Here is a 72,089-nt window from a genome sequence, read left to right as displayed (position 1 = left end):
AAACACTCGTCCATCACAGCTGGGCAGGGAGAGAGCTCTATGAAGTGTACATGTTCCAGGTCATGAAGGTTTTAAAACTTATCACTAGTCAGAATTTTATAGATTAAGATCCTGCCAGAACCATGCTGATTTGTAAATATCTGTAAAGGCTCTAAAGATGAACAGAATTCATATTCAGAGCTCAACTGCGGCAGCTGGAATCCTCTCAGCCCCCCACCACACGAACTGCTTCAAGGCCTCAGGCCTTAAACCTTCAATCAAAGAGTGGCGAGAAAAATTATGGATGTATATGCGGATGGCCAAAATTACAGCATTTTTACATGATAAAGATATGGAGGAATTTAAATGTACGTGGGTAAAGGCCACCGCATATTGGGATAAAGTGGCAAAAACGGATTTTAAAAGTATAGTTAACGAATTATAGTATAATATGATTTTTAATATGATATAATAATAGATTTTTTCTTCTGATATGTCATAACACTCCATCGGAAGTTCAATGGTGGAGGGCACTGGTGGGGGGATGGGTTTTGGATTTAGGGCACATGGCTTATAAAGTGAATTGAATATTGTAATAGTAGATAAATTGTGTCCTGAACATGTAATTTTTATTTTTGTTTTAATGTATATGTAATTTTTCTTTCTTTCTTTTTTCTTTTTTTTTCTTTTTGTGTTTATTATGAAAATAAAAAAAATTATTATTAAAAAAAAAAAAAGGCCTCAGGGGAGAACCCTGCATGGAATAGGTCCCGGGCCATTCCTCCTTTCACTTTTGCCCAACAGCTGAATCCTCAAGCTCAGAAGAGCCTGTGTTCAGCTAGCCATGCCTGGGTAGGTACAAGCATGAAACAGTTCCTCACATTGTTATGAGTCTGCTCCATCCTGGGATGGTTTGAAAAAGAAGTAGGATGGTTTCAGGTCCACCTGAAAAGAGGTGAGATGGCATGCCACCTCATTTTGAGCACTAACTGTAGGTGGATTTTCCAAATCTCTTGTGAATTTCTTCCTTGTATTATTATTAATACCTAACGAAGTCCTTAAATGCACTTTCAGTATCCTATTGTACTACGCTTGCCAACCTCCAGGTACTAGCTGGAGATTTCCTGCTATTGCAACTGATCTCCAGCTGATAGAGATCAGTTCACCTGGAGAAAATGGCCGCAATTGGACTCTATGGCATTGAAGCCCCTCCCCAGTCAGGCTCTACCCCCAAATTCTCCCGGTATTTCCCAGCCCAGAGCTGGCAACCCTATATGGTACACAAGCAACCTTACTCTGTGGTGTTGATGCTGCTCTTGGGGCTCTTGGGGCTGCTGCAGATCTCTAGAGGATGCAGCTCTTCCCAGGCTCCGTCTCAGGTTATTCTGTTCTCCGCACCTCAACCCAGATGGCTTCTCTCTCCCTTTCCTCCTCAGAACCCCCCCTTTTCCCTTAGGACTCTCCTATGGGTCCCTCTCAGGAACAAATACCTTTCCCCCCCCAACACCAATAGAAAGCGAAACCCAAAGGTTACACATATTTTTCTCTCTGCTCCCCCCCCCCCCGCTCATGGGAAGGAAGCCACTTACCTTTGTGAGGATACCTACCCAGCTGAGCACCACAGGCCTGGCAGCCCTCAGCTCCCCCACCCCAATCAGGGGGAGGGCGAATTCCCAACAAAACTAAAAGTTGCCTCGATGCTAAGCAAGCAAGGAAAACGAGCAGCTGCTCGGGAAAAGTTGGGCTTGCCTGAGAAATGCAGATGCTGGCCTCGCATTCACAGCGACAATCAGAAGCCGACTGTGAGCTGCCCAGAGCGAGGCCTCCTTAAATGCCGGGAAGCCGGACCTGAGTGAACCTCAGGTCTGGCTATGAGGAGGCCAGCCCCCCCGCTTGGGAGCCTGAGCCTGATTGGCTCGTTTGAACTAGCTCCCAGCCAATCACCTGCCGGCGTGGGACCCGGGCGTCGGGTCCAACGCCCCGATTCCTGCCCCTGCGGCTCGTGATGCTGCGGAGGAACTCGGCTCGGCCAGAAGCCCTCCCGGGCTCCCCGGCGCCCGTGACCGCCCTGGAGCGGCGGGGGGGGGGGACTGTCCCGCCCCGTGCCCTCCAGGGCCCAGCCCAGCAACCTTGGGCTCTTCGGTGGGTGAGTCGGTGCCCCGTTTCTAGTAATCAAAGAACCCTGCTTGATCATTTTGCTGTAAAGCAAATTCTATATCATACAACTACAACGATATAGGAACATGAGTGAGATGGACTTCAGGTGGAAGGAAACATTACTCTTGATTTTATAGCCAGGGAAGTTATTAAATGTTTTGACCCAGACCACACAAGATGTATGTTGGCAGAAAAAGGAACTGAATTCTAGTTCCTGAATCCAGTTTTAGAGTCTTTTCCCCCCCTCTTCTTTTCAAGCTGGCAACTCTCTCTGCAACTTAACAACGGCTTGTTGACTAGTCGATGTTTAAAATATCAATATAGCTAATAATCAGCATGTATACTTGAATCCAAGTCCTGGGGCCACACACAAACTTCAGAGAACCTACCGTTAGCAGAAAAATCTGAAAACCGGGGAAAATGGAGAGGGGATTAAATCCTCCAACACAAAGGGGTGTAGTCTGCACATGTGCAGACAATGCATCTATGTTGGAATTGCAGCCTGGTGGCAAAGGAAGAGGCATGACAGATGGGTAAGGGATAGGGTTGCCAACCTCCAGGTACTAGCTGGAGATCTCCTGCTATTACAACTGACCTCCAGCCGATAGAGATCAGTTCATTTGGAGAAAATGGCTACTTTGGCAATTGGACTCTATGACATTGAAGTCCTTTCCCTCCCCAAACCCCGCCCTTCTCAGGCTCCACCCCAAAATTTTCCACCGGTGGCAAAGAGGAACCTGGCAAGAGATATAATAAATACCTCTTTTGATATCTTCCTTTGCTTAGCGTTATTTGTAGTGAAAACAGAACCATGACAAATATCTGGTGGTTGGACCCTGGAAATTGGAACTGAAAATGAAATCCCTTCTACAGATTTTGAACATCGCATTGAATTATTTCGTCCCCTCCCCTGCACAGCTGAAAGGAAACACATGACCGATGTCTCTGTAACTCAGAAAGAGAGCTGATGCTAGTTATGAACCTGATCAGACAAGGGATAAGTGGTCAGGAATCCTTTCTCTGGACTTCCGTATGTTTGCAGCTTTCTGCCATACTGATGAAAAGTTAGGCGGTTCTACACAGGGACTCTCCAGGTGTGCAAAAAAATTACATTTCTAAAAGAGAAAAAAAGAGAAAGAAACCAAAAAGAGAAAGAAACACACTCCCAAATCAGCCTCATAAGAACTGAATATGCTCTAGGACCCATAGAATATTGAGCTGCTCAGGGTCAATTAAAAAGAGAGAAAAAAAATCGGGAAGGGAAATTAACCTACCCATGTTTCGAAGATCTTGGAGAATCAGGGCTAAGGAGAATGTGGGGGTGGGTGGGGGTGGGGTTGGATCCAACCAGCTTGTTAATGCAATCATGCCCATTTCCCCTCCTTATTTCAGCCCCTGTCCCACATGGCTTGTGCCCATGCAGATCCCAAGCATAGCTTCTTTTTGGTGGTCCTTTTTCATCAACTGAAAAGCTGGTTGGATCCAACCTGGCATTTTCCCAGTTGTTCCCTTTCCTGCAGTTATTTGTGGGATACACCTTATTTGACCCTAATATGTAATTAGACAAAAGTTTATTTGTTTATCATAGTATGATACATGCATACATGTAAAATGAAAAGTGAGTGAATGAGTTTTTAATTGAACAACAAATTAGATCATAGTCATGCATGATTTAAAAGCTAAGGCTGTGAAATTTTTGGTTTGGTATTTATTTATTTTAGTTTCTATTGGTTTTAATGGGAAACACTAGCACTTAGGTGATAACTTTTTATTTCCTTTTTGGGTGATAGAATGTACCCCTCACCCAAGGGATCATGTCTGCCAAATTTTCTGGCAACTAGGCAAAAGTCCCAGTTCAAAGCAGTAAAGACATTTATGTTTCCTTTAGTTGCCTATAAACCTTTTATAGGCAGCTAAAAGAAAACATATATCTGGTTCAAACCACTTTGTTTTCCAGCTCAGAATGACATTCTCAGATACTGAGTCACTTGCTCAAGAAATCATGTTTGCCCAATTTCAGAGATGGGAGGAAATACCTCAGTTTTATAGACAATTAAAGGCAAGCTCATGCCAAAAATCAAATATCTCTTTGGATGATTGATTTAAAGCATTGCTTCATGTCAGTTTCATATTATCTATTGATCTTTTCTGAATCACTCTCTCTTCCTTCCCTTTGATGACAAATACGAGAAATAAAATACCTGACTTTAATGACTGGAAAGCTTCCTTAGCAGTTTAATCTCCACATACTTTCTCTCTCTCTCTCTTTCTCTCCTTTCTTCCGTTTTCCTTCTGCAATCATTGAGTGACATTGTTTTCCAGACTCCAGGACATGAAGTAAATAAACCAAAATGAATAAGACTAATGTTAAAACAATCAAAAATAATTTGACCTTTAATTTAATTTTTTATTTTTATTTTTAATTTGTTTTTTAAAAAGCTAATTCATATTTAAATAATCTTTTTATATATTCAAGACTATGTCCTCATTAAATAATAGTCAAAGCAGTGGTATGGAAAGTACAGACGAGCCATTGCCAGTTCACCATGTAACAATCTACACAATCAAGACTGTGGTGTAGCATCAGTGGGAATAAAGTAAATTTCAGATAGGTGGTTGCAGTGAACCAGTGGCTACTGTTCAGGCACAAAGCTGTGCTCAAGACAATTTTTTGCCAAAGAATATTGAGGCAATAAGATCATGAATTTGCCTTGCATGTAGTCAAGAGTGCTCAAAAAAGGGTTCGGGTTTATTGGGCATTTTTTAATTTGAGAAAACCTGAATGCTGAATCCCCCTATACCAGTGATGGCAAACCTTTTAGAGACCAAGTGCCCAAACTGCAACCCAAAACCCACTTCTTTATCGCCGAGTGCCAATGCGGCAATTTAACCTGAATACTGAGGTTTTATTTTAGAAAAAAACAACTCATATGTTAACATATTTTGCCTTAAAAGAAAAACACAATAACAGAGCTTTCAATGATACAAACAACTTTTTATTGAAAGGTAAAAGTTTGCATTTGGCATGCTTTTGAACAATTAATGTGATTTTTGCTGTTGTGTGCATGCTGATAATTTGTCCACCCTTGACTCATACTTTGTAAGTTTGAGAGCAACACATGCAGCACTCAGGTCATCTGTTAGTCTGTTTCTGGTGTCAGATTTGACATAATTCAAAGCTGAAAACAGCTCACAAGCATAAGATGATCCAAAGAAAGTAAGGAAAGCAATCCCAAGTGCTTTCATTGACTTAAAATTATTTGGCAGAGAATTCCACACTTTAAGGATTACATTTTCAGAACTAACTGTGCTATCCTTTGTCATCCCTTCTATCTTCTCAAGTGTTTCACGCAGGTTATAGAATTTATTTTTCCAGATAGAGCTTTCTTGAAATTCTATTAGCTCAATTTCTAGATTTTCTAAATCTAACCAGTGTAGGCAGGAAAGATCAAGTTCTTCAAATGTGGCTTTATCTGGAGAAGTAAGAAAACACAGGGTTGTCTCCATCTTACAGAACTGTAAAAATCTGCTGCTAAAATGCACCTGCAGTTTTCTCTCAAATTTTTTGATATCACAAAACATCCTTTCTGCTGTTTTCCCTACGCCTTGTAGTTGTTTGTTCAGTACATTGAAGTGTTGTGACAAATCTGTAAAAAACATGAGGTTGGTAAGTCAGGCCATATCAGTGAGCTGTGGATATTCCTGACCTTTTTCATTCATAACAGCCTAATTTCATCCAAGCAGGCTACAAATCTCTCCAGGACTCGTCCTCTGCTCAGCCACCGGACATTATTGTACATAAGTAGACAATTATACTGTGCCTGAACCTCCTCAAGAAGTGCTTGAAACTGTTGATAATTCAGAGCACGAGCCATGATGTAATTCACCATTTTTGTGACATCTTTGAGGACATCATCAAATTTTTTGCTGCTGTCCCTAGGGCTGTTGACAAACAAATTCGGTAAAATTTGGATTCGGCAAAATTTGGCCTGTTTTTATTCGGGAAATGCCGAAGTCCGAAATCTCCCACTTCGGCCGAATGAAGCCATTAAAAACACAATCTCGCCTTTCCGCGGCTCCAGGGGGGAATTTTTGGGGATAGAGTCCCAAACTTTCAGCGTAGCTTGAGGGGACCCTTCTTGCAAGAACCCCCATGTTTTGTGAAGATTGGGTCGGGGGGGTTGAGATATGGGCCCCAAAAGAGGTCCCCCCCTCCTTAATGTGCATCTCTGACAATGGGGGTTTGCAATTAGCGGAGCTAGCTGCCCACTCCCGAAGCTCCCAGCCCCAACAAACAGCTGAGCTGGGGGGAGCAAGGGCGGGGCAGGTGTGAAGAAGTTTGCAAACCATGCAAAGCAACACATTTGCAACCATGCAAACCATGCAAAGCAACACGTTTGCAACCATGCAAAGCAACACATGACGCCTGGGAGAAGGGCTGTCAATTCGGTTCGGTCCGAACTGAAAATCAACCGAATTTCCCCTGATTCGGTGCTTTTCTGTTCGGACGGATCCGAACTCAAAACTGGCGGGCAACCGGGGGGGCCGAATTCAGCAAGTTCGGGAGTTCGCGAATAAATTCGGCCAATTCGGCCGTCAGTAAGCAGCATAACCATCAGTAAGCAGCATTCTCCTCCCCCGGCCAATCGGTGGGCAAGCTGGGTCTTCTTCTGGCCAATCAGTCAGGATTGAGTACTGGAGGAATCAGCTGATGTGCGGCCCGGCCAGGGAGAGAGAGAGAGAGAGAGAGAGCAAAATCCTCGTGTGTGGGGGGGTGCTTGTGCACATTCGCTCCTTTCTGTGGCTGCAGGGGGCGCAGTTTTTGGGGTGCACACACAAAACTTTCACTGGAACTTCAGATGAAGCTTCTTAAGGAACCCCCCAAGTTTTGTGAACATTGGGTCAGGGGGTCCCGAGATATGGGCTTTCCCCTTTCCCCTTTCCCCTATTGGGATGAATGGGGCAGCCGATCCGATCCTGTGAGCATCTCCTCTCCAGAGCAAAACGTTCCGTGCCTAATTGGAATCATCTTGGATTACAGCCCGTCCTGATGGAACAGAAGACAGCCACAGTAAGACCCCTTTGGGGGCTTTAATCTATAATTTTTCTCCTGTGTATGTGTGTGTGTGTGGGGGGGAAGCAGAGTCTGTGTGTGTGTGGGGAGGGAGCAGTTTCTGTGGGTGGGGGGGAAGCCAAAGGGAGCTTTCGTCGGTTCTGCCTGGGGTGTGTGTTCCTCCTCGAGTCTCTCGCTCCCTGGTTTGAGGGGGGAGGTTTCAGTTGTGTGTTGCAAAGGTGTTGTTTAACAAGGTTGTGTTTGCAGTTGTTTTGCTAATTTCTCCGCTGTTGTCGGGCTGGGAGCTTTGTGCGTGGGCGGCAAGCTCTGCTGAGAGATGCACAACATTAAGGGTGGGGGGACCCCTTTCAGGGCCCATATCTCAGCCCCCCCTGACCCAATCTTTACAAAACTTGGGGAGTCTTTCAATAAACGTCCTTTGAAGCTCTGCCAAAAGTTTGGGACCTCTAAGCCCAAAAATGCCCCCCCAGAGCCGCGGAAAGGCGCGGTTGTGTTTTTAATGGCTTTATTCGGCCGAATTTGTTTCCGAACTTTGAATTCCCGCCGAACTGAACGGATCCGAAGTGGGGGAGTTCGGACTTCGGCACGTACCGAACCCACAAGGGCCAAATTCGGCCGAATCCGAACTGTACTGAATTTTTTTTTTTGACAGCCCTACCTGGGAGTTTGCAAACCATGGAAAGGGACAGAGGCAGGCTAGCTATGCATAAGAAGCAGGAGGGGGTGGAATTTCCACTTTTGCATCGGATTCAGGACCAGGCAAATGCATTCTTTAAGTCACAATTTGAAAACCAGTTTTGAGCAAGCATCAAAATAGACCTAACCGATCTTATGAATGAGGGAAAACCTGAAGACACACAACTGAAGCCCCCCCTCAAACCAGGGAGAGAGAGACTCGAGGGGGCACACACACCCCAGGCAGAATGGGCGAAAGCTCCCTTTGGCTCCCCCCCACCCACAGAAACTGCTCCCTCCCCCCCCCACACACAGACTCCGCTTCCCCACCACACACACACAGGAGAAAAATTACTGAGAAAAGCCCCAAAATGGGTCTTACTGTGGATGTCTTCAGTTCCATTTTCTTCGCACCTGCCCTGCCCTTGCTCCCTGCAGCTCAGCTGTTTGTCGGGGCTGGGAGCTTTGGGCGTGGGAGGCAAGCTCTGCTAATTGCAAACCCCCATTGTCAGAGATGCACATTAAGGAGGGGGCCCATATCTCAGCCCCCCCCTGACCCAATCTTTACAAAACTTGGGGGTTCTTGCAAGAAGGGTCCTCTGAAGCTATGCTGAAGGTTTGGGGGCTCTACTCCCAAAAATGGCTCGAATGTGCACACGCACACCCCCCCCCCAAGGGGGATCTCTCTCACACACAAACAGATACTCTCTCTTTCTCTCCCTGGGCCACACAGCAGCTGGGCTCATGCACTCAATCGCGACTGATTGGCCAGAGGAATGGGGTGAAGAGAGTCAGTTGGATGGTAAGGGATGATGAGAAGCTGACAGAGTAAGCAGGGATAAAAAGAAAAAAGGCAGAGCAATCAATGTGGTAATACCTACCTAGGAAAGCAGAATGGAAGAAACTGAAGATGGGCGGGGCCTCCAAACTGAAGATGGGCGGGGCCCCCAAACTGAAAATGGGCGGGGCCCTGACAAACAGCTGAGCTGCAGCTCAGCTGAGAGGAGGGGGCGTGGCAAGGTGTTCCACAGCCTCCCCGGTCCAAAGTAAAGACGGGCGGGGGCCCCAAACTGAAGACGGGCAGCCCCCAAACTGAAGACAGGTGGATCTCTGACAAACAGCTGAGCTGCAGCTCAGCTGAGAGGAGGGGGGCGTGGCAAGGTGCTTGGCCACAGCCTCCCAGTCCAAACTGAAGACAGGTGGGGCCCCAACAAACAGCTGAGCTGCGGCCAACAAACAGCTGAGCTGCGCCCACAGCTCAGCTGAGAGAGAGGGAGGGGCTTCCCCAGTGCAAGCAGAGGGAGGGCGCCAGTGCAGGCTTGGGGAGCATGGGCTTGGGGAGAAGGAACACCGCACCACGGCAACACGGCACAGCCCTAGGCAGACGCGACGGCTCCGCGCGTGCCCACAGAGAGGGCTTGGCGTGCCACTTGTGACACGCGTGGCATATGTTCGCCAACACGGCCCTGTACCAGTAAAGGTAGGAATTCGGCTTTAAATTCAGATTTCCCTAATAATTTGGCCATTTAAACCCATTTAAACCAATTCGCGGCTTTTCGTGGCTCCTGGGGTGGGGGCATTTTTGCAAGTAGATGTCCCATATTTTCAGGGTAGCTAGAAGGGACTCTCCTTGCAAGAACCCCCAAGTTTGGTAAAGATTGGGTCAGGGGTTATGGGGTCTGGAAGGGTTCGCCCCCATCCTCCTCCATATAAACGCATTGTGGCTGTGGTCAAACTCTTTAATATGATCTCAATGGAGAGGCAGGGCTTTAAACGGTGGGTGGGAAAGTTCACCCCGTGCCTCCATAGAGATACAATTTGATACATTTTGTCTCTATGGAGGTGGGGGGGGATTTACCTACAGTTTAAAGCCCAGCTTCTCCATTGAATATATTGAAGAGATCAGATTAAAGAGTCTGAACACAGCCACTTTGCCAATGTATTTCTATGGAGGAGGATGGGGGCGACCCCTTCCAGACCCCATAACTCTGGACCCCCTGACCCAATCTTTACAAATTCAGGGGTTTTGCAAGGAGAGCCTCTTCTAGCTACCCTGAAAATTTGGGACCACTACCTGCAAAAATGCCCCCGCAGGAGCCACGGAAAGACATTGCTAAAAAAGCCGGATATTTGGGAATGGCGAGATTCGGCTTTCCCAACCTCCCGAATTTTTTGGACTTCATAAGCCAGAACCAGAAATTTACTGAATTTGCATTTATTCAATATTTTTCCAGTTCGGTTTTAACCAAATCAACAGCCGTAGTAAGCTGTTCTGACAATTATGTCTATGTTTAAGTTCACACCATGCCTACTTCTGTTAGACTTCTAATGTGCTGATTGCATCAGTTTTGCTAGGTGCACATCATGTATGGATGCAAGGTCATAATATATGTGATGGTCATATGTAGTGGTGTGCATATCGGTATCCTGAAATAACCCCCCCTCTGAAAAATGCTAATAAAAATACCAATATGAAACTTGGCAACAATAAAGGGAGCTGAAAAAAGCAGATACTAAATAATGCCAATTTTTTTGTCATTATTCGGGCTGCTTTGGTCCCACAGCCATTTCCCCCCTCTCTTCCCCATCTTCCCTCCCCTCTTACTTACCTGCCTCTGACACAGCCCACACCATTTCTCTGGACCCCGGAGAAGTGGCACGGGCTGGATTGCTTTCATATCTGCCCCGCCAGGCTTCTCCGGGGTCCAGAGAAGCCCGGCGGTGGTGGATCTGACACCAATCCAGCCTGTGCCACTTCTCCGGACTCTGAAGAAGTGGTGTGGGCTGTATTGCTTTCAGATCCACCCCACTGTCCTTCTCCGGGGTCCAGAGAAGGCCAGCGGAGCAGATCTGGCAGAAATCCACCCCCCGCCGCCGCTTCTCCAGGATTTGGAGAAGAGGCGTGGGTGGGTGGGTTTCTTGCAGATCTGCCCCACCAGCAGGGCAGATCTAAAAGAGCCTAAGAGGGTGGGGTTTGGGGAGGGGAGGGACTTCAATGCCCTAGGGTCCAATTGCCAAAGAGGCCATTTTCTCCAGGCGAACTGATCTCTATCAGCTGGAGATTAGTTGTAGTAGCAGGAGGTCTCCAGTTAGTACCTGAAGGCTGGCAACCCTAGAGATATGACATCACTCCATGGGTTAGTAATGGGCCAGTTTCTCAAGTACAAGTCGCCTCCTGCCCACAGCAGGTAATAGCCATGGTGCGGGGCAGGGAGCTAGACAATCTCATGTTCATATGTACAACAAGTGGGAGTGTCTATTTTTAAACAAAACCAGAGCATAAACAAGGTGAGGGAAACTAAATTAAACCTTCTCCCATGCCTTGTTTTGATGGCTGAGCCAGCTTGGTTGGAAGGAAATTACTGAAAATTACAGTCAAGCAAAGTGGGATAAGGAAGAAGAATTGGTTTTTATATGCCAATTTTCTCTACCAGTTAAGGGAGAGAAAACCTTCCTTTCCCCTCCCCACAACAGACAACTTGTGAGGTGGGAGAAGCTGAGAGAATGTGACTTGCCCAAGGTCACCCAGCTGGCTTCATGTGTAGGGGTGGGGAAACAAATCCAACTCACCAGATTAGCCTCCGCCGCTCATGTGGAGGAGTGAGGAATCAAACCCGGTTCTCCAGATCAGACTCCACTGCTCCAAACCACCGCTCATATCCACTATACCATGCCGGCAGCTGCAAAGTGTGATGGGGTTGGTTGGTGAATAATCTTTCATGCTTCTATCATGGTAATTTCTGAAAATTTCCAAATATTATGAATATTGGTTGTTGTTTTTTACAATAGTTAACTATATTAAAGAATGGTGCACATTCAGTTTGGATGTTGATGAATACGGTTCCAAATGCACATGCCTGAGGACCCGTTAGGCTACTTTGGTGGGATACAAATACACAAAAATTAAAATAAAACCTACATGTTCCTGGCACATTCTTTGGGGACATTCTTTGGGGACTTTCTTCATTTCTAGACACAACAAATTGAAAGTTCTCTAGGAAAGGATAATGTTCCCTGGTACATTCTCAGCATCTACTAATTGGTTATAAAATAAACATGAATATGCTTGGTAATCATACATTATTAATAATTAACTGAACCTACCATGTGTAGCCTCAAAATAATCAAATTATAAAACTCAACAAACTTTCAAAAGATATCATTACAGTCCACTCATACCTGACTGCATAGATTTTGGACCAAAAATAAATATTTTGTCTAACTTTGCAGAAGAGAAAATATATGCCAAAGCTATACTATACTGTACCATACCATACCATACCATACCATACCATACCATACCATACACTATATTATACACTATACTATACACTATACTATACTATACTATGATCTGATTTGCTCAATATGTTTATTTCAGTCAATGCACTTAGAAGTGTATAACTCTGGTTAGGATAGCACTGTTCTTATATGCATTTGAATTCTGGAGCATAACCTAATCTCAAACATTTTATTTCAAACTCCCATGTTTAAATGGTAAATCATGAATCCATTTTTATTTTGCAGTGATCCTACGAGTGCTTATTTGGAAGTAAGCCTCATTAAGATCAATAGAATTTGTTCTCTGGCAAGGATATCTGGAATGTAGCTACCACTCCAATTGCCGTTTGAATATGAGCATAAAGACAAATTGCTTGATTAGAAATACATGCTATACATCTGAGAAACATTCTGGTGGGAACCTATGGGGGGGGGGGGAAGATAGCTGTAGGCACTGTTTTTGACTCAAACAACTACATTCTCTGTATGCAATAGTTTTACTTGATGGTTCTCCACTACTCTTACCACTGCTCTTCATACAGTGTAAATGAAATGGTTACTGTTTTCCCTCAACCATGGAATCACATATAAATGTTTAAGCAGAATTACTCTATCCAGGATCACCAAAAGCCCTTTGGGGTGCTAGAACATGTTGCTTAGTTGGGCCATTTGTATCTTTTCCTTCCTCCAAAAGCCCAGGTTGGCAGACACAATTCTCCTCTCCACCATTTTATTCTTAACATCAGCCCTGAGAGCTAGCCCCAGGTCATCCAGAAAGTTTCATTGTCAATTGAGGATTAGAACAAGGATCTCCCAGGTGTAGTACAATACTTGAACCATTACAACTACAAAACCCTGACATAGCATAGACATGTGCCATATGGAATGGCCTATTTTCAGTGTTTTTTTCATGGGGTGGTTACAGGGCAGAGGTGATTCAGTCGGTGGCCGGGCGGCTCGAGCATTGTTGTCTTGCTCCTGCAGTGTCTCTGCTCCCATCAGTTGGAAAGACCTCCCTGATCACCAGGTTCATGTATGACAGTTTTGACAACACTTACCAGGCCACTATTGGGATTGATTTTCTCTCAAAGACGATGCATGTAGAAGACCGCACGATCAGTCTACAGCTGTGGGATACAGCCAGCCAAGAAAGATTCCACAGCTTCATTCCCAGCTACATCCAGGACTCTGCTGCAGCTCTCATTGTCTTTGATGTTACAAATCTGAATTCCTTCCAGCAAACCTCAAAATGCTTTGATGATGTGTGAACAGAGCGAAGGAGTGATGTCATACCATGAGCTGAGCCTTGTATCTCTTCCACTTACAGCCATGCAGTTCTAGCAACTGCCTCACACAACACATAGTTAAATTGTGGGACTCCCTGCCCCAGGATGTGGTGATGGCTGCCAATTTGGCAGGCTTTAAGAGGGGAATGGATATGTTCATGGAGCACAGGGATATCTATTACTAGTCAAAATGAATACTAACCATGATGCACACCTATTATCTCCAGTATCAGAGAAACATGTCTATTATATTAGGTGCTATGGAACACAGGCACAATGCTGCTGCAGTTGTCTTGTTTGTGGGCTTCCTAGAGGCACCTGGTTGGCCACTGTGTGAACAGACTGCTGGACTTGATGGGCCTTGGTCTGATCCAGCATGGCTTTGTCTTATTTTCTTATGTTCTTAAACAGTTTGGGGCTGTGCTGTACCTCTGGTGGTCAAGATTCATTCCCTTCTGCCTCGCACGGCACGTTTAAATTTCCACAGTAGGTGGAACTGATTCTTCAACAGGTTAGTGGAAGGCAAGTAAATGGCTCAGGAGGTCCTATTCCATAATGCAGCACAAAATTTTAAAAATACAATGATAAAGTGTGATGTAGTGATTAAGAGCGGTGGTTTGGAGCAGTGGACTCTGATCTGGAGAACTGAGTTTGATTCCCTACTCCTCCACATGAGCGACAGATGCTAATCTGGTGAACTGGATTTATCCCCCCACTCCTCCACATGAAGCCAACTGGGTGAATTTAGGCTAGTCAAAGCTCTCTTAGAGTTCTCTCAGCCCCGCCAACCTCAAAGGGTGTCTGTTGTGGGGAGGGGAAGAGAAGGTGATTGTAAGCCGGTTTGATTCTTCCTTAAGTGGTAGAGAAAGTCGGCATATAAAAGCCAATTCTTCTTCTTCTTCTTCTTCTTCTTCTTCTTCTTCTTCTTCTTCTTCTTCTTCTTCTTCTTCTTCTTCTTCTTCTTCTATAATCGCTGACTGACTAAAAAAAGTTTGTGTTTTATTTATAGAGTTAGCTGCTGCATGGTGAGCCATAATGACAGGTCTGCAGGCAAAAGGGAAGGTAGGTTTTGTGCAGGCAAAAGGGAAGGTAGGCTCTCAGGTTTTGTGAGAGCACATATGAAATACTGTTGACATACTGAATTGTACTGCTTGGAAATGCAAAAAAGTATCCTGATGAACGAATCCTCTCAAGCTGATTGGGATCTGCTGAACTGCTCAGTGAAGAAACAGCTCCCTGGTCATGACTAGTTAAATAAGCCCCAATGGCCTGTATTCAGGCATCCATCATTACAACACACTGGTCCTCACTTTATGACTCATACTAAAAATAGGCCATTCCATATGGCCATGCCTATGCAGTGTCAGGGTTGGAGCAACTGATGAAATAAGTCAACTCGACTTTGAGTTTTGTGATCCTCATGCAAAGGAAGGGAAATTTAAACTATGCAATCTCAAGTGTAGACTGATTAATTAGACACAGAAAAAGTTTCACACCCGGCAGGCAGTCTGAACAGACATTTACAGGACACTCAAAACTGACTTAGTAGCAATTAACTAACATTATGGAGGCTAATATGTGAATTTCTCATCGCTGCAGTTTTAACCCCAAAATGTCTATTTCACTTTTACTTCCTCCTTGCGTGAATTGAATGTGGGATTCTTAATGTTGTTTCCTTGTACTGTCTTGCCCCAGGCACCCTTTGATGAAGACATAAGACAATAGCTTGGGTGCAGTGGTTAAGAGCGGTGGTTTGGAGCGGTGGACTCTAATCTGGAGAACAGGGTTTGATTCCCCACTAGTCCTTATACTGAAAATAGGCCATTCTATATGGCACACGGCTATGTGGTGTCAGGACTGTAGCAACTAATGAAATAAGTCAACCCTACTTTGAGGTTTGTGATCCTCATGCAAAGTAAGGGAAATTTAAACTATGTAATCTCAAGTGTAGAGTGATTAATTAGACACAGAAAAAGCAGTGGTTTGGAGCAGTAGACTCTGATCTGGAGAGCTGAGTTTGATTCCCCACTCCTCCATATGAAACCAGCTGGGTGACCTTGGGCTAGTCACAGCTCTTAGAGCTCTCTCAGCCTCACCTACCTCACAGGGTGTTGGTTGTGGGGAGGGGAAGAGAAGATGATTGCAAGCTGGTTTGATTCTTCCTTAAGTGGTAGAGAAAGTCAGCATATAAAAAACAGCTCTCCTCCTCCTCCTCCTCTTCTTCTCCTTCTCCTTCTCCTCCTCCTTCTCCTTCTCCTCCTCCAGTCAATTTATTTAAACTGATCTGTGCCATAATTAAATATACTAACATATTTAAATGGGAGGGCTGTGCTAGGCAGTCTGCCCACCTTGACTTCAAACACAGCCAGCAACTTCTATTCCCTTTGTTCATCATCGCCTTCACACAATGTGCCAAGTGGAGCCCAGCCCCAGCCCTTCTCCTGATGCACTACACAGTCACTATCAGGTCCGGAAAGATGTCTCTCTGCACCAAAGGCCGCTCCTTCCCTGCTGCACCCTGCTGCACAGCCGGTGATGTTCTGAAAATGCCTTCCACCACTTTGGATGTCTCAGGATATTCTCTACCCTTCTGTACCTTTTTAAAGGAGAATCAAACTGGCTTACAATCTCCTTCCCTTCCTTTGCCCACAACAGACACCTTGTGAGGTAGGTGAGGCTGAGAGAGCTCGAAGAAAACTGCGACTAGCCCAAGGTCACCCAGCTGGCTTCATGTGTAGGAGTGGGGAAACCAACCCGGTTCACCTTATTACAGTCCGCAGCTCATGTGGAGGAGTGGAGAATCAAACCCAGTTCTCTAGATTAGATTCCATTGCTCTTAATCCATGCCCAAACCATGCCACACAAGGGGGTTAGCCTAGTTTAACACCCTTTGCCCTACCTGCTGACTATAACATCTTGCAGGTCCTGATGCAGATCAGCCATATTGTCTGTTGTGGTGGGGAAGGGAAGGTGATTGTAAGCTGGTTTGATTCTTCCTTAAGTGTTAGAGAAAGTCGGCATATAAAAACCAACTCTTCTTTTTCTACCACTTCAATGGTTATAATGCCATTGAGTCCACCTTCCAAAGCAACCATTTTCTACAGGGGATCTGATCTTTCTTGCCTGGAGATCAGTTGTAATAGCAGGAGATCTCCTGCCACCACCTGGAGACTGGTAGTCCTAGAAATAGAATCTCTATGCTTTAAGATTATTCTGTTGCTACTGGAGGGGAAAATAGTGATGTGCATTTTTGGCTAAGGATTGGCACACAAGCTTTTTTGCTGCCACAGGTTAACTGATTTACATTCTTCCACATGGCAACTGTAATTATCTGATGAGCCATGAATGCACAGCATGCCACTATGCAGATCAGGCAATTCTATTCTCCATGTCACTGTAGTGGTATGGATCACCTGATCTGTGCTACATCTTGTTGCACATTAATAATTCCTCACATGGTGATTGCCGCCATGTAGACCAATATAAAAAACAACCTCCATGGGGTGGTTGTAACATGTGCAGCCGTTCTTCAAATAACAGGCTGAAACACGTCTGCACACAAACACAAATACTTGGCATGCTAAAGTCAAGCTGAATTTATTTTCTGACTGCAGCAGAAAAAAAAGCATACCATCTCTGAATGTGCTTCATGTTGTGTTCTGCACGGGTGTTTTGACAGGAATGTTCATACAGTGTTTGAGATCTTCCTCAAAAACGGTGCTGCTAGAGTCACTGTCCACATGGCTGTTGTAAGGAGCCTAGTGAAATGTGGATAGAATGTAAGGACAGTACAGTTAGCAAAGCATCATCTCCTCCAGTTACAGTGCCACTGATGTGTACAGTAGAATCCCATGCACTGTTGAAGCATTGAGAGGAAAGGAGGGTGGTATTACAGAAAGCTGATAGGAAGAAAGTAGATTCCTTTGAAATGTGGTGTTGGAGGAGAGTGTCACAGACACCGTGGACTGCCAAAAAACAAACAAACAAACAAAAAAAAACAGATCAAATCAAGCCTGAACTGACCCTAGAAGCTAAAATGACTAAACTGAGGCTATCATATTTTGGTCACGTCATGAGACGACAAGAGTCACTGGAAAAGACAGTCATGCTAGGAAAAGTTGAGGGCAGCAGGAAAAGAGGAAGACCCAACAAGAGATGGATTGACTCAATCAAGGATGCCACAGCTCTCAGTTTGCAAGACCCGAGCAAGGCTGTTAAGGAAAGGACATTTTGGAGGACATTGATTTGTAGGGTTGCTATGAGTCAGAAGCGACTTGATGGCACTTAACACACACACATTGCAGAAGGGTATCCAGCATGACCTCTCTTCTGTCACCACCACCACCTATATTCCTTTTTTTTGTTGCAAAATTTGAATGTGGTTGCTATAGTTTAGTTGACTTTTATGCCTTTTTTATTCCTGCCACGTTTATCATTTAGCTTTTCCCCTGCTGATTGTAACTTCTCTTGTTATTTAAATCATTCAAATATTCGTACCGTTAAGCATTTGTACCATTAATCATTTAACTATTTGTACCATTACATCCTTAGGGGGGGAAATGCATGGGAAAACCTCAAGCTGATTGCAAACCCAGAATTTCCAAATTACAAAATGAATCCCTTTCCATCCTGTAGCCTGCAGCTGTTATTGATAGGTCATTCTGAGTAAAGCTAGCATAGCAGCCTGCCCTCTAGTCACCTGCATAACAAAAGAGGATCTGCTCACAGAGGTACAGGCTAGAAAAGGCTACCTGAATGCTGACTGTTCAAAGAATTCTATAATGCAGTGAAGCTAACACACCTTTATCATAGGAACAGTTAAAATTAAGTAGTTGTGGGATAAGAGTCAGGAGAAACAGCACAATATTTGGAGATGTCAACACATTGTTTCAAGGAGAGAAAATACCAAGCAGACTGTCTTCTAAATGCACAATTTCCAGACTGTTGAATTAATCTCTTCCCTTTCTGAAGAAGTGAGCTGTGACTCACAAAAGCTCATACCTTGCCAGAAATTTCGTTAGTCTTTAAGATGTTACTGGACTCTTATTCTTTTCTACTGCTAAAGATAGACTAACATGGCTACCCATCATGATCACTTCCCTTCCTGTAACCTTAAACTCTTCTGACCTCTTAATTTACATCTCAGGAGAGATTGGTTAATCATTCTGAATCATCAGTATAACAAAAGAATGACCAGTCTGCAGATGCTCAGTTAAGAAAAAAGGCAAAAGTCCCAAGACTCTGAACAAGAGCTATCAGTATTGATGTCTATTTTTGTATGTGTGTGTGTTGAAATTTATCTGCAAATCCAAACTGATTTACAGGTTTACAGATAAAATATCCCTTACATTTTAAAAAAATCAAATACTTCCTGTTTCCTGCTGGGATTGAAGTACAGATAAATGCAAGTTTTTATATACCTTCCAATGCAAGTTTTCTTCTCAAAAGGCAAAATTCTTGTAGCCCACATCCCCCACCTTTTCACTCATCATGGTGGTGGAAAGTGCCATCAAGTCATAGCAGACTAATAGTGACCCTGTAGGGTTTTCAGGGCAAGAGATGAATAGAAGTGGTTACATTTGCCACCTCTGCATTATGACTTTGGATTTCTGAGAGCCAGCATGGTGCAGTGGTTAAGAGCGGTGGTTTGGAGTGGTGGACTCTAATCTAGAGAACAGGGTTTGATTCCCCGCTCCTCCACATGAGTGGCAGATGCTAATCTAGTGAACCGGGTTGGTTTCCCCACTCCTACACATGAAGCCAGCTGGGTGACCTTGGGCTAGTCAAAGCTCTCTTAGAGTTCTCTCAGCCCCACCTACCTCACAGGGTCTGTTGTGGGTAGGGGAAGAGGTGGTGATTGTAAGCCAGTTTGATTCTTCCTTAAGTGGTAGAGAAAGTCAGCATATAAAAACCAACTTTCTTCTTCTTCTTCCTCCTCCTCCTCCTCCTCCTCTTCCTCTTCCTCTTCCTCTTCTTCTGTGGTCTCCTATCCAAGTACTAACCAGGGGCCACTCTTGAGTAGCTTCGAAAACCTGACAAGATTGGGCTAGCCTGGCCCATCCTGGTTAAGATTCTCACTCATCATAGCTTGTGCGGAACAGGATGTCATTTGCTTCTCTGGTTATGTTGATCACACCAAGGATTGAGGGTTGGGGAGAAACAATTATGAGGCAACACTTCTTTGTTCTGTATTTACTTTCTCAAGGTTCTTCTTCGTGAACTTTTAAAGCATAAAATAGACTCAGATCACTTCCCTCCCCACCTTGTTTAGTTCTACTTTTCTTCAGGACAAAGACATACATCTCAAGGGCTTGAACAGTTATCTCCACTTATGGCAGCTTGCTCTGACAAAGTTTGAGAACTCCCTGATGCAGATGATTAACATAATCCTTCTAAACGCTGACAAATCTGTCACACTGTTTGCTTTAGCCGCTGAATTCTAATTGTGACATGTGAACAGCTCGATAAATAGACCCATGAATATTCAACTGTGTTACTTTGCTATCACATAATATTTTATTGCCACAGCACATCATGTAGTTAAATTCAAATCTTAGCCCCCACATTTTTTACATCCCATCATTGGCTAGCTGGCACTAGGTAGTTAGCAGGAAAAAAATGACATTCCATTACATCTTAGATAATTCACAGTGGGTAGCCACTGTTTTTGTTAGTCTTTTTTGATAGTCTTTAAGGTGTTACTAGACTCTTGCTCTTTTCTACCATTACATCTTAATTAACTTTAGGCTCTAGGGGACAAATAAAACTTTCCATGCCCTGTGTAACTATGTTCCTATGTGATGCTCATGGTATCGATAAACTGGGAAAGAAAACATAACCCCTTTTCTGTATTATTCTCATCCTTTCTATGCTTATGCATCTGCAAGAAGGGCAGTTTTTATCCTTCCCTGCTTCAAATAACTTACATTTCCTCACCTATGATGTAATGTGCCACAAACAGTGCCATCCTAAGCAGAGCTAACCCTTCTAAGCCTATTGACTTTCATCAACTTAGGTGTAATTCTGTTTAGGATGCTGCTTCGATTCTAAGATAAAATGTGAGACAAGGTTTGACCAGCGCCATGAAGATACATGACCAAGGCAACCTCCAAATATGGGATACATTTCCTAACTGGCATGTTTCTTTCTTAGAAAACCTAAAACAAGCTGCATCTTGAGCCATTTGCAGGACAGCTATGAGATGTTTATTACCGTGAGTGACACAAGTGGAAATTCCAGATCTGTCATTATGTTCTTCTTAATGCTGATGGAAATACTACAGTGTATGGATGTAATGTTGCATCTTTAATGAGGAAAACTGTGACAATCTAGGTACCCTGTCAACATTAGTCATGGATTGCCTTATACCTGTCCTCATGACTGCAGCACTTGTTTGTTATTACTGCAATTATATCTCTTACTCAGCTACCCCATTTCCTCTCCTTTCTCATGGTGCAGGGATGCTTTGCTGATACTGACAGGGAAAACATGATAAAAGAGGAATACACACAAGTATTTCCTTTTCAAGCCTCCTGTCACTCCATGACCAGGACAATTCATCCTTATGCAGCTGTCTGTCACAGATGCTAACAAAGGAATTACTGCACTGTGGAGTTTAAGTTAAATTCTGAACATCCCACCTTGATCAAAAAACACCCCAGAGGCTAGTAAATGGATGTAGTGGAGTGCAAAAATGTGAGCACTGAATCGAGAACTGTATCCACAGCTCAGATAAGAAAACAAATGTATCTGCTTAAGTGAAGTTCAAAATATTGGGCTGTACATCAGTCTGCCTAATTAAAGCAATAGCTAATAGCAAACGGGAACCTGCAAAGACATTTGCGATGAATTTTTGTACCCCCCCACTATTTCCTCTTTCCCTTCTTTGAAAGCCCCCGTAGCCTCTCCCCCTTTCCTAACTCCTCTCCTTCCTACCCATCAGCCAACCTATCTTTATCTTCTCCCCCAAGTTTAGAGAACTATATATATTTTAGTAACTTTGGGCTGGATTTGTAGATCCCTGCAGGATCTGATACAATTCCACAGGGCCTGCAAGACTGAGATGTTCCACCAGGTCTATGAACATAAATTGAAATTGTTGAAGACTTTCTATTCCTTGGCTCCATCATCAACCAAAAGGGAGACTGGAGCCAAGAAATCAGAAAGAGATTGAGATTGGGAAGGGCAGGCATGAAAGATCTAGAAATGATTCTTAAGTGTAAGGATGTGTCATTGGCCACCAAGATTAAGTTAATTCATGCCATTGTATTCCCTGCTACTATGTATGGGTGTGAAAGCTGGACATTGAAGAAATAAAGTAGGAAGAAATAAAGTAGGAAGAAAGTGGATTCTTTTGAAATGTGGTGTTGGATGAGAGTGTTACAAATACCATGGATGGCCAAAAACAAACAAACAGCAGCAGTAACAAAAAAAACAACAACAACAACAGTGGGTTATAGATCAAATCAAGCCTGAACTGACCCTAGAAGCTAAAATGACTAATGCGAAGCTATTGTATTTTGGTCACATTATGAGAAGACAACTGAGTCACTGCAGAATACAATCATGACAGGAAAAGTTGAGGGCAGCAGGAAAAGAGGAAGACCCAACAAGAGATGGATTGACTCAATAAAGGAAGCCACAGCCCTCAATTTGCAAGATCTGAGCAAGGCTGTCAAAGATAGGACATTTTGGAGGACATTGATCCATAGGGTTGCCATGAGTCGGAAGCGACCTGACTGCACTTAACACACATGAACATAACATGAGAACATAAGAAAGGCCATGCTGGATCAGACCAAGGCCCATCAAGTCCAGCAGTCTGTTCACACAGTGGCCAATCAGGTGCCTCTAGGAAGCCCACAAACAAGACAACTGCACCAGCATTGTCCTGCCTGTGTTCCAAAGCACCTAATATAATAGGCATGCTCCTCTGATCCTGGAGAGAATAGGTATGCATCATGACTAGTATCCATTTTTTACTAGTAACCATGAGTTCCCCTCTCCTCCATGAACATGTCCACTCCCCTCTTAAAGCCTAGTCAGCAGCCATCACCACATCCTGAGGCAGGGAGTTCCACTATTTAACTATGTGTTGTGTAAAGAAATACTTCCTTTTATCTGTTTTGAATCTCTCACCCTCCAGCTTCAGCAGATGATTCCATGTTCTAGTATTATGAGAGAGGGAGAAAAGCGTCCACTCTCATCATACCATGCTTAATTTTATAGACCTGTTTCATGTCTCCCCTTAAGCGTCTTCTTTCCAATCAAAACAACCCTAAGCATTTTAACCGCTCTTCATAGGGCTGTTGCTCTAGTTCCCTATAGTTGAGGACAGCAATAGTTTCCATCTTCACTGGCCTCCCTCCATCCCCACTTCCCTTCCTTTCATGTTTACCCAACTTTGACGCCTCTTCACTGGGATTGTTCCTATCCTACTTGGTTGGCACCCGCCACTGGAATGTTCAGGGCACCATTGGAAACATTTAAGATGTTGGAATTTTTAAAATTAAAAATGCATGCTTTAATGTGTCATAAAATGTTGTGAGCCGCCCCGAGCTCGGTGTTGCCGGGGAGGGGCAGGATATAAATCAAATAACTAACTAACTAACTAACTAACTAACTGTGTGTGTACAGTGCCGTCAAGTCACAGCTGACTTATGGCGACCCCTTTTGGGGTTTTCATGGCAAGAGACTAACAGAGGTGGTTTGCCAGTGCCTTCCTCTGCACAGCAACCCTGGTCTTCCTTGGTGGTCCCCCATCCAAATACTAACCAGGGCTGACCCTGCTTAGCTTCTGAGATCTGACGAGAGCAGGCTAGCCTGGGCCATCCAGGTCAGGGCAGCTAACTAACTAACTAACTAACTAAATAAATAAATAAATAAAGTATCTGCATATGAGCCCACATTTGACTATTAGAATGTAAAATCACGTATGCTGTTTAGCTTAGCTTAGATTGTAGATCAGGACACTTATGCTTAAATGTGGCGCTGGCTGCAACATTGTCAAAAGACCTCTCCATGGTGCTGAAATTATTAAGGCAGTCCTAACCTAGTTGTCTCTGTATAAAACAACAGCAGCAGCATAAGCATTGTTTTTTTTTTTTTAAATTAGGGCCAACCAACTTGTCCTCAAATAGTGAACAAGCTTTCAAATGTCAAAAAATGAGTGCTATATAGAAGTGGTATTATAAGTATCCATTATTGCTGGTAATTTTTGTACTATGCATCTAATTATTTTTTTAATTCATTTTTCCATTGTTTCATTTTAAAATAGACAAAGAACGCTTCTCAACCACATCTTTCAGTTTCTTCAGTTCATTTCTACCTTTTCTTCTGTCACATTACTAATGTGTAGGTATACATCATTAAACTTTATCTTGCTCAGTACAGTTGTTATCAAAATTCTTTTTGTGTGGCATTTTACCAAAGCACAAGAGTGCATATGTAGCGGCCTGATGCAATCATATCAAGATTGCTGCTTTGTATCAGAGCATATGTTTTATCAATGCATGCACATGCTGTGACAATGTAAAGATGTATAAATAAATAAAACCATTTAGAAACAAAACTATATCAAAAATGCATTAAAAAAAACAGCCAGCAAATTTAATAAATAACTCATTTTTAAAAGCTTTACTCCCCAACCTATTGTGCAACTAAGTGATCCCAAAGGCCTTCCTAAACTGTTCTGACTCATAGTCCTTATAAAATTGCAACAAAGATGAATCCTGCCTTAGTTTATCAGGGAGACTAGTCCATAGGACTGGAGCAGCCACCAAAAAGCCTCTGAGTGAGTAACAACAGAGCAAACATTTGCATGGTTTGGAGCAACCTATTAATTGATTAAAATATTTATATCCTACCTTTATATTTCCCTCCGTGTGTGTGTGTGTGTGTTTGTGTGCAGAGCACAGTTTCCACATAGCTTCATACCAGAAGAGGTGGTTTATTTGTCCCAGGTTGTAAAGGTTTGCATCTTCACCTCGAACTTGATCTGGTACCATGTAGGTAATCAAGCAATAATTATACAATTGATAAATTGATTAAAAATGATAACAAATAGGCAGCTACATTCTGTCTCAGCTGCAGTTTCCAAAGTGTCTTCAAAGACAGTGTGTCACAATAAACAACCCTCAGGGTTACTGTTGTGCGGAACAGCATGGCCAGGTCAATAGTCTACAGAGAGAGGGAAAGTTTGTGGGCCAAATGCAGTTGGAAGAATGCCACTAAATACATTGTTTTCTCTAATAATACAGTGAAGTTCCCAGTCTCTTCACACTGCCTGTTAAAGAAATCAAATCCTGGGAACATAATCCCCCCACCCCTGCAGCAGGTGCCTTGCCAACAAATATAACCTTCTACTTGCCAGGATTCACTTTCATTTTATTCTCCCTTAGCCATTTGCATACAGTAGACAAGCACCTGCCCAGGAAAGAAACAGCAGCACCTGGAGTCATGTTAAATAAGATGTTGAATAGCATGCTGTGGTGGGTAGAGGTGGCATGAACAGGTATTAATATGTTTTCAGTGGGAAGAGCTCCCACTCAGTACCATGCCACTACCTTCACAATGGTAACATGTATTCATTTGGGAATTAAGGCTGCAATCCTGAAGGGGGGGCGAAGCTCTTTAGGAGCCAGTGTGACCCTGCACCAGCGTTAGTGCCCATTTAACTCTTGATAAAGGGCGCTTGCACCATCATGGGTGGCATCCGTGTCAGCGCTAGGATGCCATGCCATGATGCAGGGCTCAGGCCCAGGTGCTGCCTCCTGGCAGCATTCCAGTAGCATTCCCAGAGCATTCATAGAATCATAGAGTTGGAAGGGACCACCAGGGCCATCAAGTCCAACTACTTGCACAATGCAGGAAATTCACAACTACCTCCCCCCAACTACCTCCCTCACCCATTCCTGGGGTCAGAGCTGCCTTTAGGCAGCTTCCTAACTACTTTCACCCCATAAATGCCACTTTTTTGGGGTTGTCATAGCCCTGTTGAAGTCTATGGGGAACTTTCCTTTTTTTTTCCTTTTGAAAAGGAGTTACATTTCTGTTTGGCAGCCAGGAAGCCTCTGAGGAGGCAGTATAGCAGCACTGCTCCCAGCCGCCATCGTAACACCCCCCTCCTTAGGAATGGGCTGCCCATGTGGATTACCACCCACCCCACACTTCCCTGTCACACCACTAAACACAGTTAAGAAAGAGACCAAAGAAATACTTACAGCAAATTCCTGAAAGGAATGCCCGTGTCGGGCTTAGGAGGCAAAGTGGCTGCATTGCCTCCTAAAGAGGTTTTGGCTGTGCCTGGCGCCAAAAACCTGTGCAACCCTCATAGGGCTAAAAGCTGGCGTATCTTTAAAAAAATAAAAAGGGGCGTTCCCGAGCCAAAAGTGCGTGGGAGGCCAACTAACATTGGCCCCGCCCCGCAGCCAGCACCGTTACACCCTGGGAACGCCTCCTGGAGCGCCGGAACACCTCCTGGCTTGCCGCCGCGGCCTGTGCTGGCAGCTGGAGGCCGGCAGGAGGAGGCGGCGGTCAGGGAGCAGTGCTCGTCCCTGCATGCTGGCGCTGGGGCCACTCACGCTGGCGTGCACCTTCTGGGCGCTGGCGGTGTGGGCCCCTGCACTGGCGGAGGCCGTAGTCGGCCTCCTAAGGGCTTTGGGCCCATTTTTCAGGAATGGGCCCTTATTTACTTAAATCTCTCCTTAGTGACTGGGTGTTTAGGATGGATGCCTTAATTGATAAAGTAACAATCTGAGAGTCTAAATTTTCCCCGTGGTTCCATAACTATAAGAAAGACCATCTTGGATCTTCCTATTTGGTTAACCTCACATCTCAGAACCTTAGGGTGGCTTTCACCTCCCTAAGATTTCAGACCATGCCTTCAGCCTTTTTGTCAGGGCTATATAATAAAATCCCAAAGGAACATCGCACATGTTATCTGTGGATCTTTATCACCAGAGGACATTTTTCATTATGTGCTATCATGTCCGTTGTATAGTGAGCCTAGAGCCAAATTCTTGGATGGAATTTTGAAGGGAGTAAATTTTTGTTCTGAAATTGATAAATGGGTTTTTTTTTACTCTCTGACTCTGATTCGCATGTCACCTTCAGAATATCTCAATTTGCTATTGCAGCCAGGAAGATTAGAGCTCTTGAAGCTAATAAGAAAAAAAAATTGTATAGGAAAACAAATGAGTGCAATTTTTGTTATAACAGAGATTTTGTATGAAATAGTTTTAATCCAGGCAATGTATATCGATGCAATTTTATCCCTTTTTTGGCTTTTTGTATATATGTAAGGATATTTTATAACAGCCTATGGCTAAACAAATAAACGAATTCTCTCTCTTATTTACTAGCCAGCTAGTGCTTGGTACTAATTACAGTTAACCACTCTTGAGGTAAATTGTGATGAAGATTTCTGAGGCACGCACTCTGCCCTTCCTTTGTAAAACCCCTGGTTAACCATGCCTACCCTAGATTTGCCAGGAAGGAAATAAAAGATTTTAAAATAACAATAAGTCAGTTTATTTTAATAGGAAGGGGAAGTAACTTATGGATGTTTGAGGTCAATTTTTTACAAATGGAACTTCATGAGAAAGGGAGATCTGGAGATACAGTTTCATATATATATTGTTTTAGAATGGAGAGAACACATGTAACTACCAGACTACTTTTGTCTGCAAAAGCTGTTAAGTATTTCCATAGGTTTTCTAATCTTTTAGATCTGTGTAAGCACAGACCTCAGTCTGCTCTGTCGCTTTCAGAGATACCAGAAAGACTACACAGGGTTGGCCATTCCAGGTGACTGCACAAAACAGTCATTTCCCCCCAAAATGATGGGAGAGACAGCCAAATTCCTAACCAGCCTAAAAGACTTCTAGAACTGATCTGATCCAAAATCAGTTAAACCATCCTTTTCACTCTCTGTCCACTTCCCACCCTCCCAAGTTTCCAAGGGCTCTCATCAGCCATTGTTGGGCTCTCTCTACCAGACCACCAGGGGGTTGGCAGATAGAAAAAGGGCCCTGTCCATCACACATGCCTAAATATTTTAAGTGAAATAACAGGACATAATTTTCAACATTGCTAATGTGGAGCAAGATGTCGTATTTAGGGCAGAACGGACTTTGAAAGGGCTCCATATATGACCATGATTGCATGAACAAAAGGGTATTTAAAGAGCGTTGAAGGATATCAAATCTGTGTTGTGGATGCCTCCACAGAGAACATCCACAAACCATTTCCAGCCCCAACAGAATTTGCTGTTGTGCAATGTGAAGCAAATGGTTCTACAAGCATTAGACCTTAATGCTATTTGGAACTATTGTTCCACAGCTTTTGGCAATTTGTGAAACCTGCTATCCAGTGTTCCCTCAGGTTGTTCCATTTTGTTGTCAGTTTCAACTCCCAAAGGAAGTAATGCAGCTGAGTGGAAATGCTCTGGTAACTATGAATTTTCTACCATCAGATCTTTCTTTCTATACTATATAAAAGATATGAGAGAGAGGGTGCAAGCTCCTATGAGGTATATAAACATTAAAACAACTCATGGAAGTAAATTTGGCAACTAAAGGCTTAATAGAAGTTTAATTAATAGAAATTCAATGCTTTTGTGACACGTAGGGGATATATTCTGCCAGTTCCCTCTTCTGTCTAGAAAATATCATGCTATTTCTGAAGGTCCCACTACCCTCACATGTGGCCTTTAGGAGACTATAGCCATGGAAGAGAAGTCCACAGACCAATCAGCTATGCGGAGGGCCTTAAAGAAAGTGGTCCAAAGGAGTTCGGATCAGACCCAGTAAGGAGATCCCCCTGCCTGGGTGGGCCAGGCATGGGGATCTGAGGGAAGAAACAACCTAGGAAGTGCAGCTAGCTGACTCTGTATGGTGGGAGCCACCATGGACCAACACCCCATGGGCCCAATACACCACACTAGCCTGCTGTGTACCCCTCTCCTGCACATGCCCTGGAGCTCTTCCACACTGCCTTCAGACGCACTGAAGTGCTGTAGTAAGAAGGAGAATGTAGCAAACTTTTTTTGGGGGGGTGAGCAGATACAGAAATGAAGCGAGGTGATACCCTTAGCTAAGAGAAAGAAAAGCTAACTTTATTTTATGTACAAAAAGGCAATGCCAACAACAATCCTCAAAAAATAGGCATAAAAAATAGAAAGGTAAAAATCTCCTACTCAGTCCCCAAAGCAACTAGCATGTCACATTTTGGGAAGAAAGGGGGAGGCACATTGGATCAAGGAATGAGGAGGCAGTTGGCAGCTCAGCTGCGCTTTCACATTTCTTTAGAATCCAGTCCACTTTATTGACCAAGATTCAATGAGGTTATTTCTGTTCATACATAAACCTAAAGGGACTTCATGTGCTTCACTATGGCAGGATCCTACCTGTGTTTATCTTTTGGTATCAGAGATCTGATCAAAGGAGCTTTAATCAGATAAAAGGAAAGGATGGCACAGGTTCTGTTTTTTTCCCCTTTAAATGCACTTTTTTAAAGGCAAGCCAAAACATTCTAAACAGGAAGATAGTCTCCCTTTATCCAAAGAATATTTAAAGAATGGATTCATATGCTGGCAGTGTTGTTTTTTCAGTGTTATTTTGTGAACTCCCATGTTTCTGAGCTGTTGAATATTTATCCCTTTGAATTGTTTTCCTTTCGATTCTTTACATACTTGGATCATTTTGCCAAGGCAAAATCCATCATTTCTGTTCCAGAAAGGTAATATATCTCACAGTCAGATTTATCAAAATGCTATTGTTGTTGCATTGTGAATTGCTATGAGGCAAAAAACTGGGGAAAGCATAAAGGACACAATTGCCCAAACTTTATGCATGATAAACTTTACAGTCATCTTTAGCACACAGCATTACAGGCTGGCAAATATAATAGGATCTATGAATATATTCCCAATAGCCATGGTGCTTTTCTTCAACATGAAGAACCTTTCCCTGACACAAGAGGTGCTTTTACCAGATGATGAGCATCTTGTATCAAGAGAAGAAGGAGGAGGAGGAGGAGGAGGAGAAGAAGTCATGATGCATACCTATTATCTCCAGGATCAAAGGAGCAGGCCGATTATATGAGGTGCTTTGGAACACAGGCAGGATGGTGCTGCTGCAGTCGTCTTGTTTGGGGGCTTCTTAGTGGCACCTGGTTGGCCACTGTGTGAACAGACTGCTGGACTTGATGGGCCTTGGTCTGATCCAGCAGGGCTTTTCTTATGTTCGTATGTTCTTAAGAAGAAGAGTTGATTTTTATACCCCAATTTTCTGTACCTTTTTTTTAAGGAGACTCAACCCAGCTCACAATCTCCTTCCCTTCCTCTCCCCACAACAGACACCTTGTGAGGTAGATGGGGCTGAAGAGTTCAGAGAGAACTGTGACTAGCCCAAGGTCACCCAGCACACTTTATGGGTAGGGATGGAGAAACCAACCTGGTTCACCACATCAGAGTCTGCCGCTCATGTGGAGGAGCGGGGAATCAAGCCCGTTTCTCCAGATTTGGTAAAACGAAAACCTGAATATTGCTTTTCTCCCCCAGCTTCTGTTTAAGAGTCTCTCTCATTGTTTTATTTGAGTGTTGATCTGAACCTGGACCTTGGCATAAACATGATTAAGATCCCAAGTATTGAAGTACCCAGAATACAGGTTTTAGTTCCATGCTATCAAGGAGAAGCCTTTGCATGTTATGGCCCTGACATGTGTTTGGGTAACACTGTTGATTCCCTTCATTGTATTTTTTACTCTCTTTCTTTCTATTCCCAGTTTCCTAGTTTGAAATCATTTTTTGAGAGTCTTTAAAATGGGATCATAATGCGTTGTTTTGATGCAAAGCACCTATATTTGGCATTATGAGTTTTTAAATTGAATTATTTACATATAATAAGGCACTTCTTGGTTTTAGTATTAGGTCTTTGGTTCCAGTGTTAGAATTAGGCCCATTTAAAGCAATAATCCATAATTATTCTTCAAATTTGCATGCTTATTTCGTTTACTGCTTGCAGACAGATGTGCATCTGATGAAATTAAATCTACTAAACCTCAGTTTAAAGCTCATGGAGGTACCTATTAAACCAGACACCCATTTTTATCTCGTAGCGGTTGTGAAAATTATACTTCAGCAATAAGGGTGTTCTCTGAAAAACAAATTGTAATAATTTTGGATCTGAGATATGGAGAATTTACTAAGATTCCTGATTTTCAGATAGGACATTATCAGTGCGGGATTCAAATCTATGTAGGTTTTTTTTGGGGGGGTGGGGGAGGGTTCTTAAATTTTGGGACAATTATTTCAACAGAGAACCACTCTGAGGGACTGGAACAGTTCTTTTTAAAGAGAATGACACCAAATTTGCACAGAACATAGTCCTCCCTCTAATCTAAAGACCCCCAGAATGGACAAAGGGATTCAATATCAAGAAGAATGGAAAAAGGGATTCAATTATACAGACCCTCAAAGTAGGCATCTCTTGGTGTGGATACACTTCTTTCCACAGATTCCTACTCGGGGGGGTGGCACTGGCAGCCTGGCAGGAGAGCACTGGCTGATGGCATTTTTTAAAAGTCTTGTCTGCATGTGGTTTCTTTATGTAATAATAATAATAAGAAGAACAAGAAGAGTTAGTTTTTATATGCTGACTTTCTCCACCACTTAAGGAAGAATCAAACGGGCTTACGATCACCTTCCCTTCCCCTCCCCATAACAGACACCCTGTGAGGTGGGTGGGGCTGAGAGAGCTCTAAGAGAACTGTGACTAGCCCAAGGTCACCCACTGACTTTACCTTGAGGAGTGGGGAAACTAACCCAGTTCACGAGAGTGCCCATCACTCATGTGGAGGAGTGGGGAATCAAACCCAGTTCCCCAGATTAGAGTCCACCGCTCCAAACCACCACTCTTAAACACTACACCACACGGTAATACTATGGTGACTGGGTTTTTTTTTTTTTTTTTTTACCTTTCTGCTAAAAACTGCATTTTGCATCCTTCCTTGTTGTGGTCCATTGTCTCGTTTTACAAAAAAGAAGAAGAAGAGTTGGTTTTTAGATGCTGATTTTCTCTACGTTTTAAGGAGAATCAAACCAGCTTACAGTCTCCTTCCCTTCCTCTCCCCACAACAGACACCTTGTGAGGTAGGTGAGGCTGAGAGAGTTTGAAGAAAACTGTGACTAGCCTAAGGTCATCCAGATGGCTTCATGTGTAGGAGTGGGAACACAGAAAAAAAATGGGCGAATCACCAGAGGTTACAAGGTGTTTACCTAATAACTTGTAGCCACTCCAAAATTTTACAAAATAATAGTAAAAACAAATGTTCGAATAAATTTCAAAACAGTATACAAATAATGAGCAATTGCAAAAAGCAAAAGTGTTAATAATATAACACAGAACCACAACAGTATGAGCAAAAGCAAAAACAAAAGTGTTAATAATATAACACAGGAGTGGGTAAACCAACCAGATTCGCTAGATTAGAGTCTGCCGCTCATGTGGAGGAGTGGGGAAGATAGAAAAAAAAGTGCAAAGCACCAGAGATTGCAAGGTGTTTAATAACGTGTAGCTACTCCAAAATTTTACAATATAGTAGTAACAACAAAGGTTCAAATAAATTGCAAAACAGTATACAAATAATGAACAATTGCAAAAAGCAAAAGTGTTGATAATATAACACAGGAGTGAGGAAACCAACCGGGTTCACCAGATTAGAGTCTGCCGCTTATGTGGAGGATGGGGAATCAAACTTGGTTCTCCAGATTAGAGTCCACCGCTCTTAACCACTACACCACGCTGGCTATTTCTTACAAAGTAAGGAAGGCTTCCATTACAGAAAACCAACCCCCATCTCATCACTGCAATCTTTGAAAATAATTTGAAGTAAAAAAGAGAGAGTTTTTCTCTCCCTCTTACGGTACACTCACTACCACTGAGAGAGCCTGAATTACCTACTGAGAGAGCCAGGGCTCCCAGCTTCCCTTCAGTGTGTTGCTGTTCTAAGGCCTTGCCTCATGCCTGCATCTCCTATTACCCAGTATTTGGTTAACACGGGGACAGCTTACTGCACTTGCACACTACTGGTGAATTAGCCACTGGGCAATTGGCTGCCCCCTTCTCCTGGTGTACGTTTTAAATAGCATGTTCAAACTATGGAGGTCTAGGTGATAGAGAATATCTACCAGCATTAAAAGTTATAGAACATTTATTAAAAATAAAGTGGCTACACACGTTTTCAGCACAGCAACAGATTGAGCAACGGATCCAAAAGAAAAGGGTATACACACAGTTCCCCTGTCCCTCCCTCTGTACAGGTCCTGTCTGATCTTATTCTAAGGCAGGCTCTTTAACTTCAAAGTTGCAATGTTTTAAAAGCTTCCTGTTAGCTTAGAGTCTTTGTTCAGGCCTGAAGCCCTCCAACACATGGCAATGGTGACCAGCAGGAGCCCAGGTGTAGGAGCCCCTTCCTCTTAGATGGAATCAGTCAAAAAGAGCATCTCCCCTCTGTACCTGGGGCTTTTATGGTCTCTGTTCTCCCACCCCTCTAAGTCAAATAAGCCTTTGCTGAAGTCTCTGGGGTGATATCTTCTATCTCTGACCTCCAAAACATCTCTTTCCTGCTAGGTATCAGTTTCCAGCCTTAGCATTGTCTTAGCATTGCAAGGAAGCCAGTAGCATTTCTAAAGCCTGGTTATGTGAGGCTTCAGTCCCCACCCGCCCACCGCCAAACACCTTTGTAAAACTCAAGGTGAAGGTTTTGTATAGCTTGAACCTCCCAAGTAAAATTCATTTCTCCATGGACTCAGAGTACATCTCCTTGAAGCTGCATTAACCTGGCCAGGATTCACCCCCCAACTTGCACTTATATACCATCTGCAGGGACTTCTTTTATTTATATACCATCTCTGGGCTTTGCTCCAATGATGATTGGCTGGGAGTGCTCTCCTCAAGGATCTGATTGGAAGGAAGGAAGACCGTTGCCCAGTAAATCAGGAGAATCAAAGAAAAGTAAGATATCTGCTGCTGCTTACAATAGTAAGCACCCAAACAAAAAAAAGAATACCGATTTTTTTTGAGGGGGGAAGGGCTTATAATGCCTAAGAATCCTAGATTTGCATTTATCATTGAGGAAATAATGGTAACAACCTGATGCAATGATTTTGTGTGTATTTTCAGCTCTTTTTTTGAGATACACACCTCTTTTCTGTGTCAGTGTGCTTCTCCCCCTACTTTGCAGTTCATTGCTGCTTCCTTCCTCTCCAAAACTCTGACTTCACCGACTGGTTGCAGTTATTACCCTTTATATGAAGGATCTATGTTGAAAGCCAGTTATGAGTTTCTGTCCCAGCGGATCAGATGATGAAGTTGAAGCAGGCTGTCATCCAAAGCTGTATAATAGCCTCAGCTGGGAAATACAAAAGTGCCATGGATTATTGATAGAGTCATATCTGCAGTTCTGCTGACAAACGTGATGCCTCTTGATGCCTCAAAGTGTTAGGGAAAAATATCAAAAAAACACATCTATTAGTATTTCCCTCTCTTGCTTCTATTTGAAAGTTGAACGATGCTTTGGATTCTTCTTTAATTTTAACCAGACAGAGCAAGGTGTTCCTGTTACTGCCCCTACTGCATCTGCAGGGTCTGATGAATTTAGAAAAGCATTAATAACTTATATTTAGAACCCCAAAAATACTCCAGGAGTTAAGAGGTAAGTGACCATTTGGATTTGATTATCTTTTCATAGCTCCACTTTTATTTCTCAAATGTCAGCATGACTCTTTTCAGTAGCTTCAGATAGTAGTAAAAAGAAAAAGAAAAACCCAAAGAGTTCTAAAAATAATTTTAGTGACAAGCTGTCAAAATAAACCTGACAGCCACATATTAGGTTGTATTTAAATATCATGTTTATATCAACTGTCGTACGTATGCGTATGCAGAGGGGGGATTTCACTGTTTAAACGGATCGTGGTTCTTCAGTCTGTCAAATTGTTATGCCATAGTTTCATTGAATTATCAGACAATTTACATTCAATTTCTAACAGGAGCTTGATTTTACTGTTCAATGTTTTAATGACCCTTTTTGTACAAAGTTGGGGAGGGCAGTTTTCTCCTTCCTGCTGTCTAGATGTGATTCCAATTTGTGTTAATGATAATGCTATAAAATTCTGTGCTGTGGCTGATATTAAAGAAGATGGCTTGATGTGCTAAATGTTTAGCCCTGTAAAGCATGAAAACTTTCTACTTACAACATGGACAAACATGGCGGATTTGATGAAAGCAGAGAAGGTTTTTTTCTCCAAAATGGCAAGTGGGGCACAGCCCACATTTTCAGAATAACACTTTTTGATCCAGATATTGCTTTTACTTTGGCAGGAAAAGTAGTGTTGCATAGTTGTCTATCTCGGTTGTGCCTTGGAGTTATGCATGAGTTTTCCATCCATTAGAGATGACCTTGCGGCCAGCCCTCACAAATCCTGGGACTTTCCATTCCTCTATTAACCCGATTGCCATGCATAAGGCAAAGCATGGGGACACAGAAGCATGGGGGAGTGATGTTTCTCTCACAGAAAGCACTAACTCCAGTTACAAAGCAGCGTGTCAAGAGGCAGGGATTCAAATGCTTCCTGCTTCCTTGGAGTTCTTTCTGAACAGAAGAAAGATTTTAAAAATGAGGGTTGGGTTTCTTCTCCCCCTCACCATTCCTTTTGCTGTTGTTGTTGTTTGCTTTTTAAAAACGCTTTTTAACATGAGAATTGGATTTCCATGGGGGGGATTTTCTCTCACAGTAAGCACTACAGCCAATTACAAAGCAGCATTTCAAGGGGCGGGGACTTAAATGCTTCCTGATTTGAAATGAAGAAAGCTGATAGGAAGAAAGTAGATTCCTTTGAAATGTTGTGTTGGAGGAGAGCGTTACGGATACCATGAACGGCCAACAAAACAAACCAGTGGGTTATAGATCAAATCAAGCCTGAACTGACCCTAGAAGCGAAAATGACTAAACTGAGGCTGTTGTACTTTGGTCACATTATGAGAAGACAAGAGTCAATGGAAAATACAGTCATGCCAGGAAAAGTTGAAGGCAGCAGGAAAAGATGAAGACTCAAGAGATAGATTGACTCTATAACAGAAGCCACGGCCCTCAGTTTGCAAGATCTGAGCAAGGTTGTTAAAGATAAGACATTTTGGAGGATATTCATAGGGTCACCATGAGTCAGAAGCAACTTGACAGCACTTTACACACACAAGAAGGACATGTACCAGTGTTTCTGATTCTCCACTACTACAGGGAAAGAACCTTTATGAATGTGGAATCTTTTTGAATTTCAAGGAAATCTTTTGTAGATTGCATGTAACAAAGTAAAATTCATAGAAATCTAACAGCTGTAGTTAGTCTCCATATTGTGTTTTAGTGAATGTATGGGAGGTGATGGCTTACAGTGTGCTGTATTGAATTGAAACTGATTGGCTTCTGTCCAGCTGAATTTTTTTTAAAGAGCAATGACTATTGGAGGAATGACACATGCCCCTCAAGTGATTGGTGTTTGCAATGGACATCTGGTATTTGAAATGAAGTTTGAAGGTGAGAAATTATGACAAGTACATGGAACAGCAAATGTCTACAGGTGCCTTGAGCCCTCCTCTACCATTTGTTTTCCATTTTCCTGGGCAAATGATTTGAAACTGTATGAACTGAGGGGAAAAAAGCATGGAATATAGGCAGATGGTATATGAACCACACTAGGGTTGGTGTCAGAATGGAGAACTTTCAGGCCATCTGGGGAAATGAGGAAGTATGAGGTCTGCTAGAAGTAGATGATGCATAGGAAAGAAATGAATGATGCTGCAGTTGATCAGAGGTCTGTGCATATGCATTAGTGAAAAGTATGGATCATATGTGCTTAAAAGTTGCCCTAAATTCTGTATCATGGTTTAAAAAATGTAATATGGGAATCTTTGTTAATCCCTCAATACAGCCTGTATTACTATACTGTAATGAAAGAGAAAGGACTCTTAAACTCAGTTGAAAAGCCAGCATAGATCAAAGATCTTGTATCCTCCATGCTTCCTCCATCATGCTCATTGAGTGACATATGGTATGGTAGCTCCATGTGGATATTCAAGGCCATGCATTTTTTCTCCTCGAAAGGGGGGAAGATTGCATAATGAAGCCCCCGTGGAAAGTCTGTGCCACATATTACAGTATACACACATTGGAATTGTATACACATGCCTATTTTTCCATCGTAGAAACAGATCTTCTGTCTTTCTCTTGAGAAAGATTGGGGTGTTTCCTACTGTGAGCATTACATTTTTTTTTTTAGAACATAATTGTATATGTTACATTTTGATTTGAGTGCTTTATAGTGAATGTACATAGTAAATGCCAGGCCTTCAGTTGAGGGCAGCAACAGTGTGTCTTCAGAACTGGCCTCCCTACCCTCTCTATGCTGTTACCAACTGAAAGTCTGGGGGCCCTGACTGTCTCATTAGAGATGAGCACCACTGTTTAATCATTTAACTATTAACTGATTAATAATTGGGAACCGATTTTAAATTTTAAGGTTTATTGTTGTATGTATTTTCTTTAAATTATATGGTTATGTTTTAATTATGTTAGCTGCCCTGAGCCCAGGCTTTGGCTGGGATAGAGAGTGGGATCCAAATAAAACAAACAAACAAACAAACAAACCATAATTAACAACATTTAAAATAAAGACGTAATGCTCACATTGCAAATATACTTGTTGCATTGGTTCTTGTGGGTTATCCGGGCTGTGTAACCGTGGTGGTCTTGGTATTTTCTTTCCTGACGTTTTGCCAGCAGCTGTGGCAGGCATCTTTAGAGGAGTAACACTGAGGGTCTCTCCTCAGTGTTACTCCTCTGAAGATGCCTGCCACAGCTGCTGGCAAAACGTCAGGAAAGAAAATACCAAGAACACGGATACGCAGCCTGGATAACCCACAAGAACCAATGAACTCTGACCGTGAAAGCCTTCGACAATATACTTGTTGCAATCCCACTGGTCATCAAGACCAGTGCATACTTGACCAGTGCATACTTACATGCATACTTGACTTCTTAGATTCCTTTACATTTGATAAAGCCTGGACGGACCCCCCCAATTTATTTGGATTCTGGCTGTATTCAATAGAGGAAAATTGTTTTCTGCAATACATCTTCCATGGGGGGTTACTAGGAGCCATCAAAATGGAGTGTGTTTCTTCATTTCCTTCAACAGTGTTCTATAATATCTGTCAAAATATGTAATGAACATTATAAAAACCAAAGCCGATAGTCTTCATCACTGTATCTAACGGTGAAGTGACTGGTTCATGCCAGCCATAAAAGCAACAATCTGGCAGCCTTTGGGGGACTCTCTATTATGCAGGAAAAAAATGTGACTTTATAAATTAATCAGGTGAAAACAGCAAGGGGACCCCTTGAAAATAGTCTGATGAAGATTAAACATGCACAGAATGCTGAAAGTAGTCAAGAGTTAGCTAAAGGTGGAAAGTAGGAGGGGAAATTGGCTTTTTTGAGCCTCTGAGAGCTTGTAGAATCGCTGAAGTGGAATTTGGGAGAATGAGGGAATTTCCAAATTGTTCCCACAGGCTGGGATTCATCATGAATCCCAAACTTTTAATGTTTGTACATGCAAATACAGATAGCTTTTCTGGAGTATCACTGCAGCAGTTTTCAAGTTTCTTTATCATTTCTCTTGATATAGTTTTCCCCTCCCCTCCCCTCCCCTCCCCTCCCCTCCCCTCCCCTCCCCTATCCTCTCTCTCTCTCTCTCTCTCTCTCTCTCTCTCTCTCTCTCTCTCTCTCTCTCTCTCTCTCTCTCTCTCTCATGTGTGTTTCTCTTCCTCACTCTCTCCAGTAATATACTGGAGCATTAAAAAAAAGCAGGATAAGTACTTTACAGCCTTCGTACCGCTGCCCACAGGGTGCTATAAATGCACAAACTGGATATAATTGAAGCACATATTAACTTACCTTCTGTTGTACAGGAAGAACATAAGCAGGCTGTTAATGTGCACTGTGTTGAAACTCTTAACTTGGGGGTTGCGAATTAGCTTGCAGGAGTAATTTGGTAAGCACCTGGGAAATTGCAAGCTTCATTTCCTGCAACGTGGAATATGATTAAAAACAGAATATATTATTATCATGGGCGCCATTAAAAAATGTGTAGACAGCGTTCCATGATGTTAAAATGGAAATTGGAAGTTGTATTCAAATGTGGAAGATACTGCATGTTAATTACGGTCTACCACAGTGCATTGAAAGTGCAATTCAATTATTTGCTTTGTCAAGCAATATTTTGATTAACTTGAACTTTAATTTTGTACATCTGGTGTTTTTCACAGTGGGATAAAACAGGATTGAGGTATGCTGCTTGCCAACAGCATCCAGAAACAACAGAAAGAACATATGCAGAGCCACAACAGAAAGCTGTATTAAAACCTAGGAAGGCAATCTTTTAGAAATAAAATAGAAAGCCCTCTTTAAGGTTGTGCAATCAAATAAATGAATCAAGCAGAGGATTGATGGATATGGAGCCTGAGGTTATGTTTATCCCTGAGACATTCACGAGCATCGGCTATCATTATACAATTACGTTATTCTAATTGCTGCAGTTAAGTTATGATACATCCTTAGGTCTAAGTTCACAAATTCAAATATATTTCAGGATCTGTGCCAGCACAAGGAAACATCAAAATGCAATTTTAAATTATACGCATTTTGGAGGAGCGATCCCCCACCTTATTTCTGCGTTCAGTTATTACCGTACTACCAATGACAACAGAACATATGAACAGTAGGGTTGCCAGGTCCCTCTTCGTAACCGGCGGGAGGTTTTTGGAGCAGAGCCTGAGGAGGGTGGGATTTGAGGAGGGGAGGGACTTCAGTGCCATAGAGTTCAGTTGCCAAAGTGGCCATTTTCTTCAGGGGAACTGATCTCTATCGGCTGGAGATCTGGTGTAATAGCAGGAGATCTCCAGCTAGTACCTGGATTTTGGCAACCCTAACGAACAGTTATCTGTTTATCTCTCTCTCTCTCTCTCTTCTCTCTCTCTCTCTCTCTCTCTCTCTCTCTCTCTCTCTCTCTCTCTCTCTCTCTCTCTCTCTCTCTCTCTCTCTCTGTTCTGGGGAAAGTAGAGCTTTCTACAGATAAAATGCCACTCTCGACTACTGACTAAGAGCCCCTATTAAATCCTAAAGACCCTATATTGAATACTGATCCTGTCTTACTAAACCAGTTCATGTTTTGTTGTTAATATGAATAGTCAGCATCTTCTGTTCAGTGATAAATATATAATGGCTGGAAAGGACAAGTTTATATGCAATTGTACATCAGTGAAAATATTGTCGAAGGCTTTCACGGTCAGAGTTCATTGGTTTTTGTAGGTTATCCGGGCTGTGTAACCGTGGTCTTGGTATTTTCTTTCCTGACGTTTCGCTAGCAGCTGTGGCAGGCATCTTCAGAGGAGTAACACTGAAGGACACTGTCTCTCAGTGTCAAGTGTGTAGGAAGAGTAATATATAGTCAGAAAGGGGTTGGGTTGAGCTGAATCATTGTCCTGCAATTGCTTCAGCTCAACCCAACCCCTTTCTTACTATATATTACTCTTCCTACACACTTGACACTGAGAGACAGTGTCTTTCAGTGTTACTCCTCTGAAGATGCCTGCCACAGCTGCTGGCAAAATGTCAGGAAAGAAAATACCAAGACCATGGTTACACAGCCCGGATAACCTACAAAAACCAATGTACATCAGTGAATTGGCAAAGGAAAATGTTGAGAGGAGTTGAAATGGAAGCTTAAGGAAACTGACACGTGGGTTATTTTCAAGACCTGAACAGCTATTAGATAGAAATCGTGTTGCCCTTGGATGGTCTGTAGAGTCAGCATATGTGGCAGCATATGAGGCAGGAAGAACAGCTGGACTGCATGATTTACCATCTAAGACCCTTTGGCTGATGGGGGTGCCAATGTCCAAATTCAGACTCAGAGGCTCTATTCATAAGCGCAGAGGCCCGCAAGTCAGTGATTTGAGCTGAAGATGCTCAAGCCAGAAGTGCAGTAATGAGAAGACAAGACATGGTAAAAAAAAAAAAAAAGTCAGGATCTCGTGCTTGGTTGGCTTGAAAACAGGTGGGAAATGTGTGAGGAGGACTGTAAATGATGATGAGCCATCACCAATTGAGCATTACATGGCTGAGGAAAAATCTGGAGGAGTGTTGGACTCGGTTCATAATGGATTCAGGGATTTCCACACCAGAGGAGTTTCTATCATGATATATAGATTAATATTCATCCCACTTTTCCTCAAGAAGCTCAGGGTGGCATGCATGGTTCTGTCCTCCTTCCATTTTACCTATACGACAACTACGCGAAGCCAAAGTTTCCAGTAAGCTCATGGCTAGGTAGGAATTTGAAACACCCTACTCATTACACGGTGCTCATACTGGCTGTCACTTGTTTCTGATTCCCCATCTCCAAACTTCTCCATCCTTACTACATACAGAATTGTCTCATACACTACCTAGAGAAGAATTGTCTCATAATATCCTTTTTCTAAAATCAGTACTAGGGTCAGAATTTTACTAGGTATGCTGAACTCTTACTTGTTGGATATTCTTAGATTTGCACAATTTGTTATGAACACATAGATTTGTTATGAACACATGAAGCTGCCTAATACTGAATCAGACCCTTGGTCCATCAAAGTCAGTATTGTCTACTCAGACCCACAGCAGCTCTCCAGCGTGGTGTAGTGATTAAGAGCCAGTGTGGTGTAGTGATTAAGAGCAGTGGTTTGGAGTGGTGGGCTCTGATCTGGAGAACCGGGTTTGATTCCCCACTCCTCCACATGAGCAGCAGAGGCTAATCTGGTGAACTGGATTTGTTTCCCCACTCCTACACACAAAGCCAGCTGGGTGGCCTTGGGCAAGTCACACTCTCTCAGCCTTACCTACCTCACAGGGCGTCTGTTGTGGGGAGGGGAAGGGAAGGTGATTGTAAGCCGGTTTGATTCTCCTTAAGTGGCAGAGAAAGTCGGCATATAAAAACTAACTCTTCTTCTTCTTCAAGAAGAGGTCTTTCACATCACCTACTTGCCTGGTCCCTTTAACTGGAGATGCCAGGGATTGAACCTGGGACCTTCTGCAGACCAAGCAGATACTCTACCACTAAGCTACAGCCCCTACCCCTAAATGGAATATTTAAACCACCCAACCCAGGTGGGTTTTTTTTTTTTTTTTTTGGTGCTTTCTCTGGTTCTTTGTTATCATTGGCGACAGAATTCTACTCCCATTGCCTGCAAAATGAAAACAGCTTTCTTGGTCTTGGACTCATTTCCCCACCTTTTAAAATCTGCAGTGGTGATATAGTTTGAAGAAGAGCAAGCTGCATGAACTACTTAAATAAAAGTGAATATGCCTGTTCTGAGTAAAAGGTACCCTGCCTACCAGCTTCAGGAGCCTGTAGTCATGCTTCATAAAGGTTAGTTCCTTGTGATTTGCCTATTGACTTTCTTCAGCATTTTGAGCCAAATAATGTGACTGATAACCTGCCTTTTGGAATAAAGTGTAGCCTTGGGTGAAAACTGTCGAGTCCCTTTTTTTCAGTTTGCTTTGTGACCTTTTCCTGCAATCCAGCATGTGATCTAACATCTGACAAACCTTTAATTTTGGCAGGTCATCTGACATGTTAGCTCTAAAGGAAATCTGTAGGTTAAGATGAGTCCCTCAAACTTTTATTGCCCACATCTTTCACAGGTCATAAAAACTTCTGCTTCGCATTTCTTTTGTTTCCTTTCTTTTATAAAAAAAAGTTACATTTCCCCCTTTGCATCACAATTATTTTCTTTGCAATTTCCTGCAAGCTCGAAAATAAATACTCTTTATTCTGAACACAGACAACCAAGAAGCAAAATGTTGCTGATTCCTTCTGATATTAGTCTTCAGAGTAGCTTGACCTATTTTCTGAAGCTTTTATTGTGCTTCTGCCTATTGGATTTTATAGCAGCCTCCATATGTTATACAAGCTTATCTGGTTGTATTCAGCTTCCTTTCTTTTCTCCCCCTGAGCCTGAAATCTAGGGATGCCTGGATTTTTTCCTTCTTTTGCAAGAGACAACTATATTAAATTTGCTGATTTGCTCCAAAGGTACATTTAATGGGAGAAGTGAGAGTCACAGCAAATTATGTTGCAGGTTGATTTGCTCTGGCCCCCAACTTGCTCCAAATGAAGCATGAGGCTCCACTGGCTGTGGAGAAACCTGAGCAGTCAATCAGATGAGGGCAGCTGGCTGTTTTGCCCTGTGGTTCCCTCACACCTTCAGCCTTCTCACTAGGCTGCGAGAGGGTGAGGTCTTATGTCTGTGGAACTTGCCTCTTAGGCTGGTTTGATCTGATTTTGGGATGGTTTACTGATATTGGTGGTTAGACTGTGTCCTCAGCGGGGGTTAGTGGTTAAGAGTGGTTTGGAGCGATGGACTCTAATCTGGAGGAACAGGTTTGATTCCTCACTCCTACACATGAAGCCAGCTGGGTGACCGTGGGCTTGTCACAGCTCTTATAGAGCTCTCTCAGCCTCACCTACCTGACAGGGTGTCTGCTGTGGGGAGGGGAAGGGAAGGTGATTGTAAGCTGGTTTGATTCTACCTTAAGTGGCAGAGAAAGTTGGCATATAAAAAACAACTCTTCTTCTTCTGCTGCTGCTGCTTCTGCTACATAATCTCCCTCCACCCCATTCCTGGGCTGTTGTTAATGATAGAATATTAATAGTAGCAATAGTAAAAAAAAATTACAATATATTGGACTTTTGGGGGGGTGGGTGGGGTCAGAAACTGCATTTTGTTGTGACATCCAAATCAGATGAAATAACAAACCATTATTTGTTCTCTTGCCCACAAAATAGAATTCTAAACTTTTTTTCCCCATTTTGCTTCCTTTTAGATGTCATAGATGGCAGGACCGCCTCTCCTGGCACGCCTCCACAAATAACAACTTACTGGTGGACCTAGGGTTGCCAACCTCCAGCTACTAGCTAGAAATCTCCTGCTATTACAAGTGATCTCCAGCCAATAGAGATCAGTTCACCTGGAGAAAATTGCCACTTTGTCAATTGGACTCTATGGCACTGAAGTCTCTCCCTTCCTCAAACCCTGCCCTCATCAGGTTTCGCCCCCAAACCCTCCTGCTGGTGACAAAGAGGGGCCTGGCAACCCTAGGTGGGCCCCGGCCCAAAGAGTGCCCGGCTGTCCTCAACTAGGGCCAGATCTTTTTCTACCCTGGCCCCTGCCTGATGGGATAATCTATCCAGTGAGATCAAGGCCCTACGGGACCTTAAGGAGTTTCGCAGGGCTTGCAAGACAGGACAACAAAGGTTTATTATCAGTGTTGGCATCCCTAACCTCCCACTGTATATTATTGCCAGCTTATACCACAGGTCCTGACTGTTCTTCAGGCCACTATGGCCCTATGATTTTATATTTGAGTGCCACCTTTTTAAATTATTTAACTGATTAGAAATTGGAACCGGTTTTAATTTAAAGTTATTGTATATGGTTTTACTGCATTGTACTTGTATTATGATTGATGTTGTTAGCCGTCCTGAGCCCAGCCTTGGCTAGGAATTGAGGGCAGATTATGAATTAAATGAATAATAATATTAACAATGCCTGAATTTACTTTAGAAAGTTGTGAGCTAAATCTGTGAGTCAATTATTTGACTCAACTACCATAAGTAAATATGAAGTTCTATATAAAGGAGTATGCCTTTCTCCCTCCTCCTCTTTCTCCCTCTTTACTGAATTGCTAAGAAAGACACCAGGCTTTGTGACATAATATAGTACTTTGTCATGCACTCCTGATAAATGTAGTATTTCCTCTGAATTGTTTCACTTGGAGGTCAGTTTGGGTTAACTTTTGCCTGTATGAGCTTTATGTTTGTGTATTGTTTTTAGGCATGCTTTACATTATCTGCAAATAGTTTTCAGTGGCTTATGAAATTATCCTTTTTGATAACACTTCGGAGGCATACAGAATATTTGCAAAAATATGGAGCTGCCAGGTAGTTTGAGGTAGTTAGATGTGTTTTTTTAGTAATACTGGTTGGTGTTCAGCTTGAGTTTCATGGTAAATTCTTCCAGGTACGTTTACACAGCACTAGATTATTTCTTCTTCTGGAAACATCAGCGGGTTTTTTTTTTTAAACCAGTTCATCAGAATTTCTGTCTTTATAGATTCTTCACACTTCACAGAGACCATTAATGTTGAACATCTGGGGGGGATTCTGATGCTAAAACATATGAATAGGAATTTTGGAATGTATGCAAAATGGTATGCTGTTTACAAAATCGTCTAGACCTGACTGGAAAATACACTTTTGGGTTTAGGTTTTTTGACAGAATTTTTAAAAGGAACAAATTGTACCAACATATAGTTCCTTTTTAGTATTTAAACATTTTTGCTTAATAATACTGTAGTTATGAAATGTCACCACACTGGGGAAATATAGGTGAAAAGTTGAATATAATTGTTAAAATTGAATAAAATATGTAGTCTTCCCTGCTTCTTACAACTTTTCCTCATGGATGGTGTTATGAACAAAACTTGATAAACTGAATAAGAGTACTGTCTAATACTTTTCAAAAGGATTCTATTATCCCATGATTCTATTATCCCATCCCAAGTTTACTCGGGAACCTTTGAGGAGAGAGTTTGTTTAAAGGTTTTTGAAATTTGAACAATTCACCTAGAAAAAATTCCAAGCTAACTCACCAGTAATTTCCCAGTTTCTCACTGGATCCCTTCCTTTTAAAAACCATTAATTATATTTGCTACTTGCTAATAATCCAGTAGAATGGCAGACTTTAGTGACAAGTTGCCTGTTATTGTTTGCAGATCAACAATTTTCCATTTGAGTTTCTCAAGAACTTGCAAGTGTATGCCATTTGGATCCAGTAACTTGTAGTTGTCAATTAGCCCTAAAGTTTTATCCTTATCACCTCTGTTTCACTCATCTCTTTCGACAGACTCCCTGGGGGGGAAAACCAGCAGTTTCAGGTGAATAGACACTCTACATCCTCCACAGAACAGACAGATACAAATAATTCATTCAGTTTACTGGTAATCTCTGTGTCTCCTTTAGTAAAAAAAAATTCATTCCATTGTTGTCCGGTACCACTACCTAACCATCTCCCTAGCTGGTTTCCTGCTTCTGGTATATTTGCCGTACTATTTTTAACAATATGCTCCTCGAATTCTCCTTTGTTTGCCCAACCATCAATTAGCATTCATTTGCTGGAGCCTGTGCTCTTTCTTGTTTTCCTTGTTTGTGCAAGACTTCCAATTTTTAACGGAAGCATTCTTGTCTTTTACGGTTTCCTTGACTTTTCTAATTAACCACAAAAGTGTCCTCTTAGTCTTGTCAGTACCTTACGCAATCTGTGGTTTACATTCTGTCTGATCTTCAAACACTGTACATTTAAATTGCTTCCTGAAGAGATTCAAGTAGCCTTGTGCTTGGGAGTTTCTTTTATTTCTTTTGTCTTTGTTATTAATTCCAAATGGACTGTTTCATTATTGGGTAGTGGCATTTTGATGTGTGTCATTATTGATTCTTTCATTTTTGATTTTTTACTTTCTTTTTTATTATTATTTCCTTTTTTTCAGTTGAGGACCCCCCCTTTTTTCCAGTCTGTACATTCATGGTTTTCCATACAAACTGAACAAAGCTCAGAGAGATTATAATATACCGCAAGGGCACCCACACTGCCACATTTCAGACAAAGGTTTGGAGAACAGCAGGCAAGCAGGGGAGTGCAGACTGCAAGGAAAAATTTGGCACAGCAGAACAGATATTGGGAGGAGACACCCCAAATCCTTCAGGACTAGAAGTAGGGTTGCCAGCTCTGGGTTAGGAAATACCTGGAGACTTTGGGGTGGAACCTGAAGAGGGGAGGGTTTGGGGAGGGGAGGGACTTCAGTGGGGTATAATGCCATAGCCATTTTTCCCAGTTGAATTGATCTCTGTCACCTGGAGATCAGTTGTAATAGTGGGAGATCCCCAGCCATCACCTGGAGTTTGGCAACACTAACTAGAATACCTCACACATGTATGTAATCCTAGGAGGTGCATCTTACAGTCAATCAAGAAAGCCCAGTGTTCCCCCCCCACACACACACACACACTGTGTTCTCTGTATCCCTTTTAAAAGGAAAATAACGGCTGCCTTATAAAAGTAAAACAAATATAGGCAGAGACTGCAATAACAAAAGAAACCAGGATAAAATCAATCATTTTTTGTTATAATTTAGATGATGAATTTGTTTTGTTTTCATATGAATTATGATAATTGCAAAACATTTCATTTTCATGATTATTGCACTTAATAACAAAACAGATCTACTTCCCTTTCAACATCTTTTTGATGAACATTTTTATTTTGGGGACTTTTCATGTTCTGAAATCAAATGTTGCAATAACAGGGCAACTGTCCAGAGGAGGGCAACAAAGATGATGAGGGGTCTGGAGACCAGGTCCTATGAGGAAAGGTTGAAGGAGCTAGGTATGTTTAGCCTGAAAAGGAGAAGACTGAGAGGGGATATGATAACCATCTTCAAGTACTAGAAGGGCTGTCATATAGAGGATGGTGCTGAGTTGTTTTCTGTTGCTCCAGAAGGTTGGACCAGAACCAGCGGGTTAAAATTAAATCAGAAGAGTTTCCATCTAGATATTAGGAAGAATTTTCTAACAGAGTGGTTTTTCAGTGGAACAGGCTTCCTTGGGAAGTGGTAAGCTCTCCTTCCCTGGAGGTTTTTAAGCAGAGGGTAGATGGCTATCTGTCAGCAATGCTGATTCTATGAACTTAGGCAGTTCATGAGAGAGAGGGAATCTTGGCCATCTTCTGGGCACTGGGGGTGTTTGGGGGAGGTAGTTGTGAATTTCCTGCATTGTGCAGGGGGTTGGACTAGATGACCCTGGTGGTCCCTTCCAACTCAGTGATCCTATTATTCTATGAACTTCAAGTTACATAAATACTAGGCTTGTGCATATTAATATACCTGAATAAAGAATAAACCCAAAATTAGCCATTTCAGCAATATTTGGGTTTCAGGTCGACCGTATACCAAAACTCGGGAATCTGCCCGAAGCCAAATAGGCGATTCTCAAAAAAGCCAAATAAACGTTCACCAAGCTCTATGCAGAAGGTTCTGTTTAGAGAAATCTCCAGTCCCAGCCCAAGCTTCTAGGTGTTTCTGGAATACAGTGGAAACCATCATTCTTAAGTAATTGTCAACTAGGCACAAAAACTCAAATAGTTTTGTTGATAATAATGAAGTTCTAGTCATCTATTCTTCATCTGTGAACTGCACTTTAAGTGTAAAGTGGTAAAAAGAAATGCATATATACTGCTTATTCATATCTTTTCCCTGATTCCAATATTTAATGTTAATTGCCATCCTAATAAGTTACACCCTTCTAAGGTTTCAGTGGATTTAGAAGGATATAACTCTACTTGAGATGGTACTGTAGGTAAAGCAAACGCAAAGATAGTTGTCATGAAACTTGTGAGTGTTCTAAAATTATCTCATTTCCATAAAGCCAACTATGTTATAGTGTTTTTGCTCTAATGGATAATACATTACAGTATTATCAGACCACTTATTCTTTTGGCTTTATTCCACTGGATTTCGAGAGGTCTAAGGACTACCATCGTGGATTGTCTTATTGGTCAGGTTGTGCCAGATATATGCTAGACATTTAGAGAAACACAGAGGTCAAGGTTCCTGCTCCAGAGTGATAACAATCAAAATAGACAGATGATGGAAGCTATGTAACAAAATCATCAATGAGATTGAGTTAACATAGCTTGTTAGCATCACTTTAAAGAGTGAAAGGAAAGTTCTGAACAATTTTTAATTATCAAATTCACACCAAGGGAACTGGGTTTACAGGGTAAATGGTCTACTTTTTAGACATCCCATTTGGTGCTCTTAATTCAAGTATAAAATATTTATTTATTTATAATGACTGTGCATCCTATCTTTGACAAATACTTTTGATCCAGCTTTCAATCAACTATGTTAAAACAAATAGGTTTAAAATACCTCAAAAGCCAGCAAGAAATCGATGAAAACAACAGAGGTTTAATCCAAATATCAAACAAAACCATGATTATTAAACAATAGGCTAATTTGTGAAGCCGCCACTGTCTAAATCTTGAGTTGCTGAGAAGTTTTCAAAGGCATCCCCATATTAAATATAAGAGCCCAGTCAGGAAGTGTTCAGAATATTTTTAACAGTGGTCAAGTCAAATTTTTCCAGAAAAAGCTACAATTATTATTGTTTCAGGAGGGTAAGCCATGTTGGTCTGTGGTAGAAGAGCTAGATTCAAGTCCAGTAGCACCTTTCAACCCATTCCTGAGAGCTGCAGCAGCCAGGGACGGCATGGCCATGGCACTGCCACAACACCTCCAATGAGGTTTAGCAGCCAGCACAATAGGTAAGAAAAGGGGTTTTTATTTTTTTTAAAAATGAAAATGGGGGGAAAGCCCCATAGACAACAGTGCTGCTGCACCACCAAAAAGGTGTTGCAGCACCTCTGTAGCTTTAGGGTGCATTCCCAGGCTGAAAGGGGTTAGGAAGTTGTCCAACAGCAGCTGCACCCCCAGAACACCCCGGAAACACCTACCGGGACGCCGGCACAAGGGAGGATGCCAGCCATTGGCTGCGCCGGCGTCTGAGGGCTGCGCTGCCACCGCAGTCCAAAAGGGCCAGAGTAAGTGCCCCTACGCTGGCGTCCATGCCACTTTGCATGGCACAAGTGGCGTGGATGCCAGCATAGGTGTCACATTGCCACCTATGCCCATTTGGCCCCAAACCTCAGGAATGGGCTGTTAGAGACCAATACGATTTTGGGGGAATAATCTTTTGCAAGTCAAAACTCCCTTCCGCAAATACAAAAGGAGCTTCAACTCTCAAAGGTTTATAGCCTGAACATCTTGGTCTGTATGGTGCTACCGGACTTGAAACTAATCCTACAGTAGGTATACCAACTGAAGATACTTCTAGTTACTGCCACTATCTGAACATCCAAAAGCATCATTAGGTCAAGAATGTTATCCAAACATTGGATTCAGTTTTACATCTGGAGTACAACTCCACCCAGCACAGTTCACATCCAACTTCCCAAACAGGGCTAAGCAACCTCAAGGTAGGGCCTGGAATTCTCCCAGAATTTTCAGACCACAGTGATCAGCTCCCCTAGATTGATATCACATATTGTCTCCTTCAGTTCAGTAGCATAGGAGATAAACATTCTTAAACTTATCTCTAGTGTAGAGCCAGCATGGTGTAGTGATTAAAAGCGGTGGTTTGGAGCAGTGGACTCTGATCTGGAGAACCAGGTTTGATTCCCCACTCCTTCACATGAACGGCAGAGGCTATTCTGGTTAACTGGATTTGTTTCCCCACTCCTACACATGAAGCCGGCTGAGTGACCTTGGGCTAGTCACACTCTCTCAGCCTCACCTACCTCACAGGGTGTCTGTTGTGGGGAGGGGAAGGAACGATGATTGTAAGCCGGTTTGATTCTTCCTTGAGTGGTAAAGAAAGTCAACACATAAAAACCAACTCCTCCTCCTCCTTTTTCTTCTTCTTCTTTGTTTGTATGGTGCACACAGTGGGTTTGCCTCATATATTCCCAGCTTTGTTCCAGTGAGGAATGCAAAGGGGCCTCCCACAGTGACTCCAATTCACACATCATATCACTAGATTCTATTCTAGCTCTTGCAATCCGCTGCAGAATCTAGGTGGAATGGAGCTCCACTTGGTTCTTTGCCAAAACCATGTAAAATGGAACCCCTTTGATTCACTTACCCAGACCTCAAGCATTCATTGTGTGGGCTATGGAAGCTTCCTTTTCCCACTGAAAACAGAATGATCATTCAGACTGGATACTACAGTACTTCACTACAGACCTTGATTATCTTTCATCTCATTAAAAAGCTGTTGAAAAATAATTCATGATTTAGTTGTGAACTGATGATGAAAAATTCATTTCAGCTAATGGCACAATCAGATTATATTTTATTGCTCAATTTTTATTGGTCCTGATAAAGGGGCAGTAGATTAATTATATCTTCATTTCATCACCTCAGTAACACGAGGAAGTATTACTACTGGGAAGGAAATTATTTCATTCAGAAAGCGATTCTGCTTTATATTAATTACATAATTTCATGGGGCGACAAAAGGGACTGAGCATTGACTTTACTGCATGCATACAAAAAGCTATTTTCAAAGTAGCATTATAAGGGAGGAACAGGGGAGGAACTGTTTTGATTTCAACCTCCTCACTGTGTTAAATGAATTGTGACCTACTATCTCATCCCCCTCCTTTACCCGGACCCGGTAATAGGCTTCGGCCAGGTCTAGTTTCGAGAACACCTTGCCTTCTTGGAGTTGACTGAGAAGGTCAGGGATGAGGGGAATTTCAGTAACAGCGTTAAGCCCTCTATAGTCCACACACAACCTGAGGTCCAAAGTTCCCTTCTTCTTCACGAAGAAGCAGGGTGACGAAAATGCGGCCTTGGAAGATCGTATGAACCCCCGGGCCAAGTTCTTATCAAGGAACTCCCGCAATACAGTCTTTTCTTGGGGGCTCATGGGGTAGACCCGGGCTTTGGAGGGTTTAATGTCCTTGGTCAACTCGATGGCACAGTCCGTAGTGCGGTGAGGGGGTAGTAAATCACAGTCCTTCTCCTCAAAAACGTCCGCGAAATCACTATACTCCGGGGGCAATGATGTGGGTTCCGCCGTCGCGGTACTCTCCCCCCCTCCCTCGGGCATGTCTTCCCTGCAGTGTCGTTCGCATTGGGGGGAATCAAACACCACCTGGCGCTGCATCCAGTCGATGCTTGGATTGTGTCCCGCCAGCCAGTTACTCCTAAGGACCACCGGGTAAGCGATCCTAGGGGCTATCGTAAGGCTGATCTGTTCCCAGTGATCTCCCACCCCCAACAACACCGGGAAGGAACACAAATGGACGGGACCCCCTTGCAGATCACTCCCATCCATTTGACGGAAACGCAGGGGCTGGTCTAACTCTAGAGCCCCCACCTGCAAGCGGTTAAACACCTCCTGGTCTATCAAAGTCCAGGAGCATCCAGAGTCCAATATTGCTACTACCGCAACGGGATCCCCTCCCTGGGGATTCCGTAACATAACGGGTACTAGGAGAGTGTTTCCCTGGTCACTCACCCAGGTTGGAACCGGATTGGTCTCTTTTAAGGTAGCCTTCAGTGCCGGTTCGTTCACAGAAAGCCCTCTTCGTTTTTTGCCGGCAACGAGTCCCTGGAACAGCAGTGATGGTTGCAAGGAGCAGGTGCCGTGTCAGCGCGCAGAGCAGTCGTCCCACACTGGATCGTCGGCCCCTCCGCTTTCCTCTGGTTCGGGATCCGGGTCGCTCTGCCAGCAGCTGGTTCTGTAGATCCGTTGGGAAATTTCGCCATGAAGTGTCCCACTTTTCCACAGCGCAGGCAGGCTCCGTCCTTGAAGCGGCACGCTCTTTCTTCCGAGAACCTACCCTGGTTCCCTTTGTCGCGGCGGGACTCGGTCACGGCGCCCCCCTTAAAAGGACCTCAGGGGGTTCTTTCGTTGGACGATCCTTAGAAAACTGGAGCGTCATTTTTTGGGTTTCTACCTGTGCCGCCAGGCAGATCCATTCTTCGATCGTCTCCGGGTCGCCCAGGGTCAAACAGCTGTCCAACACTTCCCAACACAGTCCCTCGAGGAAGTGTTGGACCTTGGTGGCTTCGCTTCACTTTCGTATTTTGCAAGAGAGGGATTGAAACTCTTGGGCATATTCCATTACAGAGTGGGCCCCCTGTTTTAACCTGCACATGGCAATCTTGGCCCTCTCTCCCCGGCGAGGGTCTTCAAAATGGCGTTGCAAGGCTGCCAAAAATGCACTCAGCGAGCACAGGATCCCGGGTTCAGATTTGGTCGCTGTTACCGCCCACTCTACCACCTCCTTCTCCAGCAGGCCGATGGCGTACCGGACCCAGCCTTCTTCTGAAGGAAAAGTTTCTCCCTGGTCTTTCATGAAGCTGGACAGCTGGACCACGAAGTGGGGCAGCTGGGCGCAGGACCCGTCAAAAGAAACCTTCCGGTCCCGGGTCACAGACCGCTTGGGTGGAACGGGTGGGGGTGTCTCCGTGCCGACGGGTGATTGAAGTCCTCTCACCGTCCCCAGCAGCGCCATCATGTCCCTCTGCAGACTTCTCAGTTGTGCCTGGAGATCCTGGTTTTGAAGGGTCAGGGCGCGGTTCTGCTCCTGCAGCAGGGCTTCCTCCTCTCTGGGGTAGGGGGCAGGGGTGTCTGGAGCATGGATGGTCGAGGAGCCATCCCACCGGTCCACTGTCCTCCATCCTCGGCTCGGCTCTTCTCCCTCTTCGTAAAGGTCGATCAGTGGTCCCCGATGCAGACTGTCGAGGCCGGGGTCCGTTGCTGGCCACCGGATGACCCTCCTGAAGGTGCCGTCAGTCTCCTCCATACCCCTTAATTCAGCGTGCGTTGGTAGGGAGGTCCTTGCCGGCTCTCTGGTAGACACAAGCGGGCACCATCTTGGGGCTGCTTCTTCCCGGCTTTCCCCATGGAAAGGGGTTGTTACCTGCCGATCTCCCTGACAGAGCAGCTCGTACTTCAGGCACTGTTTGTCAGATCGAGTAGACATCTTCTTCAGGCACAAACAAATAAAAAGATGGATTGTAGCCTACTGTCAAGCCTCAGCAACACTTTGCGTTTCTTGCAAAGGAACTTCCAGATGTTGCAGCGAGTTAAAAGTTTATTTCAGAAAGACAGCAAGTTCAGCAGGTCATAGAGACTTAATGCTAGAATACAGACATGGGGAAATATCAGTACATATATAGGGTAAATACAGTGGGGTTGATTAGGTTTTAGAAACAAAGAAACAATACAGAAGTTAACTACCGGTAAAGACTTAAGACAACACATACAGGAAATAAACGCGTGCGTTAACTGGCTGATCTTCCTGGGCTCCCGGCATTGTCTTGCAGGACCCGGTATCAGATCAGCGATTACTCGGGCGGGTCTCCATTGAGGTGCAGATCTTGGGCAGGAGACTGGGTGCAAACAGGGAGGAATGGAGTGCACAAAAAACTCCATTTTGTCCATGGGGGGAACCATCTTGTTTCTTATCCGGGGCCGGCAGAGAGCCTATCTGACACCTACCTGAGGCAATATTGAGTCCATTGCAACTAACTGGGACAGAATTTTTCCCCAGTGTGATGGAATGGGCTCCCAAGTCCTGTTCCCTTGGGTCTTGGGAGGTCAGGAAAGCACTGTGGCTGCCCCAAGTGTCCTCCTGGTGACACCTCCCCTATCCCGTACTCCTGAGTGGTATCAAAAGTCAGTTGAGTAGTAACCACTGCCACCAGCAAATCTGCGAGTTTCTCACGCTAGACAGATGAGCCCTTCTATCACTCTGTATCTGCACTGCCATTCAGAGACTCCACCTAGTTGCTGTGTCCTGCGTTGGTTCTACAAACTAACATGGGGACAATCAACTGCAACTTCACAGTTTTGAGCTGTCGAAGGAGGAGGAGGAGGAGGAGGAGGGTTGGTTTTTATATGCTGACTTTCTCCACCACTTAAGGAAGAATCAAACCGGTTTACAATCACCTTCCCTCTCCTCCCCACAACAGACAGCCCGTGAGGTAAGTGGGGCTGAGAAGGCTCAAAGAGAGCTGGGAGATGACCTCTGTTAGATAACATGGGTTTTCCCCCCTTCCAGTTATTCAAACCAGCCCTATTGCATTATGTTGCTTTACAGGGAATCTTTGTTGTTAGGTTCAAATATTGTTATCATTCATGTTATCATATTTTATAATCGGCTTCCTGAGTGACTAAATAGTTCTATAGTACTTGTAATCTGCCTTGGGTCCCAATGAGAAAAGTGGACTAAAAATAATAAATCAACCAATTAATAAATAAAATAATAGGTTTAGAGGGGAACAGCACCCCTCTTGCACCTTATTTTAAAGATTCTCATTATGTGGTATAGTTGGGCAGCCAGGTGGCAAGCCTGTGTCTGGACAGTACCTTTTCAGGTGGAAGTTCATAAGACTGAATGCTTTTGATTTCAAAAAAATTCTCCATATAGAAATGTCATGTCAGTGACATAGGTTCTCACCCACCCATTCTCCTAATATTTTGTTTTCCCCTTATATAATTGATGTTGATATTTTAACTTATATCAGCCCCCCCCCAACACACACACACACACACACACACACACACACACACACACTGGTGTAGACTAGGCAGTGCACCAACCCAGGCAGTGGTCAGGGTGATTAACCAACAATCATCGTACTCTGAGAAGGTTATGCAGTTGGTAAGCAGGTTTATTTTGACCTGCCTCACATCTAGCAACTCCTTCTCAGCCCAGAATATTGCAGGCACCAATAATGACATTGCGGATGCCTTGTTGCGCTTTCAGGAGGACAGGATATGGGCACTGGCCTCCAGTGTGAACAGCCACCTCAACCACTTCCCAGAGGAGCTGTGGACACTTAGCAGCAAGTGATTGTCCAGGGAGTATTCGAGTCCATCACCCCCTCCATGTGGTGGTCCTATTCCTGTGCCACATCAGAGTTCTTGGCCTTCTCAGTGGCCAATGAGGGGGGAGATACCTGGCCAGCTTCCGAGGCCCTGGTCCTGCATTACCTAGCATCACTCAGGGAAAGTGGCCTTGCGCCCAGGACCATGGGCCATCTTCTTTACAACAAGGCTGTCAGGTTCCTAGACTCCTGCAACTCTGTTGTGTAGTGGGGCATCAAGGGTTGGAAGAGTCCCCTCGGTACCTAAAGCCCATCACCATGCATGTTCTCACTAGACTTCTGCTGCACCTTCCAGTTATTTGTTGGTCTGAGTTTGAGACTACCCTCTTCTGTCCAGTGTTTAACTGGCCTTTTGGGGGGCCTGTTCTCAAGCCTCGATCACTCTGGGTGGGGCCTCATGCGGCAGGATATCTCTGGGCAAGGTTCTGAGCTCTTAGTCAGGTTGCATAGGTCCAAGACAGACCAGTGGGGGTGGAGCCTCCAGATTCTCCTGTAGGCTGCACTAATGGGCCAACCTTGCCCTGTCCACTGTGCCGCCAAATACCTGGCCATCAGGACCCCTGGCTTTGGCTCCTTCCTCCTCCACGCCAATGGGGCCTGCTTCTCAAGGTTTCAGTTCACTAGCATTATGTGGGCTGGCATCGTGGTGTTGTGCTTTCTCCCAAGGGACTATGGGGTGCACTCCTGCTGTTTTGGTTCTGCCAGGGCAGCTGCAGAAATCAGACATCCCCTAGAAAAGATTATGGCCATTGGAGACTGGCTGTCCTCCTCATACAAGGCTTACCTACAACCCATCCCAGGCAGGTCACTAAGCCCTTGACTTTCCAGCCCCTGTAGGGCAACACAAGGTCATATGGGTCATCAGTCATAGCACCATTTTCTGTGCTGGGACCTATGCAGCATCCTTGGGATGGGGAGCCACTTGGGACTTGGTGACCATCTTCAGATCACCTGAATGGGTCACCGAGGAATGCACTGGGCCTCTCTTCTAGCTACCATCTCATGCCAAGTCTTCTGCCTGGGTCCCCCCAATCCCATCATCATTCAACTTGGCAAGAATGATCTGCCAGACCAGAAAGGGATTGATCTCACCATTTACATTGCTCCTGGAACAGTGAAAGTGGTGTGGTGCCATATCTCCAGACAGAGCGGACTTGGCCAGAAGAAAGTCAGCAATGTGGCAGAGCAATTCATCGAATCAGCAGGCAGTTTTCTGACACGGCACCTGAACATTACTTTCAAACAGGCTGCGCTCTTCAGAGCAGATGGTATCCACCTCTCAAAGTGGAGCACGGAAATTTGTCTTCATTAGAAATGGGCTGCTTTGTTGGCTGCAGTTACAGGACCTTCGGCGAGAGCTGGGCTGGTACCCTGTTCTTCTGGTGGTTGGGACAGATCCATTTGGAAGGAGGCAGGTGGGCTGGAGGGATGGGTTGATATCGAATGGCCGGAGGGTTTCCCAGTGCAGGATCTGTCCCCATGCTGTGCCAATGCGACTGAATTCAATAAAAAGCAGTGGCCTAGTTTTCTTCCCATTCAGGTTTGTATTGGTTCTTCCTCCTCACCCTCGTTCCCTTTTGTGCACCTGGGACTGCAAGCAGCAACCAGAACTATACACAATATTCCCAATGAGGCCACAGCAGAGGTATGTATAAGGATATAACTATACTAGCAGTTTTATTCTCAGTTCCATTCTTGATGATCCTTGATGTTCAGTCTCTGCCATCTCTGGTTAAAGGATCTCCTGAGGAAATGGTAGCAGTAGTGGCTTGGTAAGCAAGCAAGCAAGAGATTATTGGCTAAAAACAGATGCCAATATAAAGGAGATGCCAATATAAAGGAGAGATCACATGATGTTCCTAGTGTAGTGAGCTCGTTGTACATGTGTGTATTAATCCCAACACTTCAACATCAGGCACAGTGACCTTGCATTGGCCTGTTCTATGAAACAATGTTGATTTTCACATGGATAGTCCTTTGCACATGGACCTCTTTGCAAGAAGACAAGGGGTGAAATGCGCGGAACTACAATGAGTCTAACCCCTCTGTCACAATAATATCCACTTGCCATGATGTATGAGGATTTCTTCACATCTTGTACAATCCTAGTCTAATTTGTTTTAACCAAATGCTAATAGATAGGAAAATACATCAAGATGAGCTCCCTGGAGAATGAAAGCTCTAATTATATGGAGAAGAACAACAATACAGTCAAGTCATTCTCTCTCTTGAGTCATCTATCCAACCCTTGATATGCATGGAGACCCTGAGAGATCTGAGGGTAGATGAGACTCCGAGGCCATTCAGTGCAAGGCTTCTCATCTGAAACTGACAAGGAGGAAGCCAATTAGCAGCAATTATGAGCATTTGTTTGTTTTGTGATGGACATATCTGTCTACCTGGAAAGAGTAAAAAGCATATAATCAGTCTATACCAAGCTATCAAGCTATCATGACAATAATATCAAGCTATCATGACAGTAGTCATGCTAACCAATATTTTACATGCTTTGAGCCAATGACCTGCGAGTGTCACTATATTTATTTGCCTGCCCCTTGGGCCTACTGAGTCTCTGCCTGTCTGATTCTCCCCTCTTTTTTTGAAAATTAATCAGAGTACTACATTGTCCAATGCTGAGTTAATTAAGTGCAGAATAGATACCGGTAATTCATGATAACTAAGTTGACATAAAATGTCTACAGATCTACAGGTCCACAAGTGTAACAATGGAACACTGCATACACAGTGTTCCTTGCATACATAGAGTTGAATCCAGCCAACGTTTCAGCTGGTGAAAAGGGTAGCAATGGGTCCTTTTGACCACCCAAAAGTGGTCATGGGACATGAATGAACCAAAGCCATGTGGGACTTGGGCTGGAGGGATGAGGGGAAATAGGTGAAATTGAGTGGAAAAGTTGGCTGGATCCAGACCATATTCTAATCTGAGGAGGGGGTTTTTTTCTTTCCCCCAGGACAAAATAGCACTGGTGATATTATTTATGTGTGTTTCAAACTGTTAGAAGGAGGGAAAGGTTATACAATCATTTGATCATAGCTGGAATGGTAATCAATAATAAATAGTGAAATGTATGTTGGGAAGTGATATACATTTCCAACTACAAAAGTCTCCAATCAACATAAAACATATATTATACGTATTTACCTGAACTAGTATATTCTGCTTTTTGGTAAAATAATTGCTTACAATGAAATCAATGTGGACAATTACAAATATATCAGTAAAGGACTACAAAACATAGAGTTGGAAGGGGCCATACAGGCCATCTAGTCCAAACCTCTGCTTGATGCAGGATCAACTGAAAGCATCCCTGACAAGTGTTCTTCCAACTGCTGCTTGAAGATTGCCAGTGAGAGGGATAGGGTTGCCAAATTCCAGGTACTAGCTGGATATCTCTTGGATATTACAACTGGATATTACAACTGATCGCCAGTCGATAGAGATCAGTTCACCTGGAGAAAATGGCCGCTTTGGCAATCGGAATATATGGCATTGAAATCCCTCCCCTCCCCAAAACCCAAACTCCCCAGGTTCCACCCCAAAAATCTCCAGACATTTTCCAAACCAGAGCTGGCAGCCCTAGAGAGGGAGCTCTCCACCTCCCTAGGCAGCCGATTCCACTGCTGAACAACTCTAATATCTAGCCGGTACCTTTCCACCCATAATTTAAACACATTACTGTAAGTTGTATCCTCTGCTGCCAACAGGAACAGCTCCCTGCCCTCCTCTAAGTGACAGCCCTTCAAATACTTAAAGAGAACAATCATGTCTCCCCTCAACCTCTTCTTCTCCAACTCTGTAATTCTATGATTATATGAGTCTATGTTTCAGGGAGAAATTGGGTACATAGAAATTAAGAAAAATTCTCCTCATATTACTTTAACGTTCAAAACCTGCCCTTTGAATTGGATCCATTAAATGCACTGGAAGCTACTGAAGTTGAATGAAAGCTAGAATAATATGATCCAAGTGGCTGCCCTTCTCAAAAACGGAGCAGCCACATTTGCATCAGTTGTAGTTTCCAAGCAATTTTCAAAGGAAACTTTATTACAATGGTACAGTCTAGAAGTGGAGCCCAGCCCCAGCCCTTCTCCTGATGCACCACACAGTCACTATCAGGTCCGGAAGGATGTCTCTCTGCACCAAAGGCCGCTCCTTCCCAGCTGCACCCTGCTGCGGTGATGTTCTGAACATGCCTTCCACCACTTTGGATGTCTCAGGATATTCTCTACCCTTCTGTACCTTTTTAAAGGAGAATCAAACTGGCTTACAATGTCCTTCCCTTCCTTTGCCCACAACAGACACCTTGTGAGGTAGGTGAGGCTGAGAGAGCTCGAAGAAAACTGTGACTAGCCCAAGGTCACCCAGCTGGCTTCATGTGTAGGAGTGGGGATAGGGCTGTCAAAAAAAAAAATTCGGTACAGTTCGGATTCGGCTGAATTTGACCCTTGTGGGTTCGGTACGTGCCGAAGTCCGAACTCCCCCGCTTCGGATCCCCGGTAATTCGGGGGGATCCGGAGTTCGGGGGAAAATTCGGCCCCAGCGCGCCTTCAGAGGGATTCCCTGAAGGCGCGCGGGGGCCCTTTAAACTGACCTGAGCCTCCCAGCTGGGAGGCTCAGATCAGTTTAAACGGCAGCCCACGCCTTTCAGCGGGCTCCCCTGAAGGGGGGCCAAATTTGCCGAATTTATTCGCGAACTCCCGAACTCGCTGAATTCGGCCCCCCCCCGTTGCCCGCCAGTTTTGAGTTCGGATCCGTCCGAACAGAAAATCACCGAATCAGGGGAAATTCGGTTGATTTTCAGTTCGGACCGAACCGAATTGACAGTCCTAAGTGGGGAAACCAACCCGGTTCACGTTATTACAGTCCGCAGCTCATGTGGAGGAGTGGAGAATCAAACCCAGTTCTCTAGATTAGATTCCATTGCTCTTAATCCATGCCCAATCCATGCCACACAAGGGGGTTAGCCTAGTTTAACACCCTTTGCCCTACCTGCTGACTATAACATCTTACAGGTCCTGATGCAGATCAGCCATATTGTCTGTTGTGGTGGGGAAGGGAAGGTGATTGTAAGCAGGTTTCAGTCTCCCTTAAGTGGTAGAGAAAATCAGCATATAAAAACCAACTCTTTTTCTCCTCCTCCTCCTCCTCCTCCTCCTCCAGCAGGATCAGTGCCAGAATAACACAGAAGCATTTTCAGAGGAAGCACAACTCCATCCACCACAGGTGGATCCTGGGTCAGCTGAATATACAGGTCGGCTGAACATTCCTTCTGTAAAGGTAAAATCCAGAGCAGTTTTAACATTGGATTTACAGATTCCCGGTATTACGATGGCAGTCTGCTATCCATCTACAACATAGGGTTGGATCCTTCCAGTCTGTTTTGCTGGCTCCAGCACATTTGTTTAGTGCAAGAAGAGTCTCCTGTGGTGGCAGAAGAGCCTCTTGGATTGATGGAAGATTCCTTGCTCTGGAGAAACATGGCAACATCAGCACCACTGACTGATCAAAGCCAGCACATGGGGGAAACCTCTCCAACAAAAGAACTCTACAGTTTCATGAGTTAAAAGAGTGTTAGGCAAGCCAGTGGAACAAAAGAATGCCAAATGAGAAATTCATTTAGAACAAAGTATTACTATTTTAATATGTAATAATTATTATTTTAAAAAAAAGCATGAACAAAGAACTTGGTTATTTATAACTTTTAGTCATTGAAGTTGGTCTTCTTCCTTTAAAAACATCCATCTTATCTGGATAACTAAAAAAGCAAATTCTCACTTTTTACATATCGAGTGTAGGGTAGGATGGAAATAAATTAAAAATTTATATCTGAAACGAATTCAGGAAAATTGTTTTTGAGAAAATTGTCCCAATTAGAATTTTCTTGGGGGGGAAATGTAGCATCCTAGAAAGATACTGAGAAAGAAAACAGGGTTGTTTTTTGTTTGTTTGTTTTTTGAGACAGAATATTTTATTATTGAACTTTGGCTATATTTAGAATATTTAGAATAGGGTGACTTTGCTTGCACATGAGGATTGTGTATTTTAATGTTCAAGTTTATATTAAATTGCTTAATGGTATTTTATAATGTGACGAGTCATTAGCTGACTTGACATACTGTAGTAAAACAGCACATTATAAACAAAGTAATGTTTATAATGTAATAAATCATTAATTCATGATGCCAGTTAAAAGATTCAATAATAAACAAACTTCTACCTCTCCTGAATATATAATCTTTTTGGAAATGATTATTGCAAATTATCCACAAATAATGTACCACCTGGATATCTCTAGTTGAAAAAAAAAATAACAATTGTTATTTTGGACCATCTGTTTTGCAGATGCTCTACCATAAATATATAGTACCCGATAGGCCAAACAGTTGTGGGGAAATTGTGTGTTTCAAACCAAAATAATTCTTTCTGTTTTCCGGAAATATTTAATGCATATGTGTGAAACAGTTCTCTTGAACGGTACTTCAAGGCAGAACCTCCCTTTACCTGCCGGATCACCTTGATGTGGCTGCTTGAAGTTCAGCCCAAATGCCATGTCAAACAACTTGGTCCTTGCTGAGTAGTCAGTTGTGGCTTTGTAAATAATTTACATGTGCAATTTACATGTTGGAACCAATCATGGCACTTGAGGCTACTTAAGGAATTGGAGGTTTTCCCCACATTCCAGATTCCACAGATCTTCCCCAGATTGCCCCTAGAATAATAATCACAACTTAAATGTGAAGTGTGAGAATGCTCATATTAGATATATCCCTAGGGTTGCCAAACTCCAGGTGGTGGCAGGAGATCTTCTGCTATTACAACTGATCTCCAGCTGATAGAGATCAGTTCACCTGGAGGAAAAGGCCGCTTTGGCAATTGGACTCTATGACATTGAAGTCCCTCCCCTCCCCAAACCCTGCCCTCCTCAGGCCCCACCTCAAAAGCCTCCCGCTGGTGGTGAAGAGGGTCCTGGCAACCCTATATATCCATCGTTTCACTTTTCAGTGTGGGTAATGTATGCCAACAACAGGGTATTTTAAAAATCTCTGGGATAATCTATTTTAATCGTTTACATTTTTAAAAAAATAAACAAACATTTATTTCGCAGACACTGGGGTACAGAGAAACTACATTTTCTTAGTACTTTTTATTTATTTTTTATTTTTATTATATAAGAAATAGCTGGGGTACAGAAGGAAAATGGGAAAGGGGAAAGCATAAACATCTGGCATATGGTAAAAAAAACTAAAGATAGAACTTCTAATGCAGAACAGGCAAATAACGTTCTTCCAACTGCTGCTTGAAGATTGCCAGTGAGAGGGATAGGGTTGCCAAATTCCAGGTACTAGCTGGATATCTCTTGCTATTACAACTGATCGCCAGTCGATAGAGATCAGTTCACCTGGAGAAAATGGCCGCTTTGGCAATTGGAATCTATGGCATTGAAGTCCCTCCCCTCCCCAAACCCCAAACTCCCCAGGTTCCACCCCAAAAATCTCCAGACATTTTCCAAACCAGAGCTGGCAGCCCTAGAGAGGGAGCTCTCCACCTCCCTAGGCAGCCGATTCCACTGCTGAACAACTCTAATATCTAGCTGGTACCTTTCCACCCATAATTTAAGCACATTACTGTAAGTTGTATCCTCTGCTGCCAACAGAAACAGCTCCCTGCCCTCCTCTAAGTGACAGCCCTTCAAATACTTAAAGAGGACAATCATGTCTCCCCTCAACCTCTTCTTCTCCAACTGTGTAAATGATTATATGAGTCTATGTTTCAGGTAGAAATTGGGTACAAAGAAATTAAGAAAAATTCTCCTCATATTACTTTAACGTTTAAAACCTGCCCTTTGAATTGGATCCATAAATGCACTGGAAGCTACTGAAGTTGAATGAAAGCTATAATAATATGATCCAAGTGGCTGCCCTTCTCAAAAACGGAGCAGCCACATTTGCATCAGTTGTAATTTCCAAGCAATTTTCAAAGGATGGTACAGTCTAGAAGTTACCAAGGCCCATGTATTTGTGGTCAGATCAGACTTCCCTAGGAAAAAAGTAAAGCCAGTAAATAAGCCTAAACTAAAGATACACCCTCAGTTGCTTATGTAAATTGAGCCAGCATGGCGTAGTGGTTAAGAGTGGTGGTTTGGAGCGGTGGACTCTGATCTGGAGCACCAGGTTTGATTCCCCACTCCTACACATGAAGCCAGCTGGGTGACCTTGTTTTTGTTCATCGCTTGGGCAGGTAATATAAATAGCATATTCAGAGAATAATCACTATCTATATCTAGTTAGTGTGTTAACAAACCTAATAATTATCTATGAATAGTTAGAATTATATTGTAGTACGACCAACTGAAATCTCATCTTTCACTTTCTCATTGCTAGCCGTGAGCCTCGACATAATTATAAAATGCTTTCCATGTTTCATAGTGCTGCTCAAAAGCAGTATCATTATTTGTGTTTATCATGTCGGTCATTGTTGCCATGATGGCGTATTCCATTTCACAGTCACTGGGGTGCAGAGAAACTACATTTTCCATGAAGCAATGTGTGAACATGAATGTTCTAATTGATACAGATACAGACAGCTTAGCAGCCATGAATGGACACTGAATCATGCTTTCATAAGGCACAATGAGGCACATAAGTAGTAGAGTCCGCCACAAACTGCCAAATGTTTTCCTTAATAACTGAAAGCAGCAATTGCAGATGTGGTAGCATAGGAGAGTAGATACATACAGCAAAGCAACATATAATCACACATGCACAGTCATAAGAACATAAGAAAGGTCATGCTGGATCAGACCAAGGTCCATCAAGTCCAGCAGTCTGTTCACACAGTGGCCAACCAGGTGCCTTTAGGAAGCCCACAACAAGACAAATGCAGCAGCATTATCCTGCCTGTGTTCCAAGGCACCTAATATAATAGATGTGCTCCTCTGATCCCGTAAAGAATAGGTATGCATCATGACAGTCATCTTTTTCTCTCAACTGTTGTCATCCATTCCATCCTTGGCCTTATTCTTTTTGAATTTCTTCTTATCATTTCCCTTCAATGAATGCATCAATTAGGCGTTCATTTGATTTTCCAGAGGACACTATGTATTCACTTTAACCAGCATTTCCAGTTTTCACTTCTCCTAGTCCTATCTGGTGATCGATTACAATCTTCTCTATTTCCTTCATTGACAGAACATTACGTTATTTCAACTTTTATTCCTGATCCATTGTGAAAAGAGCAGGCAAGAAAGGTTGTCAGAAGGAAAGCAATCAATGGGACAAATGTACGTCCACAACGAGCATATTTGTACCACTCATTCCATTAAATAATAACTTATTGCTATCTCCCAAATTTTCTTACTCATATTGGTCATGGTTTAATCTTATCTAATCTTGACAACATAAGAACATAAGAAAATCAGTCCAAGGTCCATCAAGCAGTCTGTTCACATAGTGGCCAACCAGGTGCCTCTAGGAAGCCCACAAACAAGACAACTGCAACAGCATTATCCTGCCTGTGTGTTCCACAGCACCTAATACAATAGGCATGCACCTCTGATCCTGAAGAGAATAGATATGCATCGTGACTAGGATCCATTTTTACTAGTAGCCATGAATACCCCTCTCCTCCATGAATATGTCTACTCCCCTTTTAAAGCCTTCCAAGTTGGCAACCATCACCATATCCTGGGGCAGGGTGTTCCATAATTTAACTATCTTCTTCTGTAGCTGTCACAACTCAAGCTAGGCTTTATGCCATAAAAACCTAGGTGGCTTACATGCAAGGCAAGTGATGCGCACAATCCATTAGGCAACCTTTGCCTCACATATTTGTACCTCTGGTGAAATCCAGCGATAACTTTACTGTGAGTAAATTTCATACAATATAATAGAACTTACTTTTGAGTAAGCATGGAATGGTGAGTTTGCACATTTATTTTCCCCATGATCATTTGCACTTGTACTGGTTGGTCAGCACTCCTTCCACTGATCTTAGGGTTCATTTGAGGTGGTTTCTGTGGTGTATTTATTGTATGCATTACAATGGAACTTATTCTCCCCCCATCGCTATTTGTGTGTGTGTTGATTTAGTCTCATGGGGTGGAGTCCCTGCTCTTTAGTTCTGTTCGCTCTTGTATGCATGGCTGTTTCACTCACCATCACCCCTCCGAAGACTTCAGGTCTTTGTGCTGATTATACATGCCGTTTCTGACTGTCAGAGGTCGCCTCGCTCTCTCCCTGCATTTCCCAAATTTTGCACGCATTTTCAGAGACCTGTTTTATCTCAAATTTGAAAACATGGACAAAATGCAGGGAAAGGTGGGGGAGGGTGGAGCGACCTCTGATGGTCGGAAAGGGCATGCATAATCAACACAAAGACCCAAAGTCATTGGAAGGGTGACGGTGAATGAAACAGCCATGCATTAAAGACCTTTGTTAATTAGAATTGTAGACTGCATGAGTTCCCTTATCCTGGAACCAGTTATTCCCATCCATGTATCTTCTTGCTAATGGATGTTGTTTTGACCATGCCCATCTCTGCTATTTGAATCAAACAGCAGGAGCCTGAGTGAATGTCCTAGTCCTGAATCGCAAGCAAAGGAGAGCATCCCAGTCCTTACTCTCTTTCCCTAGGTCCAAAACCCTCTGTACAAACATTCCTTTTTTAATATTTTATTTATTTTTAATATAAAGGGAAAGGGAAAGGGAAAAGGAAAGTACAGGGAAAAGGAAACAGTTGAAAAAGAAAAAAAATACAAAAAAGGATAAACAATTTGTTACATGCATGTGTTTGTGTTTCAAGGTACATGGTTTACCCATATCCAAACAGCTTTCCCAGATTAAAAAGATAATTGATAAAGATACCAAAATTTAGCATCACTTCTATCCTTCTGATATCTTCTATCCTTCTATCATCTATGATTGATCCTTTACATATTGATAATAGAGTTTCCAGTTTTCATAAAAGAACTCATACTATTGATCATTGTTAGCTAAATTGGCCGTTTGGGCCATGATTGCATATTCAGACAGCTTTTCCTTCCATTCTTCAACATCTGGAAGTGATATCGACTTCCGTTTTCTAGTTAGAACAATTTTAACAGCTGTTGTGGCATATTTAAACAGTTCTCCAGATTGCACGGGCAATTCTGGCAGACTGACGCCCAGCAGCATGTTCTTGGGGTCTAAGGTGAGTTTTAAACGGAACGTTTTTTGGAATTCATTGTGAATGTACTTGTAGTACATCTGTACTTTTGGACAAGTCCACCAAACATGAAAGAAAGACCCATCTTGTGTGTTACACTTGTACAAACATTCCTATGAAATAGATGTGTCTTTTCCCTGTGCTAGCTCACCAGGGCAAATTACTGCTGTGCCTTAGCGCAGGAGTCCCCTTGTATCAGTACTGGAACTCTAGTGCTTGATGTGGTGCCATTATACAACAGAGCTATTAATGCTCAAGAGCTTACAGTTTTAATATGCACTGTTCCCAATCCACAACTCAAAGGTAACAGAAGCAGGTTCAGAGCAGAGTGATTAACAGGGTAGCAGGTTTGATTCCGATCTCACTCTCTTTGTTGCTCTCTTCATTGCTATCACCACCATTTTTCAGTTACAATAATGGCTTCTAAACTTTGCCGCCTCCTATGGTGTCATCTTCTGGTTTTTACTCACTTTGCTCTAACAATGGGTTCCCCCCCTCCATCTACCCCTATTAGATTATATTTTTCCCGTTATGATGTATAGTTTAATTGCCATTGCTAAGTTGTGCAGATTTACTATGCAGGTTTTATTTATTCATATCTCTTTGGAACACTTATGCATTATTCTTGTACCTGGCTTTAACAGCTCTGTATTGTAGGAACATAATTAGCCTATTGTGTTGCATTAAGTCTCAGGAAGTCTTTTCTTCCGACTTCATGGGAAGGTGAAGCTATATTATTGAGGGGAAACTAGCTGCTACGGATCGCATATCAGTTTTTTTCTACCTTGTTCTGGTATTTTTATTACTGAATATCATCAAATATGTTTCTGCAGGGAAACCTAGAGGGCCAAAGAACTGAATAATTTTACCTAGCAGGGATTTCAGTGGGCAATGATTTGGAGAACTATGAACAGAAGTGAGGTCCATGGATGAAGAGGGTCTCAGTCCGGTGAACTTGTAGTCATTTTTCATGGACATCTTCCAGTTCTTGCATATTTTGTTGGTTACCTTGAGAAGTCGTATGGAGAGGTGGATTTGACAGACCGGTTAGATCCCATCTCTCCCTAAGAATGGCCAATAAAAGCTGATGAAATATTGGTGTAGGGCTGATGGTTAAACAGCAGTTAGTTCAGGGGTACCCCATTCCTGAGCCTTTTGGCAGCTGGGGACGGCATGGCACTTGCAAATGTTTTATTTCTTTATTTAAAACATTTCTCTTCTGCCCTTCCACCCAAATGTGGTCCCCACTTATGGGAAAGCTGCTTTTCACATGCAATATGTCAATTTATTGCCTAACTATGGCCTCTGAATGCTTCAAAGTGCATTTAGCCACAAACAGTCCTGCTGCATAAACATTCTAGTAAAGAAATAAACAAACATTCCAACGAACAGAAATCTATGTTCATATTAGCATTAATGATTGAAACAATTCTTAGTACAAATTGATGTAATTTGTTTGAATCTCCCATAAAACATCTGTGTCAAGGAGATAACAAAGACTGCCTCCAACATAAGTCCTCCCCACATAGCTCCTTATTTGGATCTGATCCTTATCTGGAAAGATTCCCAGGACTGTAGTGTTAGGCCTCTCTCCTCTTCACCTTTTGCCAATCCCATGGCATACCTATTAGCTCACTTTACCTTTCTGCAAACCAGGAGAGAAACAAATGCTTTGTCTTTAAATCAATCATCCAGTCCTATAACTGGGATCTGAATCTTTCCCAAAGTCTAAGCTCCTGCGGACCTTTGCTGATTTCACTTCTGTGACCATGGGTAGAAGAAAGAAGCCTCATCTAGGGTTGCCAGTCTGCAAGTGGTGCCTGAAGATCTCCCAGAAGTACAAATCTCCAAATCAGAATTACTGATCTCCAAATGATAGAGATCAGTTCCCCTGGATAAAACTGATGCTTTGGAGGGTGGAGTCTATGTCATTATACCCTGCTGAGGTCCCTCCCCTGCCCAAACCCCACCCTCCCCAAGCTCTACCCCTAAATCTCGGGGTATTTCCCAATGTGGAATTGGCAACCTTACTTCATTCATATTTTCAAAAATGTATCAGAAGGCAATCAAGCTTCTAACGAGTCTTAAAGGCTGATGTTGTATACCAGGGTCTTACTGTGGAATGGAACACATACAATCTTGAATACACACTAGGTACTTTCCATACACAATCCAAAAACATATTAATTCAAATGCCTTCAGTGATATATATCAGATAAAAAAGTGATGCTTTCATCTTGCATGAGAGCTGCCAAGTGATGAGACTGTACAACAGGTATTGTTTGGGATTAAATTTAATTAGAAACATTGGTTGAAAAATGGGGATATGATGGAATAGGAGCTGGAGGATGCAATCAAGTTGACAAATTTAAGCAGGGACCAAGAGTATGGCACAGCACACAATACATTGGGACAATGAAATTACAATCTGTACCACTAGCCCTTGAAAATTTTATAACTATCCTCATCTAGTATAAATCAGTTATCCCAATCTACTGAGAGCATAACCTGAATATTAATCACAATGGCCCATGGAACAATAATGTCTACATTTTAAAATACCTTGTTGGGGATAAAACCAGTGGGATTCCATGCATTCAGGCACTTAATCCATTTGTAGTCTAACAGATCCATGTTTTGTAGACTTTCTCTGTGCTACCGCAATGCTGTAATTATTTATTCAAACAAATTTAGAGCAGTATAACTCACTGTGGGTGGCACATATGTCATTTAGTTAATCTGATTACAGTTCTCTGTGCCATCTACACAAATTGGAGATCATAGCTTTTTAATTGATTTTTGATTCTGCATTGCATAAAGTATTCATAGTTGCCCACTTGATGCAAACAAGAACTTCCCAGCCTCACCTTAGTGAACTTATGTTGTTTGTGTCCAAGTGTGAAGGAGTAAAGTCTGCAACATCCCAAACATCTTTACCTATTAATCCATGAACCTGGAGGCATTTACCCCCTTCATACTTGGATACAAACAGTATAAATTGAGTCATGTGAAACTGGTATATTCCCGTTTCCATCAACTGGGCAGATATGGATACTGGGTACTCTAAGGTGGATATTTTATTCTTTCTGTGGATCTTGGCCAAGGTGGTGCCTCAGATAATTTGTGGAATACCTGACTTGATGGATGCAATCCTGACATAGAAAAGATACAGACCTCATTTTCCAAAGTTATTTTAGGGCTTCCTAAATGTGTGACAGTAGCAGTTATGAGTCTCCATAACTGCTGTGGCTCAGTGGCCATGGCTCAGTGATAGAGCATCTGCTTGGCGTGCAGAAGGTCCCAGGTTCAATCTCCAGCATCTCCAGTTAAAGGGACTAGGCAAGTAAGTGATGTGAAAGACCTCTGCCTGAGACCCTGGAGAGCTGCTGCCGGACCGAGTATACAATACTGACTTTGATGGACCAAGGATCTGATTCAGTATAAGGCAGGTTCATGTGTTCATGTGAGCCTCGAGGTGTGGTTGTATTCATTAACAGCTGGGACTGTGGCTGTAGACTTCTGGCTGGCTATTTGCTGTAGAGATCCATCCTCTATTTTTTCTTCTTTTTTTAATTGAAAAATGCATTTCAGAGCAAAAGGAACAAAGATATACTCTGAGAAATTAACTATGGTGGATTTTCTACCCTAGCTTTACTGTTTTACAACCTGGGGAAGATGCAAGCATTAGTCCAGCAGTAGATTTGTGACTTAGATGATCAGAATAAGGGTTGTTTTTGTTTTTGTATATTTTCACTTTCAATTATTTTATTTATCCCACCCAACCTTGGGTACCCAGCTCCGTCTCCAAAATCTCCATGTACTTCCCAACCGGGAGCTGGATACTCTAAGTCTAATATCACTGATTTTAAAGATGAATGGCCTACCGTGAAATCCTGGGGCATGTGAAATCCAAGCAAGCCTATGGATTGTGAGCATGCGCCAGCTGTCCCTATGCCACCAGCCATCATGCTGAGCACCATTACTTAGCAAATGCAAAACTACTCAAGAAATGCTGTTCATTTTGAATTTTGATCAAGTCACTGAAGTGCTGACATAAAGTGCTCTACTCGACAGAGAATGGGCAATGAGAATCAGGTAGGTTCGATTTTCAAGAAATGGTTTTGGAAGCACTGAAGCATCCTATTTAAAACAGAGATCTTAATAGAAGTAGTTACCTGCTTTTCTTTTATGAGCCTTTTAATCTATTATAAGGAATAATTCTTTGTCACATGCAGGTGTTTTTAAACAATCCCATCATTATGCTTTCCATATCATTGATGGAAAGCATCCAGCAGCTCAAATTCCTTCTAATACATTTTCAGATTAATGGTTCTAATGCCCTGTCAGAAAATGACAGTTATTCCGAGATGGCCCTCTGTGTTGGCCTTCCCCACTCCCCTTAATAAAGGGACATTTGTAAAAGAAAGGCTTTGTGGAAATGGCTTTGAATGTTGCAGTCATTCTTAGGAAAACAATAGCCTTTAAGAGTCAGGGCTTTATACCTACTCTGCCAAAAACCTTTCTGTTGGTACCATGCTAGTTTGGCTATAATGGAAATCATTTAGGATGGGTTTAAAAAAAAGAAAGAATATTGGACACTATCCAAAGTATAAATTATAGAGCAGCGGGCCATGTGTTTAGAACAAAACTGCAGCTGAGGGCCTCATGCTGGAGACTATATCACTGGGCTTGTGTGATCTGCCCCCCCCCCCAAAGCATGCTTGTTACTGCTATTGGACTTGAGCACCATCATTTCATGTTCAAGAAGGTTCAGAAACACTGTCAAGGAATCACATCCAGTTCCAGTGCAAAAAGAGCGCCTGTGTGTAAATAAGCATCTAGGCGTAACTTGCTTATAACTTTAGGCGTTTCTTCAAAGTGGCTATTAAATAATAAACTACAGGTAGAGTAACAGCCTTATCTTTGCCAGACAGGAGATGGATGAAATGACAGTTGTGAGAACAAACAGGGAAGTGTGAAATCAATGGAGCAATAAGAGAGGATCTCATAGGAGAATATAAATCACAACTAGAATTTAAAAATGGGTGTTTCTGTCTTTGCCTTTCCACACGGGCAGACTCTCTGTTTGATTTGGCTTTTTAGGAATCTGCCAAATAATTCGTTGAGGGGTAAGGCATTGTTGTCTGGCCAAGAAGAAAAGTCTTCAAAAGGTTGGAATCATATAAATGGCATGTCTGCATGCTCATAGGTGACAGCTTGTAATATAAGTGTTGCCTCTTCTTCTTCCTCCTCCTCCTCTTCTTCTTTTAGTATGGCTCATTATCCATTATGATCCAGAGGAAAAAGAAAGAAGATCCACCAGCTAGCCTAGAAACTCTTTCTTGGAAGTCAGTGGGAAGTCAGGAGAATTTTAAAGTTTCTGCATAAACAAATTTGAGACCAACTTCCAGCCATATTATCATCTGTGGGTGGCATAAGTATTCTTCATCCTTGATGGCAGCACTGCTATATTCAGTGTCCTATCAAAGCAGTTCATGTATGACTATTTATGACCCCACTAAACTGAACTGTTCTGCACAACAGATGACCCAAACTTTTTCTTTTTGCACCTCCAACTATAAAATGAGGTTGCCAGGCCACAACACATCGATACAGGGTCACATGCCGCTTGGTGGATCACAACTTCTGTAGAAATTTCCATAATTTATCGTTGATCTGGATTTCTTTGGCAAATGTCATTCCATTTTAAATATGCATTAACCTACAGAGGTTGTTTATC

Source organism: Euleptes europaea, chromosome 8 (genome assembly GCF_029931775.1).
Source record: "Euleptes europaea isolate rEulEur1 chromosome 8, rEulEur1.hap1, whole genome shotgun sequence".
Taxonomy (NCBI): Eukaryota; Metazoa; Chordata; class Lepidosauria; order Squamata; family Sphaerodactylidae; genus Euleptes; species Euleptes europaea.
This window is presented reverse-complemented; position numbering follows the sequence as displayed.